At 43.4% G+C, this 72,089-nt stretch overlaps 1 protein-coding gene across 1 annotated transcript; it reads right to left on the bottom strand.

Moving 5' to 3' along the window:
* Positions 1–16,519: 16,519 nt before the first annotated feature.
* Positions 16,520–38,163, bottom strand: LOC147726180 (uncharacterized). Its single transcript, XM_086962895.1, has 4 exons — positions 38,106–38,163; positions 37,819–37,884; positions 20,232–20,858; positions 16,520–17,578 (listed from the first exon to the last, which is right to left on the bottom strand). Exons 3-4 carry the CDS (start codon positions 20,497–20,499, stop codon positions 17,361–17,363), a joined length of 486 nt encoding a protein of 161 aa, XP_086819021.1. The 5' UTR covers positions 20,500–20,858; positions 37,819–37,884; positions 38,106–38,163; the 3' UTR covers positions 16,520–17,360.
* Between the last annotated feature and the right edge of the window lie 33,926 nt (positions 38,164–72,089).

Raw genomic sequence — 72,089 nt, 5'->3', positions numbered from 1 at the left:
GCAACTCGTCTTAGTCGTACTGAGTACAAGAGCATTGAACCTACACCTGGTACTGGATCATATATACAATTCGAAAGCGTCACAGTTTGTCTAAAAGGTGTTGTTGTCATTTTGGGCGTTCGTTGTAGTGCTAATTCTCGTAGTGCTCGTGATGGTGGTGGTGTGTGCAGTAAGTCTGTGGTGGGCCCCCCTCCCATTGCCCCTTGACTCGAGTCACCTTGGCTTAAGTCGCCTTTCACTGTCAGTGTCACTACTGGTGCGGGTTGATCTTGTGCTACGGGCGGTTGACTAAAAGGATTGTTTGGGTTGTTGACAGGAGGAGGAGGAAAATCTGCATTAACATAATCCGGAGCGGCGTCTTCCAAATAGGAGGAAAGAAAAATGTCCGCTGCTGTCTGTTTATGACTATGGACTTTAGTCGAGATCAATGGTGGCGACAAGTTACTGGGTACTTCCGGGGTCACTTTAGGTAGTCCTTCGGCAAGGACGGGATACATGCCTTTAATAAGGGCATTTCTTTGTCTGTCTACTTGTTCTGCCTGAACCCGTTCACCTTCTTCCTTTAGCTCTTTGTCTTTGGCTTTTTCTGATGCTTCTATACTTCTCTCTGCTTTGTGGATTTCCTTCTCTGTTCTCCTATGCGCTTCTTTATGCCACAAATCTATGGCATCTTTCTGGGATTGTCTAGCTTTCTTTTTCCATAGGGCTTCCTCTACTCTCATGATGCAATCAGCATCCCATGTCCCTGAGGCAGGCCATTTATATTTCTCTTCCAGATCCTTCGTGTAATCTACCCATAAGTCTAAAAACAGTATGGCATCTAGCCCATGTTTTTGGTACATAAAATGGCCAGGAGTGTCCCTAGGCGGGGTGGGAACTGCCTCTTCGAGTATCCCTTCCCAAGCTCTCTCAGCTTGGGCTCTGGTCGGGATGGTCCGCAATCCTCACCGCCTCGTGTGGATGCCTGGTCGCAGTCTCCGTCTCCTCCGTGGGCCTGAGGGAGTTGGCAGGAAGACCCGCTGTCGTGTACACTTGAAGTCCGTCACGGCTATAGAAGGGGTCAGGGGGCTGCACCTACATCGCCGGCGCGTGGGGAAGGGGACTGGTCCCTATTCGGGCGCCAGATTAATGTGGTAAATAATGTATTACCCTGTCATAATTTCTATACATTAATAAGGATTGCTCATAAAAATGAGAGGCAGAGTCCGTGGTGTCCGGTTCAAAAGGGCTTTAATACAAAAGCTCGAGCTTATGGAGAATCGGGTTCCATCACCACTAAGGTTCAGGAAGGGTCGTCATCTAAGTCTAAGTCCAGGGGGACTTGCGGGTGGGGGCCTCAGTCTGCCTGCTCCTGGGGGAGGGTATCTGGAAGGGAGGGGCACGCCCCTCTGTGTGTGGGGACTTCCTCTTCCCCTTGTACGCTAGATATGCTGGATCGGTGGGGGAAGAGGCCAAGGTCACAGAGGAAGAGCTTCTTGGGAGATGGGGTTGCAGGTGAGGCAAGGGAAGGGCTCTTAGAGGGAGAGGTATTGGAGGACTGCAGAGTGGTTATGGATGCCTGTGTGTGTGTTTGCAAACCATCCCCTGTGAGCGTGGTATCTGTCCCCTGAGGTTGCTGGCATGCACGTTTAGACATTGGTTTGTGTGTTTGTGTGCTGCTCGTGTCTGTGGGTTTGGGTGAATGAACTGGTGTGTGTGTGTGTGTGTGCTTGGGACAGGTAGGGTACTAGGAATTGTGGATGGGGTAGAGGTAGGAGGGGTGAGGGACTGTTGGAGGAGGGATACTGCTGCATCAGGGAGGAGGCAATGGACTGATTGGTCCTCTGTAGGGCAGACATGCCCGATGACATGCCCTCCATGAACGACACCAGTTGTGTCAACAGACTGGTGTGTGCATGGAGGACACCCAGCATTGATGTCTGCTCTACATGGATCTTTTGAAGCAAGTCCACAGATTCCACACTCAGGGCAGCAGGGGACACATGGGCAGTGGGTGCGGTGCCTGCCATGAAGGAGACATGCTCCGGAACACGGGAGCCTCCACGGACCTTTGGGAAGGGAGCCAATGGGATGGTGGTGATAGTGGTGGTGGCGGGAACAGCCTCACTAGCTGGGGTTTGGTGGCTGCTGACACCCACCTCCACAAGGGAGTCATCCTCCAAGCTGATATGGTCCTCAGCTGAGATGGATGGTGCTGAGGACTCCTCGGTGTGGCTCCCCTCGCCCTCCGTGACACTGGGTCCCTCCAACTCCTCGGTTGCTGTCCAGTCTGGCTCTGCAGCTCCTCCTGTTCTGTGGTGCTGTCATCCTGTGGCCATGGATGTATCTGGATAGAATTATGAAAACAAGACCAACATTAGTCACCTGCACTGACTGCACACACCACAGGGAGTTCAGCACATCACAGGGCAAGCCCTGGCATCATCAGCTGAACATTGCTCAAAGTGCTCATACTGTTTTGAATAAACCAATTGTCAGTCTGACCATCAACTATGGCAATCCTATCCCTCCTGGGCTTGCACCTATATGTCTGTTGCATGTTGGCTGCTAATACCCCAATGTGCACACATGCACCACCTACACAGTTGTTGGACATGCAAGTGAACATGTAGAAGTTTGTTACTATACACACATCACATCTCTTGCCGCTGACTCAGTACAGGTGTCAGGATGAAGGGATGGCCAGAGTCTCATTTCACATGCCTGTGATGCATACCAGCACCACACACAATGATGTCCTCATGTCCTGATTGTCAATGCCACAATGGGGTGCATGGAGCACATTGACTCCACTGCAGGATCCCTCCTAGCAAGCTCAATGCCATGGCACAGGTATGCCTGGAAAGTCAGTCATCACTGTCTCCTGTACAGGGACACAGCATCCGGACAACAACAGTCTGCATTGTGTCACAATCATAGGTCATGGGTAAAGCAAACTCTGCAGCTGACAAGTGCACTTATCCATCCCCTGCAAACAACATGTTCTGGACTCTGAGGACCCCACATCATACAAATCAGACATATGAGTGACTGCAAGCACAACTCCCTGAACATGTGCACCTCACAGTCTGCTGTGAATGAAACACAGCTGCCTGAACTTCACAGTTGGATACACCATTGTGCACAGTCAAGTGATCATACACCTATATGTCACACAGGTCTCGCCTCCTGTAGTCACATCTCAGATGTCCTGCCGACCTTCAAACTGATGAACACCCCAGTTGTCCTAAAAAGGAATCCACACCACAATGACACAGAGGCAGACACCCGAGGGCACATTTCACTAAGCACAGTCTGTAAGTTGATACACGGGAATGTGAGTACAGAGTGTTTTAATGCCCTGGAGTAGGCATGACTGCCGAGGTCAACATGAAACAGTGTATAGCCCTGGACAGTAGGCAGGCAGCTGAGCATGTGTGACACACTTGATATACATACTCCTGAGGCCCCAGAATTGGACTCACCTGCTGCATGGGTGTGTTTTAAATACCCCAGGCACATGTGGTGAGTCAGACCAGCAATTGGAACACACACCAAAGGCACACACAGATCACATGTCAGATATCAGGCATCGTGTAAACAATTGAGCCACCCACGAATAACACAACAGAGTCCTGGTAACATATGCTGTCCAGAACCTTAAGCATAGCTGACTGCAGTGACACAGTGCCCAAGAGAAACAAGTCACAGACTGTAGGGGCCACACCTATGGATCAGATGAGGAGGGTGCATTACGCAATTGAGGGACATGAGTCCTGGACTACAAGACCGACGTAATGTGGAAGTGTAACCAGGTCAAGAGACTGCAAATAGCATGTCATACATAGTTCACAGATTAGGCATGGACTTCCTCCCTCCTTGCTGCTCTCTGGCCTTCAGCTGCCCATCCAGGTCTGGGAAGACCACTGCCAGAATCCTGACCATGTGGGGGGTCAGGGTCCGGTGTCTGCCCCTCCTGCGAGTAGGCGACAGCTTCAGCTGGACCCTTGCAATCCTCTGGGTCCAGCCCCGAAGGTCCTGCCACCTCTTCTGGCAGTTGCGGATCAGGAGCTTGTAGACCCCCACTGTTCTAACAGCCCGGGCGATGGTCAGCCAGATCTCCTGCTGTGGTGGGCATCAACCTGTGAGGATGACAAAGTGAAAAGGCCATTACCACACATGCCACATATTTGTGCTGCACAAAGTTGGATATACATTTAGACATCACAAAGGTAAATGAGGTACACAGGTAGTGCACCCATGGAAATGGACAATTGTCTGGCATGTCTGACATGGTAACATTGCCTGGGAAGTAAAAGCTTGCACAAATGCACTTTTGCAGCAGGACACCTGTACCTACACACTTTAGGGGTTGAAAGTATTCAGTGCATATGCTTGCCACTGGTGTACACACTGCTAGTACTGCTAGTCAGACAACATGTACAATTAGGAAGGCAGTGGACTGCACACTCACCTGCTCCCCTGGTTTCCCATACATCTTGCAGTACTATGGAAGCAGCCAGTCCAGCAGGGCCTGGTTCTCCTCCTCTGTGTATGCTGGGGCTCTATCCAGAGTACGTGCATTAGCAGTAACCCAAGGATGCAGAGACAGCAGCAGTGGTAGCAGAGATGTGGTCCTGTGGCATGTGGTGCAGGCAAGTGAGCTCTCTGAGAGCCAGCCAGTCTTATATCTGTGTCCGTTGTGTCCTAAGTGATAGGTCCAACTGCATCCTATGAATCTGGCAAATCCATTGATTTGTAAGACTCGTACATGTCTTCTGCATCGTTCAAAATGTCACCTTCATGACACCCTAGGATTTGCAACATTGTTGTCAAGTCAAATAATTTATATAGCGTGCTACATACCCAGAGGGTCTCAAGGCGTTTGAGGAAGGGTGGGGAATTACTTGTCGAATATGCAAGTTTTAAGTTGCTTTCTAAATGCTAGGTGGTTCTGAGTGAGTCGAAGGTGAGTGGGAAGTGAATTCCAGGTTTTGGCTGCCAGGTAGGAGAAGGATCGTCCTCCCATGGTGGTTTTGTTGATGCGAGGTACAACAGCCAGGGCTTGGTTGGAGGAGCGTAGCTGGCGGGAGGGGGTGTAGAAGGAAAGTCGTGTGTTGAGGCATTCGGGTCCAAGTTCGTAAAGTGCTTTGTGTGCGTGGGTTAGGAGGCGGAATGTTATCCTCTTATTGACGGGGAGCCAGTGGAGGTTTTTCAGGTGGCTAGAGATGTGGTCTTTACGCGGGATGTATAGTATGGGTCTGGCTGACGCGTTCTGGATGCGTTGGAGTTTTTTCTGAAGTTTTGCGGTGGTACCGGCATATAGGGTGTTACCGTAGTCCAGGCGGCTCGTGACCAGTGCGTGGGTGACCGTTTTTCTAGTTTCGGTGGGGATCCAGCGAAATGTTTTTTTGAGCATGCGAAGAATGTTGAAGCAAGATGATGAAACGGCGTTGACTTGTCTGTTCATCGAAAGTAGGTTGCCAACTGAATTTCCAGCGCACGACTCAAACAAGTTTTGAATCCACGTCCGTCTCCATAACAGTCCATAGCCAAGGAGTGCACACGGCTCTGTCGACTAACTGCACAACGTAGTTTGAAAATCCACATGCACCCGTCTCCACACGATTCAATAGGCAAGCCGTGCGCATGGCTCAATCCATGCCTGCACAACGCGTATGCATTAAAGTCACCCGCATCCAGGGCCGGACTGGTAAGACCGGCCACTGGGCAATGCCCCAGTAGGCTGGAGGGGGTGGTGGTCGGTTTTGTGACAGGGGGCCTGTTCTATAGCTGGGGCCGATTTAGCCGTGTGGAACCGACCCCTGCGTGAGTCAGAGAGATACAGTCATTACAGTAAGAACTACCAGGCATTACCTTCTCTTTCCTCCTTTCGTTTTTTTGCTTCTCTGTGAAATGGATCCAAAAAAGAAAAACACAGTCCGGCCAAGTATCACGCATGCGCACTTGCAAGTTGCAACAATAAACATTTCGCAACCGCATGTCTTTCTGAGCTCCCCAGCACAGTAACAGTTTCACACGGCGTGCACACCAGCGTGAATATTCATGGCTGTTGGTTCCAGTTTGAATAAACTAGTGACAGGCTCCACGGGTGGTAATGGGAGCGGCAACGTGACATAGTTCTGTGCCGTGGATATTTTATTATCTCCGTCAAACACTTGATGGTCCTGATCGGCGGCGGCCTCTGGAGTTGCTTCTCAGCAGCCTAGAAGCACACCAGTCCCTCAAGTGCAGCTGCTTCGAGCCACACAATTATGCTGATGTTTATTGCAGAGGTAGTCATTGCAGTGAGGGCTGGCCCGTACAATTGCCGCTCCTCGAGTCGACTCACAAAGTAAGTTGCGCTCTCTGTGAGGTATCAGTTTTCTTCAAAGTGTACTTTACATTTTATTAATAGTGCTAGCGCGCTGACAGTGGTTCCGGTCCTAATACTTTCAGTGTCAGTTTGTGACCTGAGTTGTTTGTACTAAATAGTAAAGGTTGTGCTGCTTATTCCCAGTGAAACCCTCTGCTATGCAGACCCGGCTATGTTTTTGTTACTGGAGTGGTGGGGCGTAAAAGTTTGAGTTCCTGCGGCGAGTGAGCGTCAAAGACCCTCTCAGGCGCGCCTCTGCCCCCTGCACTGACCACCCTGGGCCCGCTTCACCCTCTTACAAGGTGGGTGTGCATTGAAGCATTGCCCTCCGAGGTGGGGGCTTCAATATTGTCATTTAGCGCCATTAACCCCCAACTCCACGAGTGGCATCCTCCTCACAAGAGCCCCTTCTACGCTGCGCTATATTGTATACGTATACAGAAAAGAGCGCAAAGAAATGCCTTCCTCTAGAAACTAACGTTTTTCACCAGGACATAAAATAAAACAAAAAAATTGGCACTGTCATTGCAATACGTTCTTGCTTACATAATTTCTACAACAAAAGGAGCAAACGATTTTCCGAGAATAGGTCATGATCCGTTTGTTCAGTTTTTTTTATTGGGTACACAGTAAAATAAGAAAAAAACTGGAAACTGCATTTGATTTTTTTATAGACAGACAACGCTTTTAATAGCAAGGTAACATGTCAAACACTTCATATGAACTCGATTAGTCATATCTTTAATGTGTTCATAAACCTGGACCTGCGTTTTTAGGTGCACAGTTATTTAAAAATGTGGACAGAGGCAAAGTTAGTAATGATCGTTTTAATATAGCTCTTCCTACCGCACATCTGGAGTTTCTAAGCACTGAACATGTCGAACCATCTTGCCGGGTTTAAAATAACTAAAAAAAAATGGTGCAGTGTGGATTTTGCACGTTTTTACGTTAAAGTTATTTTAATGAAATGTATGATCTTCCATGTCCGTGGGCTGTTCCAAGAGCACTGCGCAGTCACCTGGAGGCTGCAGGGAGAGTTCCTCACATTGACCCCACATGCTGCTGCAGCCTGGGAGACAATTGGTTTGTAAATGTCTATTTCATGGTTGCAGCCGCGGGGCCTGGTGCGCAGGAGGCAGAGCAGTGTTTACAGCTCGCACCAGCTCAATGGCTTCATGGGTGGCTGCTGATAACTAATTACAAATGCTCTAGGTGGAAAATAAGTAAGGGCAGTAGTATTCATATTGTTTCCTGCGTGCCCACGATGCTGCTGGGTGGTTGCTTCTCTCTGGGCTGCCTTGGCTGTGTGATCACCTGGGTTTGACTTTCACAGCACAAGCGCCTATCTGTTTGCAGCCCGATTTATCATGTGACATGCTTCTAAGGTTGTGCAATGATTTACTATTTCCACGGAGCTAAACATCTCTTAAGTATTAATTATAAAACAGAAAACTTACCTCACACAGCCGGTCCGCGCCACCTCTGCTCCCCTTAGTAATTTTGCAATTCAGGGGCTATGCCGCAGCTTGAAAGTCTTTGCAAAGTTTATTACTGTTTTTAAGGGCGTAATGTCTGATATTTCGCTTTTTCCATGGAGTTATGTGTTTAGTTTTATTTCAGGGGGAAAATGTCTGTCACTGATAACTGCAGTCACGCAGTCTGTCCCTGGTTAGTGCCCTTCCATTTCTGGTGCTTTGCTGCAATTTGAAGACCTTGTTAGAGTTTCTTGTTGCTCAAACGGGTGTAATTTATGATATTTGTCTGTTTCCCTAATCTTCATTACTTGATTCTTGACAGTGTCACTCATAGCTATTGAAATGGCACTCATAATTTCACTGAAATTATGAAAATGTCACACATAGCAATCTGAAACCTTGGCTGCTATGAAAACACGTTTGCTGGAAACGTCTCTTTTTCTGATATTTTTCAATTTCAAGTGTGCAGCCTCGGGGTGGAGAGTAATAAAACATTTAGAATATGAAAAATAACTAACAAATTAAAGCAAGACAGGGTGGTTGCAAATTGGCCAGATTGATTTATTAACACCTAAACCCATTAGCGCCACTTTACAGTGTATGCCAGTGAAGCGCTACTTTTGTTTTCTCGTCACTCAACATTGCTTACCCTGGGTGGGAAAGTGCACTATTTCTGGAGGTACTGAAATACCTGCTTGAAGGGTGAATTGGAAAACAAAATATGTACAGCGGCTTTGTGTTCACAAACGTTGTCTTTTTAAACCATACTGCTTATGTTTTGTAAGGATATAAGCAATGGACATTGAAATGGGTCCCTTTTATTCCCTGTAGTCATGGCCTTAACTTTTAGGCAAAATTACTCACTAATTTCTGACTAATGAGTGTAAAAAGAAAAAGGTAACCATGTTTCCTGCTTACATTTCACACGATTTACTTAATCTTGTATTTCCTATGAGTATTTGCTTTTTCTAGAATGTTGCTTATTTTTTTTTTAGGCAGCATATTGCTCTTGACTAGTGTGTGATTTGAATTGAGTCACATCCAGGTGTTTATAGTGGGTCAGAGCTGTGCATGTTTCTCTCAGTGGGGCAGTATGGTGTTCAGTGGGGGAGTGGAGGGGGCACTATGGTCAGAGCTGATGAATTTGGAACTGGAGAACCAAGTTCAGCCTTCATGACCAGTCCACCAGACCACTCTCCTGAGGGAGAACATTCCCATGCTAGACCTTAGAAGACCTCACAAGCCCTTAGAAGCCCTGGTGTCTTGGCACCAGCAGGTGGACCCTAGCAGTGGCAAGTGTGGGTTAACCTAGAAGGCCAGTCTGCCACGTTTCATTCTGAAGTTCACCTTCAGTCTTGCAGGCAGGCCTATGAAGCAGCACACCACAGAGGTCACAGAACCCTTGAGAAGGGTGGCTCTAGGGAGGTGCGACCGCACCAAGCTCTGACCAGCTGCGGTCTGTGCAGGTAACAGCAGTGGGGCAGAGGGGCTGGGTAAGGGGGCATTTCGAGGGATGAGGAAGAGGGAACATTAAATAAATAATGAATGTTCCCTCTGCATTGTCCCTCAAAATCCCTCTTTACCCGGCCCCACCACCCACCACTCTTACCTGCACGGACCGCGGCTGGAACTGACTTTAGGTGGGTGCATCATGTTTGCAAGCATAATATGGTTTCAAAAGCACTTGCTGCCTCCTTCCTGGCCTCCAACAATTTTCAGCAACAATAATAATGTCATGATAACTCCAGTGATTCATGTTCTTAGTAGAGACAGAAGGTGTTTAGTCTACTGGATGTTTTGACTCATGGAAAGAGGGTTAAAAGAGGGTTATTTTGCCTGCTGCTAAGAACATGTACTATACAGATTACAAAGTGCACATAATTTAAATAGTGTAACTCCAACAAATGAAACTGGTCCTAGGATGCTTGTTTCCAGTTCAGGGAGGAGTAGGCCTGCAGTTTGGGCTGGACGGTTCCCATTGGGCACAAGGTCAAGACTGATTTGCATATGGCTGGGTTCAAACTGGAAAGGCATAGTGAGCAAAAAAACTATGGAGTTAGGCTCAGATATCTGTACTGGGGTGAATGCATGACATTGTTCTGCATTCTGTTCATCAATTGTTGTTTTTGCATAATGTAAATAGGTCAGTGGGTTCCTGCTTTTGCTAGAGAGGCCCTATTGTTACTTTCAGTTAATAAGTTAAAATCCTAACATAGAACAGTGAGCTATTAACTGTCATGTAAGAGCTGCATGCAAACTGCAAGGTATACATTAGATTGTTATGTTTTTTCCCTCAGTCTTTGATTACCTAATCTTTAAGAAAAAGGGTTCATTTGGGTAGAAATCAATTCTGATTATTAAAGAGAACCCCCAACCATGGTATTACGTTTTAAATTCTGAGTATGTGTTTCTCCAGACCAATCACTATTAAGCTATGCTGTTTACCAGTATAGTTGTCATGTGACCCCTACATCTTGTAGTCCTTTTTCTTATGTAACATTTCATATGCAGTGATTTACACACGTTTGATTGATTGTCTCTGTGTAATATGTGTGATGTAAAGCGCTATGACACCCTACGTAGGTATACATGGTGCTGTAAGTTTTCTGATACTTTATTATTTTGAAATGTTTACACATGCTAACAGCCTCTGCAAAGATTTTTACTTTGATAATACCAGTGGAACATACAACTGCAGCAGTAAGAAAGGTGACCAGTCAATCTTTTCATGGGGCCCTCCACTTCACAGCAGCACAAGTCACATTTCTTAGTAAATTTTGATACGTTTGAGGTACAAACAATTTATTAGTTAAAATCGTCTGATTATGCAGCAGATGATGTATTATGTGGCAAATATGACAGAGCCATAATTATGAGGAAAACATTTGCAAACTAGGATATTTTGCCATTCATGTTTGAACTGCTCTTGTGGAAAAGGGCGGAGAAGTGCTGATGACAAAAACTCCATGTCTGGGAGACAAAATGGCTTGCGATTCCACTTTTAAGGATATTTGGGACATTCTATGATTGGAAACGTATCCCACTTAGTGAATGTATTTTAATGTCAATAACTAATATTAAACATTAAATAAACATGTGTATCCATTGATTAAATTAAATAACGTAATAAGCTATAAGTGGTTAGTGAAATGGGAAATAAATACAAAAAATTTGGATATTTTGCTCTTTCTGCCACAACTTTGACTCCGCCCACTGACCCAATCCACGGGTTACTCCCGCCCTCTGATTCCACACCCACAGTTCCCCTACTTTATTCCCCCACTTCGACCACTGGGTGGTGGGCGCTGGGCAGCAGTGCATGGGGCGTTGCGACCAGGCCAAATAAATTAATTAAAAGCAAAAGGGTTAGGCCCCGGCCTGGTTCCGCAGCGTAGTGGTTTTGTTTGTTGTGAGCAGGGGCGGAGCGAGGTGGTGGCTGGCCTTGGGCTCTAGGCCAGGCAAGCTCCGATTGATGACTCGGGAGTGGCAATCCTGGACCCCGATCCTCCATGTAACTTAGCCGGCCATGAGCCATCACCACCCCTCAGAGGTCGAAACATGCTACATGCATCAACCTGGAATCCAGGAGGACCTCGAGGGCATGTGGTGAGCAGGGGGCAGGAGAAGGCGGAGAGCCTGCGCTATATTTCAGCTAAAGCATCACTCAGACCTTTTCCCGAACTCATTAGAGAATACATACACAGCAAAACTAATTGGCAAAATGTACATTTCCTCACTCAGGGGAAACCTAAATGATGGTCTGTTACTTTTTCTAAAAAATATTATTATGGGCCTTTTTTTCCTCAATCAACTGAGAAATTCAGACATTTCGCTTTTCAAGAACTATTCAGTGAGTACACCCTTATAGCAGGACAACTAACCCCAAAGGGGTGCACCAGACTGCTACAAAGATCAGACATTCTGTATAAATAGCAAATAAAAAATGCCTCGGCCCACACACAGCATTGCTGTAACAGGTTAGCAAATGTTTAAAATAAAGTGGGTGCTCACTGTCCCATATTGCTGCATTCACCTTAGAAGTGCAGTCACTGACCTCTCACAGTTATTACACCCTGGCAGTGATGTTCTGCGCCAAGAAAGGAAATCAGTCATCTTTAGAAGTGTTACTTCCGGTCGCACTAAAGAGTAGCAGCTCTTTGCAAAAGTGTTGGTACCACAAGGGTTGAAGTACACATTGTCTTGTACACTTTTTACTATAAAACTTTGCACAATTGTTTGAAGTTAAGTGCGTTTTTAAATGACTTTATGCTATTTTATATGAAGAATAAATTGCTTATGTTTAAATTCATGTTTCATGCTCGACATTTCATTTTTTTTGTGTTCTCTGTAGGAATGTCTGTGATTCATGACTAGGTATCCTGGTGCTCCATAAGGTAATCATTTACTATGCTTTAAAAGTTAATACAATCTAATATGTAATGAAAAACATGCTGAAAAATGCTTTGTTTTGGCCTTTCTGTCTCAAATTTTCTTTGTGGGAAAACCCCCTAAACTCCCCCTAGTAGTGGTTGCTCACTACGCTTGCTCGCTACACACCATGTGGCGGCTGGTCTCACTTTTACTTTGTTCTCTCTGATTGACTACTTTTATCTGATTTTGGTGCTCTCTGTAAGAAGGTCTATGGGTACATATGACTTGTTGGGTAACCTGGTGCTCTTTAAGGTCATCATGTATTTATTGTGCTTTGAAAGTTGATACAATTGAATATGTAATGAAAAATGTGCTGTAAAATTCACCATTTTGGTCTGCCTTTTTTTAAAATTTCTTGGGGGAAGAAACCTTCCTTGTAACAGCCGGGCTCGCTCGCTGCACTCTCTCTCTACGGGCCGGACGGGGGCTGGTCTGGACAAATTTGCCAGATCTGCTTTCAGTTTCCAGTCCGGCCCTGCCCACGTCGGTTAACATTGCAGTCAATGGCCAAGGCGTGCGCACGGCTCGGTCCACAACTGTGCGATGCGACTCTGTAGAAGTCCCCTGCGCCGGTTAACATTGCAGTCTATGGGCAAAGCGTGCGCATGGCTCGGTCCATGCCTGCACGACGCATATACAATAAAAACACCCCCTCTGTTAACATTGCAGTCAATGGCCAAGGTGTGCGCAAGGCTCGGTCCACGACTGTGCGATGCGTCTCTGTAGAAGTCACCTGCGTCGGTTAACATTGGTGTGACTTGTTAACGGATTCCACACACGATTACTTGCCAGGGTCTCAGGTACACACCTACAACACCACAGCATGTGCCACACTGTATCCCATGGCATGTAAGGCTGCATTACCTGTGTGTCTATGGGGGGCAACATTTGGTTTGTTGTGCAGCCACTCCCAGGCTGGGTATGGGTTCAAGGGGACAGAATCATTTGTGTGTTGTGCACATTACCACTATGATGTGCAACTGTTCAATTATGGGCATGAGTCATGGACACCGTTGCAGGTTGGATATGTGTTTGACATGTCACATACACCCTGAGTCCTGGGTTGGATAGTATGTACATCACAGCGAGACCCATAACCACAACTCTGATGTACACCCCCAGTCTGTGTGCATGTTGTGTCTCAGATGTCTTGGATTCCATGTGCCCAATGGGAGACAGTCTTCACATCCATGTGGTATGTGCACCAACATTGATGTGTTGTGTGTGTCTCAGAGATGTCCATGTACCCCCTGCAGAGACAACAGGGGGCCACTACCTGTGGGACTCATGTTTTTTTGTGGGGTGTACATGATACACCCCACATGCCAGTGTCCATGTGGCAATACAGAGACCCTGAGTATCTGCCTGTCAAAAAGATGTTATGCCTGGGAGACAGTCCTCACTAGTCACTGTGGTGTGCGTTTGGAACGTGACAACAGTACATAGGTACTGTGACACAGCCTAATGATTCGCCATTGCTCTGCATGGAACTTATGTACACATGTTGATTTGAGATGTGAGGTGATGGTCAAGAAGGTGACATATGTGTCCATACCCAACAGCACACACCGCAGTTCATTGTGTATTGTCATGATGTATCATGTGATATTTTGCTTGGTCATAGCCACATGGGTGGATAAATGTACAATCTTCCTTTGCCCATCTCTGTACTGCAGGGCACCAGCTGTCCATAGACCGTTCCCAGACCTTGAAACCATGGAGGAACGCGACTTCATCCGACGGTACCGTTTCACCAGGCCACTGATTGAGGAGTTGGCGGAGCAGTTGGCGCCACATCTGCTACCTGGCCGTACATACCCTACAGCACTGAACCCAAAGGTGGACGTGATGGCAGCCCTGCTCTTCTTTGCTACCAGTACCTTCCAGTACACTGTGGCTACTGCTGGTGGTATGTTGCAAACTATGTTCAGTCATGTGCTTTGCGATATCTTGGAGGGGATGTTGCATTTCCTTGACTTGTACATCAAGTTTCCTAGCCCAGGTCAACTCACTGACATAACGGATGCTTTTTCTATAATGGGGAGGATGCCAAATGTCATTGGATCAATTGATGGTACACATGTAGCCCTGGTACCACCATGGACACATGAGCAGACATACTGGAACAGGAAACATTTCCACTCCATCAATGCTCTGGTGGTATGTCTAACCGACATGTGTATCACACGTGTGTGTACGTTTCCCCAGTTCTGCGCACGATGCCTACATCATGAGGAGTAGTCGCATTGTGACGATGATGTCACAAATGCCAAACCAGCGTGCCTGGCTTGTCGGTGTGCACTGACTGTTATGTTATGTTATGCGTTTTTATTAGGCGCACAGATGCTCCAGCAAAGGAGCGTCCTGGCGCCCGACAAGGTAGCAGCACAACACAACGAAACAATAAATCAAACAAAATTTTTTAAAACTAAGGGAATAAGAAAGTTTTCACCGCACGGCGAAAGGAAAGCAGATTCCTGAGGGCTCGAATCGCATGGGGAAGGGAGTTCCAGAGCACCGCCGCACGCACTTGAAAGGAGCGTCCGCCGGCCCTACTCCGCTTGAAGCGCGGAACAGCCAGTTCTAAATCAGCAGATCTCAAAGCTCGGGCTGGGATGTAGTGGGCCAAAAGTGTAGAAAGATTCGTAGCTGGGGACCCCTTGAGAATTTTATAGGCGACACAGAGGACCTTAAACCGGATTCGCTGAGCCACCGGGAGCCAGTGCAACGAGCGCAGGGTACTAGAGGTGGGGCACGATCTAGGTAGTCCTACCACCGATCTTGCTGCGGCATTCTGGATCCGCTGCAGGCGTCCAATCTCTGCCAGGTTCAGGCCTACCAGCAGGGAGCTCGCGTAATCCAGCCTAGAGATGACAGTGGCTTGGATCATGAGTTGCCTAGTAGAGGCATCAAAGAACTTGAGCACAGGACGGAGCCCGCGTAGAATGCCGAAGCAACAGGCCGCCGTACGTTTGGTGTGACAAACAAACGTAAGGGAAGGGTCCAACCAGACTCCGAGGTTTTTAAGCTGTTTAACATTGTGTGTGTTTGGCAATGTTGTATTCCACCCTCTTTCAAAACTCAACTAATGTGCATTTATTTGTATGTAGGTGACTCCGGATACCCCAACATGCAGTGGTTGCTGACACCCTCAATAACCCTGTGACAACTGCCGAGATGCGCTACAATGAGGCACATGGCCGGACCAGGAGAGTGATCGAGCGGACATTTAATGTCCTGAAAAGTAGCTTCCGCTGCTTGCACAAGACAGGAGGAGCCCTCCCATATGACCCTGCAAAGGTGTGCAAAATGTTCAAAGTATGCTGCATGGTACACAACATGGCAGTGCGGAAGAAGTTGCCTCTCATCCAGGATGACGATGAGCTACATCTGCCATCTGTGGAGGATCCTGGCCGGGGCCACGATACCAGTGATGATGAAGATGAGGGTGACATCCGTACACAGCTCATCAACAACTTCTTCACCTGAATGTGAGTTTACAGGCTTGTTATGTCAATGTATTTTATTAGCCTGAAATGTGTTGTTGCTGTTTGAGTGTGTCTGTGTGCTACTTTACTGGATGCGTGCAGTGATGTGTCCTTTCAGATAGCATGTCGACACTATTGTGGAGTACAGACTACCTTGTTTCTCTGTAGATTTCTTTTGACATGTTTTGTGCATGTGTTTTGCATTTCTATCCTGTTCTGCTGTGCTTTTGACTGTGTCTTATGTCTGTCCTTCCCAGGGTACTTTGCCCATTGTTTGGTCAACTCTGACCCCCAATACCCAGAATCCAATCTCAGAGTGGAAGTTGTTGATTCCTATCAAGTGATGTACCACCCACCCCTGAATCTCAATTCTTAGACACTGGTGACCGTGTGCCCACTGTCACATGGAATTACCTTGCAACTGTTGTGGAATACACATGTTGCTGATGTGTAATAAACCTGTGCTTTACTTTAAGTGTGTTGTTTGTCTTCACACATCTGTCTGACATTTGATTACCTCACCTGTGGTAGGTGTGGTGTCTGCATTCCCCTGTATTTCTGGTCATCATCTTTGTAGGTGATGAGTTACATGGCCATGGTGAGAATGTTTTGTGGTGCCCTAGTGGTGTGTCTCTCTCATATGTGTCACATCACCATGACTCACATAATGATAAATACATTGCTGTAGTAGTTAGCATGCACTGTGTTCTTTAGCAGATCATCATCTCCATGACACATACCAATTTGGAATCACAACAGAGGCAAGTATAGTGTAACAGTGAGTTTATTTACATACATGTGTGAAGATAGTGCACAGGATTGGGAGTGTTGTACATTAGATTTGGAATCCAAAGTTCACAGATGAGTTGGAAGTCTTGGTAGCTGAAATATCCAGGAGTAATGTCCACAGTCATCTGCTACATTAGACCAACATGAACCCTCAATGTCATGTTGGCAAGTTGGGTTATATACAACAAGGTAAACGGTTTGCACACAAAGTACAAATTACAGAACAGGTTTAGTGTTCCTGGGAGATGTGCATGGCCATCTGTGTCTCACTTGTCCTTCTTCGGGCGACCCCACTTCTTCAGGGGGGGATCCTCAGGTGCAGGCGTCTGCGGTGCAGAGGGCTCTCAACCAGAGTCATCATCCCTCCCTGTGGCATTTGCAGGTCTTGCAGTAACAGATGTTGTGGGCACACTGGGAGGTGTGGACATGTTGGTGCTGATCTGGCGGAGGCATGTCAGTATGTCCCTATGCACAGCAGTAAGTCCATCCCAATTGAATTCCATGCGAGCATGATGGGCAGCCTGCTCCTGTTGAATGTCCTTGAGGATCCCCACTACTTGGCCGAATCCTCCGGTGCTATCCTGGTATGCATCTATGATGCGTAGCAGTTGGGGGTCATCATGCAGTTCAGACCCCTCTGCAAGCTGTGACCTCTGCCTACCACCCCACCCACCACCCCATGCCACATGGGCAGGACCTGCGGTAGCACGCACAGGTGACCCTAGGCCCCCTTGGGTGTTGTTACTGGTGGTGTTGTCCGTAGCTTCCTGGGTGGCCGGTGTCGCTGTGCTGTTGGAATTCTGTGTCCTTGGTCTGTCTGTGTTAGCGTGGGTGCTCTGTCTTTTGCCAGATGTTGGAGGCATGGGTGCAGAGGGTGCAGATGTTTGTACTGCTGGTTCCTGCATGATGACTCACACCGGAGGTGCCAGGTTGTTCTTTGTCATCCGAAGAGGTCAGAGACTGATCCACACCAGAGAGCTCAGGGTCCACCGTAGTCTGGGACAGGGACTCCTCTTTTGCTTCTGGGTCCCCAGCACCACCTGTGTTTGGAAGAGACACACAATGTAAGTTATGTTTCAACAGGCATCAATGGTTCACACACATGACATTTGCAACTGTACGTCAGGATGCATGCCTGTACACTGCATTGTCCTAAGTTGTCACGGACAGAGATTGATATTGTTGTGGTAGATTGTCCAGCCAACATGAAGCATTTCAATGTGCATGTTGAAGTGTGTGCATGACCAGCTCATGTATAGATTTGACTGTACATGGCCATTGCTACTCAAGGGCCATCACATGGCTGACACAGGTGTGTCATCCCTGCTCACATTTGACCTTTGACAAGGACATACGTGCAATTCTCCTTAGGATGTATTGCACGATTGGGGCATGTGTGGTAGCAGTTTTTGCTGGTCTTTGTGCGTCACATTGGTGTGTCAGTGCAACATGGTCACAGTCCGGTATGCCGGAGAGCTCTGAGGAGAATCTGTTTTCTATTTCTGTGTTCCTAGTTGCCATCTCATTTCATAGAAGTAATGATGTCACCGTAGCTAATGATACTGGTGCTGAGTTTTGTAAGTGCAAAAGGTATTTATCTTCTCAATGTTCTCCATGGTGATATGGATTGAGCACGGCAGCTCTTGAGCTTTTCTATGCTCATGACAGTGACAGCCAGTGTTGTGTGTGTTGTGGTTGTGCTGCTGTGAGTAGCATGCCTCCTCCAATGCAGTCCAGGTTAGAACTTGTGTCTACAGTGTCTATGACAGTGAGTGGTGTATTGTGTGAAGTATGCATATGTTGCAGAACAATGTAAGAGTGGAATGCAGCTCACAACAGCACCTAGTGTGTATGAGGCGATGCTACAGTGTCAGCTATATTGGTGTGTCCATTCCATTCACTGTCAGGTGTCCCCTGCCAATGATGTACATGTGAGGTTCTGTGTGTTTTGTGCTATGTAATATATATGGATCTCCACACTTGTCATCTGCAAGACACACCTTCACAACCAGACCAGGGGGCACCCCTGGACACTGCATCCCCAGACAGTGATTTCAAACGTACGGTTGCAATGGCTGTGAGTATGAACATGTTTGGGCTGGCCAGTGCATATGTGTTATTTGCAGCCACATCATTTATCAGGCCCATGTGTCAGCCATCTTGCCCGGGGTTTTACTTTGCGAGTGACTGGTACCACGTGTGAAATGTGTTTTATCAGAGAAGGTGTGTGTATGGCCAGCATCAGTGGTATTTGTTTTAAATCAGAACCTCCTTCTCACCCAGGCCAGTTATCCCATCATAAAGTGGGTGCAGGTTATCTTTCAGGATGTCAGTCAGTATTGTCCTGTTTGTTGCTGCCCAGTTCCCAGTAGGGCCTTGTGCTCCCCACAACAGAGCCCAGTGTCAGACATCTTGTCAGGCCATTTCCACTCCATGTGAGGTGAGCATGGTTCAGTGTGAGCTTGCTGGGCAATGTAGGTGGGTAAGGACTGTCTGTGACTGTAATTCTCATCATTCTCTTGGCTACACCCCCTTCCCAGCATGCCCATACTTCCTTCCTTTGGACTCTGCTTTCCTGTGAGGAAGTGTGCCTGAGCTGACAAGATGGCTGACATTGCTGTCCTGTTTGTTGGTGCACAATTCCCAGCAGGGCCTTGTGCTCCCCACAACAGAGCCCAGTGTAAGACATTTTGTCAGTCCATTTCCACTCCCTGCGAGGTGAGCATGGTTCAGTGTGAGCTTGCTGGGCCATGTAGATGGATGAGGATTGTCTGTGAATGCAACTCCCATCATGCTCTTGGCTACATCCCCCTTCCCAGCATGCCCATACTTCCTTCCTTTGGACTCGGACTCTGATTCCCTGTGAGAGAGTGTGTCTGTGCTGACAAGATGGCTGACAGTGCAGTCATGGCATTTGTTTGACTACAAGTCCAAATGGAGCCCCTATGCTTCACACAGCAGAACCCAGTGTGGATGAAATTTCAATCGAGTGGGAGGCAATGCATTATCCCCAGTGAGTTGTGCTGAGTTTGTGTTGAGGGGGGTGTGTGACAAAACATGCTGGTAAGTATGGTCAGAGCTATCAGTCCTCCTTCCCACCCGGCCAGACATCCCACCATGAAACGTGCTTCCGTTGCAGGGCATGCAAGTTGGCTTTCAGGATGTCTTGCAGTGGTGTCCTGCTTCTGATTTGAGCACAACCCCTACCAGGGCCTTGTGCTCCCCACAGCAGAACCCAGTGTCAGCCATCTTGTCAGTTATTTTCCACTCCATGTGATGTCAGCATGGTTCCGAGAGGTCTTGATTGGCCACTTGGGAGGGGGAGCATTATCTGTGAATACAAACCCCATCATGCTTTTGGATACTCTCACTTCACTAGCATACCCAGTATTCCTTCCTGTCAGTCAGCTTCACTGTGAGGTAGTGTGTTTGTGGTGGCAAAATGTCTGACATTGTTTATTTAGATCTCTGCCACTGCCTTGCTCTATTTGTTGGTAGGTTTGTACATGTCATGACACAGTTACAAATCACTATGAGATGGCAGGTATTGTGTTTGTCTGACTAGTATACACATCTTTGGATATTATCTTTTGGGTAATGCAGCTTTGCTAACGGTGCATGGTTTCACTGTCCCCTTGACAGTTATATCTGTGTATTGCCACACAATATTGAGTATATTGATTGTGTACTCACCAGGCTCTGGTATGTCTACTAGACCATGGACGCTCTCAGGTGGTAGGATGTCCTGCACCTTCTGCCCCCAGGACCTGAAGTATACTGGTTTGGCAGGAGGGCCACCACCAGTGCGCTGACTCAAGGCGTGATCCTTCTCAAAGAGCTTCTTGACCCTCCTGCGAACATCATACCACCTGTTCTGTATGTCATCCTTTGTGCGCAACGTTGGTGCTTGTGCTTTGACCTTGTCCACAATCCTCGCCCACATCTTTGTTTTATGTGACATGGGTGTCCTTTGGACCAATGTACCAAACAAATGTGGCTCTACTCTGAGGATACCGTCATTAGGAGCTTAATTTCACCTCAATCCAAAGGCACTGCGTTACTGCTACTGTGCAACTTTCATCTTTAAACCAAGTTTCTCAATTGTTCAATCATTTACTCGTGTACTTAAGCAATATTAGTCCCTTTTATTCAATTTGATCCACTCTCACTGAATAATGCAATTTTTCCAAGTTTCTCAGGTTATAGATGTGCCCATCCAGGCCTCTTTGCAATACCACGTACAGACGCACTTGTTCATCCAGAAGCAGCGTTTGAGAACCCAATGCATTTCGGGCTACTGGAGCCCTTCGTCAGGGGTCACTACAAGTAATAATAAAAACAAGCATTTATTCTTTAACCATCGTGTGTGCACAGTGATATGTATAAATATGTTTCTTTAAACTGCAATTAACTCGACCACAAACTCAATACCCCATAATATTAATCATCTCATGCCACATGACGTTAATCAAACTACCCAACATTTTTTAATGAAACGAGCCACTAACATCATTAATTTGCTTCCTTCTAACCTAATTCAAACGTCTGCTTTGCACTACTGGTGACTCCCCTATAAATAAGGCTTCAAACTAAACACTTTCCATCTTATTACCGAAGCGGGTGACTGTCAAACGGTATTATTCTCACCAAATTTACTCCAATAGCAATCACCTTACTGAAGTGCACTACTTAACCCCACACCTCCACCTCTTTTACACATTTCTAGTTTCCACCATGCGCTACGTCTCGTACCCACCGTCTTCATTCTAACTAACTCCCTCACTCTCCCGGTTGTTAAATGTCCTGCCCTTTGTTTCTATTGCGCAGTAACTTAGCTTTGGAATTCATATAACTTCCCCAGCACTGTGATTCCTCCCTTCCACATTCAGAGCTCCATATCACGTACCTGCCACATGCAATCTTTCCTCATCTATTTTTACAAGAAAGTGTTCCTTGTTTCTTTCTACCTACTAATTTAAACCCTCCCATGGTGTTCTAATCCCTCCCATGTGTAATTAGTTTCACCACCTGATTTTAACACTTGATTCAAACACCACGCCCGTTTCTCTTGGCAATACAAATCCCATAATGCAACATTTTAACTGGCATTACAAAAGGATGTGGATGTTCGGCAAAAATAGTTGTGGTCGTTTCATGGAATAAACTACTAAAACATTTTAAAATCACACTGTACACCAACGCTCATCATAATTATTGGATGAACATTGGATTACAATTTAAATAGGTCTGCATTCCCTATTTCTAATATGTATTCTACCCTGAGGATTTCATCTAGCAGGACTTCTAACTCACTATCTGTGAACTTTGGATTTTTCTTTGGGGGCATGGTGGTGGGGAGTGATGTGTGTGTGAGAGTGCAAGTGAGGGTGGGTGAGTGTCAGTTTTGCTTGGTGTATGTGAGGGTGCTATTGGAGAGGTGCTAATGGTGTGAAGATTGTGTAATTGGTTAGTTGTGAGTGTGTCTGTGGTTGCAGTCTGATGGTGTTCTCTGCTGGCTGATTTTGCAAAGGATCATGGCAGTGGTTTTTGGCCTTTATCTAGGTGGAGTTGTAGGTGTGTCTTTGTTCCAAGTTTTTTTTCATATTTATTGACTGTCATTGCTTGTTTGGTCCTTTTTTTCAGTTTTTTCCTTTGTGTTTTTTAGGCATGAAGAAGACGTTCTTCGGATTGAGTCGGACACTGATGTTGGCTTGTTGGGGCTTCTTCAAGTCTTCCACGTTGACTTTCTTCTGTGTTTCATACACGTCGGTCGCGGTGATGTCTATTGCTTCAGGTACCTGTTTTTAGTGCGTGTCGGTCATGCGGCTTGAGCTCCGTGCGCGATGGTCTGGTTTCACACGCATTGCATCGTACTGCCCGGGTCGGACATCGCAGGTACATGTCAGTTGGGTTCATTCCAGGTGCGTGTCGGTTAGTGCAAATCGCGTCCGGTTTCCGGGAGAATCACTGGTTTACGTACGGCTTGTATTCCGTACATGTCGGATGTACGTCACGGGCGTTGCATCGTACTACACGGGTCGTACAGTGCCTGTACGTGTCGCCCGGACTCGGTTCCCGGGCTGTGTCGGTCGGTTCGATTTTCAAACAGAATCGGAATCGACCCCTAAAAAAGGTGTGAGATTTACTATTACTATTCCAATCTAAGCTATTTTAGGGAAAGTGTCAGACACTAGAAGTAACAATTACTATACCCACTCCAATGAAATCTGTTTTGGGGAAGCCCATGGACACCAAAGGGGTAACATGCGATTCCCATTACAAGCAAAACCATTTTAGGAAAGGTGTTGGATCCTAAAGTGGCGAGGATTTACTATTCCGAGTCAAATTAATACCATTTTGGATAGGGTGTAGAACACGCAAGAGGTACAATTTACCTCTTTAATTTAATCCATTTGTTGTTAGGTGGTTGACACTAAAGGGGTGAAATTTACTATTCCTACTCTATTCTAAGCCATTTTGAGGAAAATGTTGAAGAATATAGTTGTACGATTTGCTATTCCACTTAAAACCATTTTAGGGAAAGTGTTGGGCACTAAATAGGTATAATTTACTATTCCCACTCCAATCTAAGGGAGTCATTACGATGGCGGTGAGGCCATTTTACGCCCTCCATATTATGATGGTGGGCAGTACTGTGGCGGTCGGAAACACCAACCGCCACGTTTCCAAAGGGCTTCTTGAGCCCACCAGTGCTGCGGAGGCCTTCAGCATTTAACGCATGCTGGCAGTGGTCGAATTACGGTGCTGGCTCACCACCAGCCTTTCCATGGTGGTTCACCTGCCACTGAAAGGCTGGCGGGAATGGCCTTTGCGGGCCCCCCCTTGTTCATGGGCAGTTTGTTTTTGCCCTTGGGTGCCCACCTACATTTCCCTGCACCATGTGGCAGCCACCGGGTGGTGCCTGCCACGTAGTGCAGGGGGAAAAAAATCTGCCTTTTTTCCTTTGCGGTGGGTGATGCAGCCAGCATCACCTGCCATAATGGTACAAATGCCTTTTGCGGCCGCCACCACGATAATAGCATATGTGGGGCCGCCGCCTTATAGGTGGGCCTTCCCCATCCCCGGGACGATGGTGGACAGACAGAAATCTGTCCACCATCGTAATAAGGCCCATAGTCATTATGGGGAAGGTGTTGGACACTAAAGGTTGAAGATTTACGATTTCTATTCAAGTCAAAAAAATTTGGGGAATGTGTTTGACACTAAAGAGATAGGATTTACTATTTTCACTCCAAAACCATTTTCAGGAAGGTTTTAGAGACTAGAGAGCAAAACATTTACTATTGCCTCCCTGAACCAAAGCATTTTGGGGATTGTTTTGACACCAAAGGGTAGGGTATTATTATGCACACTCAAATTGAAACCATTTCGAAGATTTTGTTGGACACTTAGGGTCTGATTACGACTTTGGCAATGCAACGCCGGGTTCGCCTGGCTGCCGCAAAGCTAATACTGTGTTTGGGTTGCCCGCCAGATTAGGAGTTTTCTCCTGTATGGTGGGCTTTTTTTTACGTTCCCACAGCCGTGCCTCTAAAAATGGGTACCAAAATGGGAACGTCAAAAACAATTCCTACACGGCATGGACTGTGAAGTCCATGCCGTGTAGGAACTGGGGTGCATGCACACTGGGGGCACATGTTCTGCCCCCTGCATGCTCCCCAGGTAGCAGAGGCTCTTTGTTTCCTCTCCACCTGGGTTTTCATGGAGGAGGAACCAATATGAAAACCATGGTGGAGAGGAAACTCCCAATATGGTTGGCGGGACCACCGCTGCAACATCTCCAGGGAATGGCGGTTCCCTTTTGGCTGCGGCAGGGAAATAGCTGAGGTGGTTTGACCTCCCTAATCGTAATAAGGCAGTCGGGATACTACCTCCACCACACCTCCATAAGTTTGGCAGTACGTGAACCGCTAGATTGTAAACAGCCCCTTAATTGGTAAGGGTTACATTTCCCATGCCAATCAAAACCATTATGGGAAAGATATTAGAGACTAATGGTTAATATTTTGTGTTCCCTCATCATGATATATGTTAAAAATGAATGAATAGCAAGAAAAGTAAAAAATACATGTTATTTAAAATAGTTATTAAAAAGTTAAAAATAACGCAAAAAATAATCACAATGTAAAATTCTATTCTATTATCCAAGATTTAGAAAGTTTATTTGCTACTTAAAATCGGGTTTCTCAGCACTGACGGACTACTTGGAGTGAAAGTTTTGAGTTTTTTTCTAAAACTGACAAAGTTGTCCTCCCTTCCAATACTAATAGGCAGGGAGTTCCAGAGCATTGGTGCAAGGTACCTAAAGGACCTACTCCACTTCTAGCTCTCTTAATTCTGGGGGCAGAAAACAATTCAAGAATGTTTCATTTCAGGTCCCCAATTGCCTGATACAAAATGCCAGTTGCTGTAGGACACATGAGCCTGCAATGCACACTGCCTTACATTGTACTCTGGAAATTATGGGCAGCCAATGAAAATGCTCAAGCCGGCTGACTGAGTTTTTTGAATGCCTAGCAAAATCCAGGCAGCAGCATTTTAAATAATCTGGGGTTCTTTTCATACAAATTCTGGCTGCCTAAATACAGCGAGTTGCCATAGTCCAGCCGTGATACTTAGACCAAGAATCATGATTCTCCTTGAATCTACAGGGAGCTATTTTAGGACCTTTCTCAGGGCTTTCAAAAGACTGAAAAAGCTGCCAGGCACCATTTTTGCCTGGGAGGCCATTTTTAAATGGTTGTCCGAGGACATATCTGGGCTCTTTACTTCTGGGTTATGGGATGGAAGTTCGCTTAAGAAACCTGGACAAATTCTCTCATCTGCGAGAGATGGATTGTTTCCCAAAACCAAACCTCGGTTTTCCCACCATTCAACTTCAAAGAACTTGGAGCCATCCACTCAGACTCTTTTACTAAGCAGCTGTTGAGTCTCATGGAGACAATTCTATATCGGGTGCCAGGGTAACGATCAGCTGGATATCGTCTGCATAACATACCATCTTGAAGCCGAAGGAACATATGATATCTGATAAAGGGCGATCATAAATGTTAAAAAGCATACGGCTCAAAGAAGAGCCCTGCAGGGCACCACAAAACACCGGATGACTGGAAGAGAGGAATGGACTCTCCCTGGCCTGGGAACCGCTTATCAAAAAATGAGGGCAGCCACTTCAAGGCCTTCCCTGTAATGCAGATTTCTTCCAGTCGGCGCAGAAGGATGGGGTGGGCAATCGTATCAAAGGCAGAGCACACTTCCATGAGGATCAGAGCCACTGATTCACCCTGGTAAATCACCATCTTCAGTTCCTCTGTAGCTCTCAGTAGAGATGTTTCTGTGCTACAGCCTGCGCGTAACCCAGTCTGAATAGGGTGAAGAATGTTGTTGGTTCCAGATGCTCCATTATAACTCTGTTGATCACTTCCTCTAAAATGTTACTGACACCCAGTAAAAAAGAGACGGGTCAATAGTTTACTATAGCTTCAGGGTAAAGATTGGGTTTCTTCAATAGTGGCCTAATGATAGCATGTTTCCATTCTTCCAGAACACTGCAGCTCTTCGAAGAGAGGCTAAAAAGGTCAGTAAGTGTGGTAAGCATCATGGTGCCCCCTTCAATAAGATGTCAATTGAAGCTGGGTCAAGAGGAGAGACCAATTTGATTGAGGTTGCCACCCCCTATGACATCATCTATGGTCAGTTGTGGAAAGGTGTCTATCTAGTGATGTATCAATGTTAGTGCCTCTTATGCTATTGTCTGTGTTGTTCCCATAGTCTGAGGAGCCTGATAGGGTATTATAGAAGGAAGGGATTCACATTGTTCCCTATATGCAGTAGGTTTTACAATATTATAAATCTCTTTTGAGGAGTTGGCAGATTGCTTGATCTTGTCTGTCAGATCATTTGAACTGGCTCTCCTGGTAGCCTGATGGTATTTTCTCAGCGAAGCGTTTAGGTCTGTTTGCTCAGGCCATATTTAACTTTCCATATCTTTAATATTTTTAGCATTCTTTTTTTAATTGCTGTAATTCTGGCGAGAACCAATATATTTTTTTCTTTGGTGGCAAGTTATTAGATGTTTACATGGTATTGAGTCATCGAGGTTCTCAGTAATCACCTTATTATTTTCTTGTATGACAGTGAGACCTCAGCCGTTATGGTTAGACTGGGAGGCGATTTGCATAACGCTTGCTCCCACATGGCCAGATTAAATTTAGACCTTTTCAATATATTTCCTTGTCCTGGCTCTCTTACATATATTTAGATCATTGCCTGGAGGTCTTTGAATAAGTAGCTCTAGGTGCATACTTTGCCACTATTGGTATTGGAAATGGAGCAATATAGTGATCCGTCTAAACTGTTGGTAAGGGTGACTCTACTGGGTACATTAGTAAAAACCGGGTCCAATATGTAGCCTTTATAGTGTGTTGGGAACTTGACAGACTGAAAAAGGTGGGTTACTAACATACTGTGCAGGAAATTAAAGACCTGTACGCATTCCAAGTGTTCGACATGTAAGTTTAAGTCCCCTAACACCGTAAAGTTAGCTGTCTGGAGGCTATAGGCAGCTAAAACATCTGGCACCAACTTCATGAACTCTGCAGCGGTCCCTGGGGGACGGAATACCAATAATCCAGTGAAAGTGAAGTTATGGGAAAGTCTAATAGAAACAGCCAAGCTTTCACTCCCTGGTATTGTCACTGGGCTGAACTTACATTCTAAGTCCTTTTTCAAAATAACTGCTACTCCACCGCTTTGTCTACCCGGTCACGCCTTGCCATCAAATAGCCTGAAGGCAAGGTTTCTACAATATCAGGCCCGCTTTCCTCATTGAGCCAAATTTCTGTAAGAAACAATGTGGCTGGTTGAGCTACTATAGGAAGGTAAACAGGTCTAGTTTATGCTTAGGAAGGGATCTACAATTAACTAAATACTCGTGTCATTTTTGCTGGCTCTTCTCCTTCATAGATTCTTTGTTCAATGGAATATCAGAGTCCTGTGATCCTTTAAGCTCCTAGGAGTCTAAGGAATAGCTACAAATGAGGTGGTTACCTTAAGATTTAGCTGGGTCCAGAGAGTGCTGGCAGGCCTCAACAGGATATTAGTTAAGACTTTCAAGCTCCATTGTAGAATACCTTATAGTTGTCTGTTTACCTAGCTCCAAATGGGCAGAGTTCTTAGCCCCTAGACAGGCACCGGCCGCCATAAATTGTTATATTCCATATAGGTACCATAATATAGGCCTAGGTAGTCTCATTATCCTTCACCTATATTCCTCCCTCCATTACACTGGTCACGGTTTACAGGGACTGACCTTTTACCTAGATATTACACTGCATTCAGAATGCAGGTATTCCCTAGTTTGAAATCTCATACATTATGCATGAGGGTTCTTGGAAGCACAGCGGGACTACCATCTCCTGTATAAAATCTATGTATAAAGTTCATGCCCAACGTCATCCTTAGTCCGACACAGTAATACCGCAAGCGAGGACCCCTGGGGAGACCTTTGAGCATATATACATCACATCTTGCTAAGATAGACAGAGACTTACCGGCCGACACACTGAACAGAGATGCTGAGGTTCCTGCATGCAGATACTACAGCTTGCAGTGGTCTAACATCCCTTGTGGGTGTCCAACTCTAGACCAGGACGGTGTCCCATAGTCTCTTACTTCAGGTAATGAGGTTGACTAAATCCTTCAGGGATTCTTGGCTTAACACCTACACCCATGCTAGGTACACGCAGGTACATCTAGTTAGGGAAGGCATCGTAGGAGTTTGCATCTTTTTTCATATGTTTTAAATACTTGAATGTATTCATGATTATTGTAAGATTGTAGAACTATACCATCCTTTTACCTTTATAGTACTGTTAATCATGTATATCTTATACTGTTTAATGGTTGTTGCAGCACATCTATTTTACACCAGAACAACAACTGTTCAATAAATGCTTATTGAAAATGCCCAGCTTGTTTATTCGGTATGTCTGAGTTAGACTAAGTAAGCACGAGTGACTAAACGAAAGGTATTGTTTCTACGGTCCTGAGGGTTCAGGGTTGTTATGTTCGATGGTTGCCAAGTACTATTCTCTCCTTGATAAGAGGAGATACTAGTGACACTGTGAGCTAGTTGGAACAAAAGGGCCAACATACCTGGTGGGGGTGGTCAGAGTTCGTCTGACACCAATACTATTGTGCAAACGTGCAGATCCTGTATACTTCGTATAGGAACTACACGACATGGCACCACCAACATTGGTTGCATACTTATTTAACAGTAGAATCTGAGAGGTTCAGTTGTGCTATTCTCAGAAATCCCTATTCACAAAGCACCAGAAACGTCTGGAGTGGGTGGGCAAAACTCCGCCACAGCTGAGCTGAGTAGGCGAAAAATCCTATTTATTGGCTGATGGTTAATCAAGCTTGAAGGACACAGTATTCCTAAGAATTGTGCAAAACATCTTATCTTAGTTTCTTTAAAAAATTCTTCTTCTCTAAAACAATGACAGAAGACGCGGACAACACGGAAAGAGTCGTGCAAACCTTGCAGAAGAAGAAGAAACTGCAGATGCAATTCACATTGCAGAAAATATTAGGAATGCAGTCACCCTGAAACTGCTTGTGCATGGTCTAACACCTAGGGGTGGCATAGTATCTTTAGTGATTGAGGCACACGAATCATACAGAACAGAGGTATTTTATTAATGGGTTACATTCCCAGCAGCAAATGCAAGGACAAAAACATTTCACTTCTGCACAGAAGGTGATGCACCAGCAGAATACTGTCCGTATGAGGACATTGAGGTTCGGCTCATGTACCAGGAACACTTATATTGGTTTAAAGGCACCCTACCACATATAAGAGTTAGACTCGGTCCGCTCAGAAGAGAAGGAGCAACCTACACACCACATCCTGACATTGAAGCACTACCAAGACCAGACTTACTCATACTTCACACAAAAATTAATAAAACTTTACAGAAACATGACACAATTTGTCATGAGGATGTAGTGTAGTTCCTATATTCCCAATAGGCTCTGGGCATTAGAATAATATATCCTTTAGATGTGACGTAGGACTTATGTCTACTAGGCTGCTATCGAATATATTAGACTTAATTGTTAGTGCCAGCTAGCTCAGAGTTCACTAGAAACTTTCTCAAATTCACAAGAAGGGATTCGTTTCTGACAACCACAAACATGACAACTTTGTTTCCCCAAGATAAAACCGAACTTCAGAGTCGTGGAAACAATAGATAGATATTTTACTTAGTCATTCGTGCATGCTTCGTTTCACCAGAGGTGCAGAGAAATAGATAGACGGGCGTTTTCAATAAGAGTATTTATTGAACAGTCTTCTTTCTCATGCAGAACGGGCGTTTTCAATAAGAGTATTTATTGAACAGTCTTCTTTCTCATGCAGAAGAAATGAACTACTACAATAGTAATACTAGTTGCAAAGTATAATGCGTACAGTAAGAAGAGTATTATGAAATAATACTGTAAAAGCATTGTATGATTTCTAAGCCATAAAATACATACATGAATAAAGACAAAAAGTACTCAACTGGTGCTTCTAAAATACGCCTACCCCGATGTACCTAACATAAGTCTAGTACGACGGAAGAAGTAAGTGTGGTGTAGCATAAGTTTAGTATTCTCTTGCCAAGAATCTATCCAAGATTTCTCTTAGGGTCTAATCAGCTACGTACCTTGGTTTAGAATGAAGGAGGTCTGGTATCTCTCTGTCTCCGGACTCGATTTCCCAACACCCTGCAAGGGGAGCTTGAAAACACTGGAGCTGGATTTCTCGGCAGGAGAAAAGACAGCGTCTTTCTCAGTGCGTCTCCTGGAGGGTCGACTTCCTTCGGCACTTGCTGTAGCAGGATGCGTCGGGCAAGTTGATAGTCGAACTGCTCCAAACCACCGTGTGTTTGCTATGGCAAGTGTGGGCATATTTATACCTTGAAGGTGCCGAGTTTGACGTAAAGTTGGACATAATAACGTCATCAAAGAGTCTCAGTTTTTTTTTAAAACTCCATGAGTTCTTGGACAAGTCAGTATTCAAGCAAGGGGAAGTCCCTAGCTGCTGAAGCCAAGTTTTCCAAGAAATCGTTGTGGATTTTCAGAACTAGTGGAAGTAGCCCTGCCGTATTTGGACTGCATGAGCTATGTCTAAATATGGGTATAATTTCTATGCCTATATAAGGATATGGTGATTTATACCTATATAAGGGCATGAATCAGGAAAATTACACTAGGGTCCTAAAATGCTATACAATAAGGACACTCACAGTCCAGCCAGTGATAGTAACAACAAATACAGCTCAGGTTCAAGGCACAGCAACTAAAATTACACCACAAACATTACATGCAGTAAAGGGTAAGATGCCCACAAACGTGAACAAATGCCATTCTGGGTAGCTCAGGAAGTAATACAGCTAGAAGCAGTACTCCCAAATACAAGCCCTTATGAAAAACACAGAATGCTGACAATCTGCTTGTCCATGGGGATAAAACCACAGATAGAGGATTGTACCTCTTGGGGTACATTTTTCATTGCCATATGTACCAGAACTCATGGTATCCCATCATTAGCTGTAATACCAGATGTATTAAGACAAATGCAGAATGAGTACTGAGCAGAACCTGCTCTGAACTTAGGGATAAAGTTACTAGGTAACTATGCCCAGGTATCAGCAATAATATTAGAAAATATTAAAAAGGGAGGCAGCATTAGGGGCTATCCACCAATGCCTATGGGAGTGCAGTCATTTACAACAGGAGAGCGAACTACCCAAGTTATTGAAATTGAGTATGTGGCCTTCCTACCAACTAGAATGCCAACATGCATGATGCCTGTTGCAAATCGAAAAGAGACCATCTGCACAACACATGGCTGGATAGTCTGATCGCAAACGTGTTCTTAGCCACTAAGGGGCCTGTTATCATGGCGGGTGGATCGCCACTGCCCGACCGGCGGTGATGATCCACCCGCCAAAACACCCAGCCGGACGACCATTTACCCCCACCACATTAACATGTCGGGTGGCACCGCGATGGACGGAAAGACCGACCTCTACTTTTCCACCGGCAGGCAATCGTCACGATTGCCTGCCAGGCGGAAAAGTCCCATAATATGTGTGGCGGTGCCCAGTCATGGGGAGACTCCGCCATGGAAAGGCATGCAGAGTTTACTTTGGGGGCCATTTGTGGGTCCCTGGGGCGTGGGGGTGGAGGGCTGCACTTGGGGGGTACCATACATTGGCATTCACAAGGTGGCAGGCACCGCGCGGTGCATTTTCAACATTGTGGCGGGTGCTGCTTACAGCACCGCCCGCCACAATGTTGAATATGCGGAATGTGACCGCCAGGGTGGTGGTCGCATCGTAATGGGCACAGCGGGACTGTTGCACCTCTGGCGGTCGGCCCCGTTTACCGTTATCGTGGCGGGCACCGTAATGGGCCCCTAATTTCCTGCCAACTATGGCCCCAAAATAGATGCATTTCAAAACAAAAACCAGTCACATTAGGCTAAATTTAAAACAATGGTTCACACGTGCCACTTACTTCGACATTATCTCTGTCCGCTCAACGGCTGCCATAAATAATGTGGCCTTACTACCAACTAGAACATTAAGAGGCAGGATGCCTGTTGGAAATCTAAAAGAGACAGTCAGCACTAAACATGGCCGGATAGTCTCATGGCAAACGTGTTCTCAACCACTAATTTCCCCTAACTTATGGCCCCAAAAAGTGCAAGGTGCAGAAGATAAGGACAATATTAAATACATGTAACATTTTAATTGCATATTAAATTTGATCAATTGTTTAATAATGTATTTAACATTTTGTTTTAAAAATGAACAGTAATGAAATACAGGGCAACTTGTAAATAGAACTTAAATTTAAAAATGTTAGGCAAAAGAGTACAAATGTAATACTTAAGTCCTAAATTAAGGAAATGAAATCTAATCCCCAAAATTAAAAAAAATATCCCCATCTTTTTCCACCACAAACTCAACTGACCACTAATAAAAATATTTTGAATAGTTTACAGCAAAGAATTCCAAAAATAAAGGTACATGAAATATCATTTTAAATGAAATATTTTATAAATACAAGTTTTTAATTAACCAAAAAGTTTGAAAAATCTATTGAGATATATTTAACATAAAAAGACATAATTAAATAACTTTAAATTAATTTATAATTTAAAATAGTAAATAATCATAAAATGATACATACGTAAATGTTATAAATGTTTGCATTTTATTAAAAAACACAATAGATAAAAAAACATAATGAATAAGGACTGTATTAAAAATGGTTTAAAAAAGTCATTTAATACATAAATGTACAACTTGGAATAAAGAAATATTAAAAATGTAAACATTATCAACAATTACAAAAACATTGTTATCCGTTACATACAAATAAATATAATGTAAAAAATTAAACATAACATTGGTTGCATGTGATTTCATAGAAAAACGATTGTATGGAATTCGATTACTAAGAAACCATTTCATGTAAACTTTTTAGTGGAAATTTTTAAAAGGAATCGCATTTACCTTTCCATAGAAATCAATAAATACATAGAATTTCTTTTTGATCGAAATTGTCTTTCGAATGCCTATTTTGTAAATGTGAATGCAATGGCTGAAGGTCTTATTTTCAGAAAAAGTTTGGTTAGACATATTTCTTTCAGTGCTTTACTCCGGGGGACACTTTGTCTTATGTTTATATCTTTTACATTGTCATACAATTACTTTGAATGCTTTTAATTCATTGACCCATCATCACCATCCATCGCTGACCCCTCACCACTCCTAAATACCATTTATCCCTGCCCTCTAAACCCCTCAGTACACCTGATATACACTCATCTCTGAAGCCTAAAAGCTCTTTCCAAAAATCCACCATCTCTAAACCATAAAATCACTAACTACCCCTAACTCCACCCATTCCTGTACTTACTGCCTTTAAACACCAGCAATCCATTGACCCATAACAATTCCTCATTGCCCAATACTACTCATCCCTGACTCTAAAAACCCCTTTCTACATCTAAACACCAAACATTCCCAAGTCCTTAAAACCCCTACCCACCCTAAACTCCACCCCATCCTAAACCCTAAAAACTCTTCACCACCCCAGGCACTACCCATAATTGAACATTAAAAACCCTCACCAGCTCTACACTCCACCCATCCGTGAACCCTAAAACTCCTCAACACCCTTATACTCCACCCATCCCTGGACCTAAAAATACCTCAACAAACCTTAACAACACTCATTTGTGAACCCAAAAAAAATTTCTCTACACCTACACTCCACCCATCTCTGAGCACTAAAACCCCTTTCTATGTCCAAACTCCATTTATTCCTGACCCCTAAAAAAAACCTCATCACCCTAAACATTACCCATCCCTGAATGTAAATGTACATGTACAGGAATTTATATAGCGCAAATCACCGAGCGGTTTCTAAGCGCTTGCTTAGGGAACCCGTCCTGGTATTCCCCTGTGAGATAACCCCGGCAGGGTATCCACAAGGTGAAAGCCAGGCATCCCGCCGCGAGGGGCCGTTGTGGAGATTAAGCAAGCTATTGCCCAGAGTCGCAGAGTGTGAACCCGTGAATTGAGTAGGCACCGGAGCGAGAATTGTCGAGTCCATGGACATTTTAGGACTCAAGACCCCGCCGAGCCGGGAATTGAACCCTGGTCCCGGGCTGACTTCTGCTTCCAGGTCTGCCTCCTCTAACCAGTGAGCCACACTTCTCCAACCCAAGAACCACACAGTATTCCTAAACTCCACCCAAGTTTAATGTAATTTTGGATTTTTCCCTCAAATTATCTTTCCTTTAAATTTTTTCTTTTAATTTTTGATTTTTTTTCTATTTCCTTAAAGTTGTATATCCTTAAAACTGTTTTTATATGATTTGCTTTCCTCCCATGTGGTTTCTCAGTTTTGGCTTTCCATTAATTCACACACATCAAAAAAATTACTGTATGGAAACTTTTAATTCAAAATTACAAAAAATAGTTCACACAATCATCCTTTAAAAATCTCCCCATGCCTTTGCCCTATAAACCTAAAACCCCGCTCCTGAAAAATAATAGGAATATGTTTTAATATAGATTTCTCAAAACCTACATTTTAAAATTAAATTAATAATAATTATAATTACTTTTTGAAGTAAATATACAAAACATTTACAATTAAATACATTTCAGAACTAACAATTTAAAAAAAATAATTATGTTTTAGTAAATGATATATTTTATTACAATATTAAAAAGAAGACTAAAAACAATATGATTACCTAGCCAACACCTTGAGGTGGAGGTCCAGAATTCAATATGTATTTATGAGCGAAAGAGAGGTAGAGAAAGAGAGAGAAGTTGATAGAGAAAAATGTGTGGAAGTAGAGAAAAAGAGAATGAAATGAGTATGTTATTTAGAGAGATGAAGGAAATGGAGCAGAGGAAAAACAAAAGAAAATGGGAGGGAGAGGTGAGGTAGTGAACTAATGGTGAGGTAAATTGAAAGGATAAATAGTGAAATAGAGTGGTGGGGTAGAGATAGGTGAGGTATAGAGACACGTGAGGGAGAGATGAGTGGTGAGCTAGAGAATAACTCATAGAGAAAGGCAAGGCTGTAGAGACATTGAGAGAAGTGAGTTAAAGGTAGAGATGAGGTTGTTTGAGGATTTAAATAGATTGGGGAAATATATCAGGAGATCAGATTGAAAAAGAGCAATGAATGAGTTGTAAAGTGTGGGATGAGGTCGAGAGATTTCGAGTAGAGAGAAGTAACTGCCTGAGATTTCAAGTGTTAAGAGGCATGCATACTAATATGTAGATTTATCATATTTAGTACAACTGAGGGCAGCATCCAAAGCTGCTGTTCTGCACAAGGGGGAGAAAGTAGTGCAGAACCAAAGCTAGTAAAAGTGTCCTGCTGCCGCCCACTACTCCTGCAACAGCACACAAACAGGCTGCCTAGTGTCATACACATCATTTGTACCACGGTGCAGAGGTGCCTGAGCTGTCTTGCAAAGGATTTTTACTAGAAGCATACCCATCCAACACCAGGGTTTACGCCTGGACAAATTCTTAAACATTTTATACATAGGATGTGATTGCATGCAGAGTGTGGAATGCTTGGAGAAATTAATACATTACTCCATGTTAACGCCCACTTCAACAAGATGTTGGATGTTTTATACAAAACCCGATCTAGTGATCTTAGTAAATTGGGCTTGGTATCAAAAACTATGGGTGCTTGCCCTAATCCCAAAAATTACACCCAGGTGACACCCCTTTTCTGTCAAGCAAGTTTAGTGGCATTTGTATTTAGGCATCAAAACATTGTAATTTTTTCTAACCATTTTCAAGGCATTTACACAGTAACATTATTCGATGCAACACATTGGCATAGTACATTGCCAGTATGAGGATACTCATCACGTAACCAGGGTTGTTATGACATCGTACAAAGTCTGAGGAGGCCTTTGTTCCTGTCATGATTTTATATAACTATCCAAACTTTAGGCATCAAAACTTCATCCCCATTTCCACATTTGATAAAAGCATAGTACCTACATGCAGAAAAGACCAAGAGTAAGAATGTACAGAACTACTTAATTCAGGAAAAGGGCTGATACAGAGGAGTCATATACATATACTGGGTCCTATCAGCAGTGTCCTCACCTCAATTTCATCCATTAAACTTGTTGATAACCTCCTATATTCTCCCCAATCCTTCCAGATTTTAGAGTGTTGGTATGGGCAGCTGAGAGCTTTATAATCTGGGATCCCTAAAACCACACAATGGTCACATCCCTTTGCCCAGAAGTCCAGTGTTGGTCTTCTATCACAACAACATGTCTTGATGATGTCCCGCTTCACCATCAAGAGGCCTAGATGCAAGAGAGGGGATTTATTTCTATTTGAATCTATGTTAGAGGTTAGGTGACCAGAGAGAGCCTAGAGTCAGGATCCAACCTTCAACTAATAATCTTCCCCAGAATAGCCAATGCTCCGTGGCAGCATGCCAGTAGTGCAGGAAATAGCCATGATGTGTAGATAAAATCCACAGGGGCATCACCAAACCGTAGGCATGTGGCAGACTGGGCCATGCTGAAGTAGTTTGGATTGTGTAATGTAGACCTGATGGGGAACCTTCAATTGTATATTTCTAAAATGAGTGGCAATAGATGCTTTACATTAGGACATTCTGGCCTTTTGCCACTCCTCAACAGTGATTTTTCTGACACCAGGATCCCAAGCACCTTTGCATGAGTCAAATGAAAAGTGGTATAGATAATTAAGAAGTAGTATAGGGAAAATATTGTCTACCAGGCCATGTCTCAAATTAAGAGTTTAGCCACCAGCAGGCTGCAATTAGGTAGGCTGTTCAGTTTTTCAGATGTGGGTGAATTGCTTTGAAGGTATATTTAAAAAGTGATATCAGTTAACTTTGTAATTGTCTTGGCAAAAATTGCTTAGAGATTCCTATGGTGTCCCATCCCTTGAAAACCTACTGCTCTCTTGATGCAAAGTGGTACAAACCAATGGTAGGGGCTATTTGAATTGAGAAAAAGGCACATTTACAGGGCAAAATACCTTTTGTGCTGTATTTACCCTTGTAAGTGCTTTTGTTTGTTTACTCCACTTTCCTCTGGTGCAAACCCCATAGTAAGTCTCCCCTTAAGTTTCTGTTAAGCATGCCTGGCTATGAAATTGGAAAACAAATTTGCTTTTTAAAAGCCATATTGTTATGTTAGGAATTTTGACTGTCCAACTCACTTCACATGGGGACTCGTGGGGGCGATTACCCACTTTGCCCATGCCTTAAAATGTCACTGCTGTAGGAGCCTCAATCTCTGGTATATGTAGCTCAGGGCTTTTTAAATGGCAAACTTCAGTTGGTACATAATGAACAACAGGAAGACCTGCTGGTACCATGCACTGTCCATTGGGTATAATAACCAAAACCCCTTAGTTTCAACAAATTAATCAAAAACAATGAATTGTTTATACAATAACATTTACATGCATTGTCTTGAATTCTATACACCATTCATGTTACACATTTATCACATGTACTTTGTAAGATTAAACACAAATCATACCAAAGTGATAACCTTCATGTAAATAAGAATACAATGGTAGTAAGTGAATGTCATAACAAATAGCTAATATAATAGCTAATAATAGCGGAGCAAAAAAATGAAAACGGGGCTTACCATAGATGTTAAGGTGACGCTGCGAACATATAAATAAAGTTTTCACAATGGCGTAGTCCAGCACATCTAAAAATGCAAATGCACGTGCCATAAGAATCGATTGATATAAGAATAGAGCGAAAAAGTTGATACCGTAAAGACAGTCTTCAAGCATGGCTGTCAAGATTACACGCACTATGGTTTACAAAACTTGATGAAAGAACTGCTTATTGAACACCGAGCATGTACGGATACCCTAATAAATCTATGCCGCGTTGAAAACTCAATGCACGGAGAAGATAACTTACCAGGCAGTCCTTGCCAAGTGTGTCATATCAATAAGGTTCAGCACGATGAGAGTGTAGCCGAGAACGCCAAGTAAGACGCCAGAGGTGTTTGAACGTTGCGAAAACCGGAAATACTTGGATCACGTGACGATAATGAATCTAGTGAGAGGACTACAAACAGGCAAGTTGCCGATAGAAACAAACAGAGGGTTATAATTAGTTCCAAAGTACGGTAAAAGGTGAATAAAAGAAGAGGAAATCTGAGTGAAAATGAAGTGGTCGAGCTAATAATAACGGTGCGCTGATCACGCCGGCAGTTTAACGGTTGAGCAATGCACGAACACATAAGCCTGCAAGTAAATATGGAAAATAAAATGTATACTGACCCTGCTCAAGAGAATAAATAAAATATACCTACCATTATGTCCAAGAATAACTAAGGGTAATAGGTGTAAGTCATGTTGTACAATAATGTGGGCGCAACCCTAAGCCAACTAATGAAAGCTAACAGTTATAAGTGTGGTTAACCCAATGTAAAGCCATGTGGTGAATACGGTATTGCACCGTTACAACGCAACTTTTACAACGCACTACCATTACATCGCAACTTTTACAACGCAGGATCCATTACAATGCATGCTTTTACAACGCATGTCATTACAATGCAGATACTATTACAACGCATGCCATTACAACGTAAGTATAGGTAAGTATATCATTTTTTTATATATTTTATTTTACATTGTTTAATTAATTTAATTAATATTAAAAATAAATATATATATTAATTTATGTATTTTTATTAAATAAATTAAATATATTAAATTAAGTAATTTTTATGAATATGTTTTGGTGTGTTTGGGTATTTGTAGGGTTTTAGGGCTGGGTTTGGTTTTTGGGGTAAAGGGGTATTTTTAGGTTTTAGGACTGGGTTTGGGTTTTGGAGTACAGGGGTATTTTTAGGTTTTAGGGCTGGGTTTGGTTTTTGGGGTACAGGGGTATTTTTAGGTTTTAGGGCTGGGTTTGGGTTTTGGGGTACAGGGGTATTTTTAGGTTTTAGGGCTGGGTTTGGGTTTTGGGGTACAGGGGTATTTTTAGGTTTTAGGGCTGGGTTTGGGTTTTGGGGTACAGGGGTATTTTTAGGTTTTAGGGCTGGGTTTGGGTTTTGGGGTACAGGGGTATTTTTAGGTTTTAGGGCTGGGTTTGGGTTTTGGGGTACAGGGGTATTTTTAGGTTTTAGGGCTGGGTTTGGGTTTTGGGGTACAGGGGTATTTTTAGGTTTTAGGGCTGGGTTTGGGTTTTGAGGTACAGGGGTATTTTTAGGTTTTAGGGCTGGGTTTGAGTTTTGGGGTACAGGGGTATTTTTAGGTTTTAGGGCTTGGTTTGGGTTTTGGGGTACAGGGGTATTTTTAGGTTTTAGGGCTGGGTTTGGTTTTTGGGGTTGAGTTTTGGGGTACAGGGGTATTTTTAGGTTTTAGGGCTTGGTTTGGGTTTTGGGGTACAGGGGTATTTTTAGGTTTTAGGGCTGGGTTTGGTTTTTGGGGTACAGGGGTATTTTTAGGTTTTAGGGCTAGGTTTGGTTTTTGGGGTACAGGGGTATTTTTAGGGTTCACTTTTTTAAAAAAACAGGACTTTAAATAAATTAAATTAATTTAATTAATTAAATTAAATGAAATGAAATTAATTATATTTTTTACAATTAATAAATTAATTAAATTGCATTACTTAAATTAAATTAAATTAATTTCATTTTATAAATTAATTAAATTAATAAAATTAAATTATTTTATTTACAATTTATAAATTAATTAAATTACATTAATTAAATTAAATTAAAATAAATTAATTATTATTTTAATATTGTTTAAATTAAATTTATTATAGTAAATTAAATTATATTATATACATTTTAAAAATTAATTAAATTACATTAGTTAAATTAAAGTAAATAAATTAAATTAATTAAATTTTTAATATTAATTGAATTACAATAATTAAATTACATTAAATTAATTACTTTTTTAAAATTAATAAATTTAAATTTATTAAATTAAATTAATTAAATTAACTTAATTACATTTTTTTAAATATTATATACTTACCTATACTTACGTTGTAATTGCATGCGTTGTAATAGTATCTGCATTGTAATGACATGCGTTGTAAAAGCATGCATTGTAATGGTTCCTGCGTTGTAAAAATTGCGATGTAACGGTCTGCGTTGTAAAATAACGCGTTGTAACGTCATAGATCCGGTGAATACAGGTGGATAGCGAAAAAATATCACCAGAAAAAACGGTTAATTAAATAAAAGGTGTGTCTCTAGTTACAAGACATAGTACATATTCTATTACATTATCACAGATGATGCTGATAACAAAATAATGATTCATAAAACGAAATTAATTTCCGAATATATACAAAGTTTTAGATGAAGCATCTCATATCCAGCCGGTCATTTAATCCTGCTGGTGTCATGGTATGTAGATATTTAATCCAAAATATCTCCCTTTGGAGGAGTTTTTTTGTGTTGTCTAGCCCAATTGTGAATACGGAAGGTTTTTCAGACGACTTCTTGGATGGAAGCTCGAATAAGTCAATGTACTGTTTCGATCTGTTGGTTTCTTGAAGACGGTTGTCTCAAACTTGTGCTTGTCAGTGGATTTAGAAATAAACACGTCTAGAGAATGAATACAGTGACTCTGAATATTGTTAGTAAATTGAAGCCTGGGATTGATTGTATTGAGTGTATCAATCAATGGTGTACGTTTAATTTCAGAGCCTGACAAATTATAAAAATGTCATCAATAATCTGCAGTACAGTTTGATGTGATTCCATGAATCTGGGTTAGTCATGATGTTCCAGAATTCAAATAACTCCATGAATGTATTGGCGTATGCTGGTGCTCCCGAAAAGCCCATAGAGGTGCCGGTGAGTTGGGCGTAAAAATTGCCCTGCCATTCAAAGTAGCTGTGGTTCAAGCAAAAGTACAGGAGTCTCAAAATAAACAATTTGTTCATGTCAATGCTCTCTGTGCATAGTAGTGCCCACTCAACAGCCTCCTTGATGTGGGATAGATGTGTATAGGGCAGTGACATCGATTGTGCACACGATATATTGTGAGATGTCTGTTCCGTCAAATTCTTCCAACTTCTGAAGAAAGTGGGTGGTATCATTTATATATGAGGGTCATTGTTGTACAAATTGTTGCATGTGGTAAACCAGAAATGTTCCTAGGGGGTCAAATAGTGACCTGCATCCTGAAACAATCGGGCGGAAAGGAGGATCCAGAGCATTCTTGTGTATCTTGGGTATCATGTACAATTTGGGTCTTCTTGGGTTTTTTGTTCTAAGGTATGCTTTATTTAGATCAGTGATCCAGTCTTGATTCTCTGCTTCGTGCAGTATGTCTGCAAGTATATTGAGTAGTTGAGTTGTTGGAAGATGCATGTAAGTGTTGGTATCTGTGACATGAGCATTTACTTTGGCAATGTAATACGATTTATCCATTACTACTATAGCCCCGTCTTTATCTGCCGGTTGCATGGTACTATCCGGGTTATTCGCCATAGTTTTGATGAGTGATCTTTTTTGTTTGCTGAGGTTGTTGAACTTCATGGACGTGAAGTTTATGCGAGACAGGTCCTTTTGTACCAGAGTTTCAAATGAGCCCAAAGATTTATGGGATGTTGGAGAAATGAAACTACTTTGTGGTTTAAAGAGATTTGTGGTTTTAGTTGTTTGGGTTGTATCAGAGGGGACCACTTTGGTAAAGAAATGGCGCAACTTACGTAATCTCATGGTTCAATAGAACACAGCTTCGACATGAAAAAGGGATGTTCTATTAGTAGGGACAAAAGATAGTCCGTGGGATAAAATCCTGTTTTGTTGTGGAGTCAATGTTTGTGATGAGATATTAATTACTAGGTTACTGTCTTGCCGCTCCTTAGATGTTTCCCGATTTTTTCTCTGTACTCTCCTGTTTTTTTCTGTTGTGGGCAGAGCACTGCTGTCTAATGTGGCCGGGAGGGCGGTCTTGATCCGGGATTTGGGATAAAAAAGCTGTTGGAGAACCTGTTTGAGATGTTTTGTAGTGTAGTTCCTAGTTTCCCACTAGGCCCTGCGCATTGGAATAACATAAACAGTAGTATCGACGTGGAACTGCGGATATTCCAGGCCTCCACTGACTATGCTAAACTTAATTGGGTTGTGTTACCAACTAGCTCAGAGGTCACTGGAAACTTTCTTCTCTGCATAGGAAGTGATCAGCTTATTTGGCACAGACAAGAAGGGATTCAGCTTTCCAACAACCGTGCAACATGACAACTTTGCTCCTCAGATCAAGAGTCAATCTCTAGGGTCGTGTGAAACAATAGACATGTATTTCACTCAGTCAGTCTAGTGCAGTTTACTTTCACGAGATGTAGAGAATAGAGAGACGGGCGTTTATCAATAAAGGGTTAACATTTATTGAACAGTCTTTCTTCTCGTACAAGAGAAATGTATTGCCACAATTACAATAATTGTTATTATAAAAAGTACGTACAGTAAGATAAGTATTGCGAAATAGAACTGTAAAAGCATTGATATGGTTTCTTAGCCATACAATGGTTTAAAAGTAATAAAACATATATACAGTCATATATACATTAGGCTAACATACTCAACTGGTGCTTCTAACTAAGCCTACCCCAGTGTGCCTGACCTAAGCCTAACACGTGAAAGGGGAGTAAGTAAGTAGCTTTAAGTTAAGTTGGTTTTGCCAAGGTTTGTTTCAAGAATTCTCGTCTAAGGGTTTAGTCAACACCATACCTCTGAATAGAATGATGGAGGATTGGTATCTCCTTCAGGGGTCTCTCTCGATATCCCAGTCACCCGCGAGGGTAAACCGGAAACGCCGTGGCTGGATTTCTCTGCACGAGAAAGGCAGCGGCTTCTCTTCAGCGCGTCGAGGAAGGAGGGGGGACAGCGTCCGCGGGCAGCTGGATCTGCTGGATGTCTTCGCAGAGGGACGGCTGTTCAGCTCCTTAAGCGTACTGCACCATAGTTCGCGCTTTAGCGGCGATAATGGTATCAGCAGCTTCACCACCACAGGATAGCAGGCTGCAGCGACAGAGTGCTAGATTTACCAACACGGGGTCGTGCAGGCAGCTGGCTTCAGTAGCTCGTACAACAGGCATTGCTTAAGGCAACGTTGGTAATATTTATACCTGACAGGTGCTGGGTTTGACGCAAGTTTGCTGGACATAAGACGTCAATTAAAGATGTCACTAGGAAGTGATAGTTATCAGTTGCTCATTAGAGTTCCATTACTAATCAAAACATAGCAAGCGGGGATTTCCAGGTTTGCTGAGTTTTTATCTTGTTGAAGAACTCGGAGTGTTATCTAGGAATATCAGATAGTGACTACTGCTCTGTCATTGCACTAATTGGTCGCAAAGGAAGTGGCAAAGGGAACTATGCTGGAATGTGGCTCTGTTCGTGTGAGGCCAGAGATGACTTTTCAGAAAATCGCACTTGAACGGTTATGCCAATATAGGGAATAAATGGATTTATAGCCGAATAGGGGCATAAGGTCACAGTATCGATCAGGAACCTAGATAAACACGCAACACCCACTCCACGGGTTAATGTCCATCAAAATTACTAAAACTAAAGCAATTAGATGCATGTGTAACATTGCCCACCCCAAAATACATAAATGCATTTGAAATAGGCGTACTTGTAATACATGAATTTAGGTACTGTACGTTTTTTTTTTTAAAGCATAGTAATCATTCAAAAAATTATTGCATATGAAATCAATGAACGATTATGCAAAAGGAATTACACATGAAGTATCTCTGACAGAAGAAAGGCGAGATAAATCATCACATAAAAATGCATTGTAATAACATGTGTGCTAGAGGCTGGTGTAATGTTGTTATGTCTCTAGATGTGATTAGAAATAGAAGTGTGAAGCTTCTGTTCTCTAAGAATAGTTTTTACGTTAAGCAAAGAATTGTTCGTGCCAAAAATGGTCAATATTAGAAAAATTGTCCAAATCAAAAAAAAAAATAGATTTCCAAAGCTCTTGGCAGTTTTTGTTGATCAAAACTGAAGGCCGAATTCAGAGTTCATGGGAACGCTGTGTGTCGGAAAGCTTCTCAAAAAGTTATTGTTTCTCTATGGGTGAGAACATCGTATCAGACAGGCTCTCAAAGAATTGGTCTACAAAATCAGGTGATAGTTCAACCAAATTAGATAGCGCTGTAACTTGGCAGGTGTGAGAATGATTGCTGTCATCGAAGGCAGGACCAGCAATGCTCACAGAACGTTGTACCTGGATGATGTTGCTTTTGTCACTCGCTCCACTGTTACCACTTGGTTGTAGCACAGGAGTCTCCACGAATGCCGTCATCAGGATTGGTAGCCGCTGGGGACAACACAATGCGTGAGCCGTTATTGGACTGAGCAAAGAATCGACGTCCATTGGTACTGCTGATGGAAGTGAAAGACAGATGTCCAACACGCATTCATCGCCGCAAAGCATACACCGTAGCACAGGTAAAATGCAATTTTGCCATATCGGTCTGAATGAAAGGCACCAGGTCATGTTTAGATCTCTCAGCCTGGCCAATCCAAGGACGTTAGTTATCCTGTCCCGGTAGCGCATTGCTAGGATTGTCTCTTCCATTCCCATGGGAGCTATGTCTGAGCCGAGGTTTGCCATAACGAAGCAGGAGGGTCAAAAATAGAATCCCTGCGACGAGTCCCAAAAATAATGGTATGCCGCCAAAAATGGAGTGCACAAAATTAGGAAAGATTCCCAAAATTGCCTGGAAGGGTGTTAGCAGTCCCGTAAAGACTGTCTTAAATATGCCTGGGATGCTTGTAGCACTAGACATGTTAAGGAGTTGGCTGAACATTTCTACGAAATGCACGGGGCAATTTGTTGATAAAAGGTCATGAACTTCAGTAGCTGTCCTTGCAACTAGAAGATCATACGTCTCTTAAATGACGTTATAGGCACTGTTGTCTGTAAAAGTACAGATTTCATTTTGCTTAATGTATCAATTCGTATAGAATAGAGATTCAGACGAGGCCAGATGGGAGTCACTATGTCTGGAGGCCCACTCGGAAACAATGCTTGCATACAGCATTTGACCATGGATGTCACTTCCACTAGATAACTTTTCCCTGGCGCGAGGCCACAACATCTGTGATCCGTTCTAAGAATGTAACTCCAGTTCGCGAGTTGCATAAAGAAGGGCTCTATCTGAGTTGCAGGTGTGACTAGCTGGTGGCATGAAAGGTTGTTTGAATTTCCATCACATGCTCCGTGTAAATTAATACCCTGACACAAAAGTATACCGCTTAGTGAATGTTTTCAATTCTCACCACTAAGAAATACATTTTTGTCACTGTCACTATAGCAAGAATGAGTGTATGGTAATTTCCATTCAGATTTTACATATCCTTTACCCAATTGTTCATACTGGCCAGCAGGTATGTACTCAAGGCACTTTTTAAATTGGAAAGTTGTTATCGGAATTGTTATAATTCCGTGTATTATCCATTCAATGACAGGACTCTCTGACATTGTCATTGGTAATCTCTCGAGTTTTTCGATGCTCAGGATTGTATAGTCTGCTCCTTTCTGTGCCAAACTGATCTGTTTATCAGTAAGGTTAAAACTGGAAAATAATGACGTTGTGTTGATTAAACGCCAAGGCACATAGCCTGAACGAAGATTTTGCAGCGTCCAGCCTAATTCTATAATAGAGCGTAATTGAGATTGGCCATGTTGTAACATTAGCAAATCTCTGTCTATCACATCAAAGGCAGAGGATACAATATTGTCCAAAGAATATATTCTGGAAGACAGAGTCATTAACCCATTGTCTACTACAGAAAGTGATTTCTCCAAATTAATACGATCAATTTCTCGTATTTTTTCAGCAGTTTCAATTTGCTTTACTTTCCAAGCCTCGTTGTAAGCAGCATAGATACTGGTCGCTATGAAACGCTTTTGACGCTGTTTGCGTGGTCCAAGAATGAAATCGCGCAAATCAGCACCATCTTTTAATAAAGACAAGTGTTGCTTAATTTCAGCCAGTGTGGACGAGGTTAGCCATTCAAGGCAGAGTTTCCCTACACTGTATGTTGTTATAATCCCTGGATGTTGTCTCTGGGAATATCTCGAGTCTAATCTGGTCATTTTCAAACCCTGTGTTTTATTCAGGAATCTATCTTGACAGCTATTTGTGTCTGTAGGCCAGATTAACCACTTTTTCCAATCAGGATGTGTTCTGTTGAAATGTAAAATTTGTGACACGTCTAACTCAATATCTGTGGTTGTATTCTCAGGTATTGGCTTTGGTATAGACGGTGTTTTAAGGTCTTTGTTCTTAGCTAGGCCAAGACAAGATGTTTGGTGTATTGTGTCATTTAAAAATAACATTTGTTCTGGTATCATGCAGGTTCTAAATAGTGCTTCAATGCCTTGCACCTGCCAATCTTTTGTACCCCAAATTGTTTTCGTTTCAATATTATTTTTCCAATAATCAAAACCAAATGTCATCATTTTGTCATAAAATGCTTCTGAATATATCAATTTAGAATTTGTCAGCATTGTTTTCATTCCTGTTTTATCTAACAGTTTGTAATAAAACGTTTCTGCATCACTGGTGTTAAACCCTGAGAAGTATTTGAATTTCTCAAAAAATGCTTTAGAACTGCTTTTAGGTGGTGTAGAACAATGTTCCCATTGATTATACATAAAAACATTTCTAGGCTGTGCAGATTTATGCAAGTAATGATCCCCATAGTGGGTGTAACAGAATAACTGCTCATAACTAGATGAACCTTGTAAATAATCATGATCTGTGAATCTAGCTGACATTACTAAATCAGACATCATGTCATTAATACTGTTAAAGTCCCAATCATCAGAGAATGTACTAGGCGTCACAAAGTCACTTAAGGAAACCTTTAGTTGATGAGGATACTTCAGGATTTCTACCGGACCATAGATCTCATAGTCTGTTTTCTCCCATACTACCCCACCAGGTATTGGAATTGCTGTGACATTTACTGTTGACAGTTCTCTTTTCTTCACGTGGGATGATCTGTGTGGTTTCAGGACTAGGTTGATGTTCTGACTTGCTGTGTCCATCCAATTGTAATAAACTTCCCTAAAATTAAAACTAAAATTAGGCATAGTAGGAGTATGAATACCCCTGAGATAATCCAATGCTCAATCAACGGTGAATCCAGATATAGTTCTTTGATTTGTTGAAGGAGTCCTGTTGTATTTTCTTTAGAATACTTTTTTGTTTCTGGCATCACTTCGGGGTCATTTAAATCTTCAGAGAAGTTGTCGAAGTTGATGAAATAACCAGAGGCAGTTCTGTCAATTGATGGGATTGTTCTTTCAATCTGTCTTTCGGTAGCACTTTCTGATGCCACATCATTGTAGACTGGTGTTGTTTCTTGACGAACTGTTTCAATCTGTGTTTCAAGAGGCACGAGTTCCATGGCATTATTGCATAGTCCTTCATTGTGCACTGCAGGCTGATCGAATGTGATTAGTCTTTCAGTTTGAACCTCTTGGATTGTTGCAAGTTTGGGTATTCTGTTGTTTCTTGGGAGTCCACTGGGCCTACTGTTGATTATAGGCCACATGCTTGTGGTTTTACCAGACCGATAGACACGACTCTGTTCTCCTTTTTACCATCAAGGGGCGGTAGCACAACTGATCTTGTTCCGGTGACTGCCAAGACAGGTACTGTTTTTCTGTAAGAAGGCCCAAATTCCTTCTTCACCGCGATCTTTTCTCTGACTAGATCCCCAATCTTTGGAATCCAGACAGGCCTTGCTGGGGCTGTTGCGGGTGGTGCCTCGTCAGTGGTACTTGGCTGTTGCTTTAACTTTATGTTGCTTAATGATTTTCTTGTTTCATTCAGTTCCTGTAAAACAGCCAAACGATCCTTTACATCAAAGTGCGTTGTTTCTTCTTGTACCACTGACATCTGACTATCGAGGTCCTGAACTCGCATTCTAATTCCGAACAATAGTTCGTATGGGCTGAAACCTTTTAGAGAATTTCTTGGCATGTTGTTAAGACTAGTCTGGACACTTATTAAATGTTTTACCCACCCAGCGCCTGAACCTAATACCTTCGCTGTTATAGATTGCTTTATGTCACGGTTTTTTCTTTCTACCACACTATTCCCTTACGGGGTATGACGGACAAGAATACCGCAACCCAATTCCCATGCTGGCCATGGCCTCCTTATAGGCTCGAGAGCTGAAAGCAGGACCCTGGTCAGAATGGAACGTGGTAATTGCGTATGTGCCGATAAAGACTCGCAAATCTTTTATAACCGTTCTAGCGTCAGCCGAGCGCTGGGGGCCTCATTTTTTTAAGTGCTTTTCGTCTTAACTGTTAATAGGACGCAGGATGGGGTGTAGGCAGCGTTACGCTCTTTCTGACTGGTAGCCGGTAGCAAGGTTCGCTACTGCGATCCCTATTACAGTTTTCACAGTTGTTTGCATATATTTGGTGTTCTACACTCATTCCCGGCCACCAGAATACTGATTGTAATTCAGTCAGTGATTCCTTGATCTCTCTGTGCCTTAGACCCAAACCCATGTGTGCGTCTGCTATTAAAAATATTCTCCTGTTCGTGTTTGGAATTACTCTGTCCCCCACTCCAGGGATTCGAGCAAAAGGAACGGAGTTTGCATCAATTATGTATGCATAATTGAGTGGATAGTTTACGGGTAGTGCTGCACAGTCGCCTTTTACGGTCGTTTTTACTGCCAGCATGGTTTCTCCGTCTATGTACTTATCTGTACGCTTTTTTGTGGCTACGGAAGCCGGTTTAGTTGCTTCCGCTTTGGCTGTATTAGCCAATGAATTCCCTGCAACGTGAACGCCATCACCTCGAAGACTCTGTGCGTGAATCACGTGAGTCTTTTGTAGTTCTTTGTATAAAAGAGCTACCTCGTTCCAGAGCAATTTATGCTTTATTGTGGCACCTGTGTCATCTTTGTAGTCGTTTTCGATCCAACTCTGCAGTTTATTGTTGTAAGAGTTGACGCAAAAATGAGAATCGCACACTATAAGTGTCGGGAATTCACGTTCTGCATTTTCGAGCGCCATCTTTAAAGATCTGATTTCAGTTCTCTGAACCGAACAGTTTCTTACAGATTCAGTTTTTGTTACTTTCGGTCTGAATTTACCGCACAGCCAACGACCTTTAATGATCGCACAGGCTGCATCGTAGGATTTTTTTCTCTACGTTGAAATGCTGTACAAAGCTATCTGTATAGATTATACAGGCGTATTGTGGGAGAGGCAGAATTTCGATTGGCAGAGGATATTCTTCTTCATACTCTAAATCATTCAGTTCTTCAAATTGCGGGGCGAAATAGTATTTCACGTCTTCCGCTCCTAGAGAATCTATGCACTGTATCCATTTCGGATCCAGTGACACTGTAGGCAGGTTTACTGGGCTGAATAGCGCTTCGAAGGCGGATTCCGCTGTAAGGATATTAATCCGTTTGCCGTGTGCTAGTTCTCGTTCATTTGCTAATGCGATTTGCACTGCGTTCACAGTTCTTTCTGTGTGACTGAATGTTTTTTCTGCTTGTGTGTACAAGTGAGATTTAATTGAAATTGGTACCTTTTCTCCCTCATTAGAGGTTAGGTATGTGAATCCGCATCTTCCTGGGATGACTCGGATTACAAGATCACGTGTGTTGTCACGTGTATCTAATTTTGTTTTTGCTAACATGTCTGTTTGCAGTGATCTCAAAATTTCTGTGTGTTTTTGAGTCCAATTGATTTGTTTAAAATCAGGTTTAATTAGTTCGTAGAGAGGTTTAACCCTCTCTGCGTAATTTAGAATGTAAGTTCTTCCGAAATTCAGAAAACCTAGTATGGATTGTAAATTCTTCAGCGTTTTTGGAGCTTGGAGTACAGCGCACTTCTCTAAGAAGTTGTCCGCTAGGCTTTTCCCTTCACTTGATAATTCGTACCCTAAAAATAGTACTGTCAGATGGGCAATTCGGGACTTTTTAAAGTTGAATTTGTAACCCTCTGCTGCGAACCCAAGTATAATAGTGTTCACTCTTTTCAAATGAGTATCCAAGTCGTCGTCTGTGAGATAAATATCATCTACGTAAGACAATGCTTCATCATCATAGATTTGTAGTAACTCTGTTACCCTAGCTGAGAATAGTCCTGGGCTGTTCTTGAACCCCTGTGGGAGTCGACAGAATTTTTTCTGTGACCCAAATGCGGAGAAAGCGGTCAAATATCTGCTTTCTGGTGCAATGTTTTGACAAAAGAAGCCATTAGAAATGTCTAATGTCGTTTTATATTTTTTCCTAACTATGTTATTCATTAGGGCTGCACTATGCGAGTTTTGTACTGCTAAAGTTTTGCAACATGTATTAAGATGTCTGTAGTCCAAAACTAGACGATATGAATTGTCTGGCTTGGAGACAGGAAACAAAGGATTGTTCATTTGAGAGGTGCATGTTTCAATCACCCCCTGGTACTCAAGTTGATCTAAGATCTCCCTGACCTGTTTCTTAGCTTCTTGCTTTATGGGATACTGCCGTTGGGCAGTTGGTTCACTTTTTAATTGGATTTTGTGAGGAGGTGAATCCTCATCCCATCCTACATGATTTTTATATAATGCAGGTGCCTGGGCCACTGCCCATTTCCTTGCATATGTGTATTTTTTGTGAATCGGAATGTGATTCGAGAAGGCAGGCATAATCACTTCTTCGCCACGAGGGCACTCCCTGACAAACTCTGGGGGCGAATCTTTTTCAGCTAACAGAATATCATAGCCTTTTGAGAGTTTATCCCAAAATAGACCCTTAATTTTCCTAGTCTTATCACCCTCTATACGCAATGTTATTTCGTATATTTTATGGGGCTCGCTAAGTCTGGCGTCGGCAGTTTCAACTTGAATGTATTCATTCGTGTCCACTGTCTCCAGATGACTCATCAAGATCTTGCGCGCTATACTGATTTCTGCTGCACTGTCCAACATTGTCAATGCCCACTCCCCGTTTTTCAACTGTGTCCTCAGTATTCTCGGCATGGTTGATTACTCTAATACTGGCTACCTTCTTTTTCTGAAATTGAGATTTCTTATTTTGAGCAGGTTCCTTGTCTTTGGACTTGGTGTGCTCTCCTGGGTCTGACCGTCCTCTTCTTTCCGAATTCTGTGGAAGAGATCGAGAGGGACGTGTATCAATACTTTGATATCTATCAGGTTTTTTCAGATTATCCCTATTTCTAAGGTTATATCTTTTCTCAGAGGGCTCCCTCTGGGGAGACTGGCGTTCTCGAGTCGGAGTTCTTTCCCTCCGTCGAGGAGACCTTCCCCTGGACTGGAAAACTTTTTCCTTGGGAGTGGATTGTTTATTTCCATCCCAGTTCTTTTTAGGAGTGTTTAAATTATTTTTAATAAATAATTTTTCAGGATTTTCGAGCAGTTGGGGCTTTACCGGTTTCCCACCCAAGCTGTCTCTACCTAATTCTTCATAGCATTTTTCTATGATTTTTGCAAGCTCAACAGGATCTTTTATATCTGTTTCCTTCAACTTCTGGCGAATCGCCACAGATGCTGCTTCTCCCTTTATGTTGGCTAATAATATAGCCGTGACCTGCTTGAAATCTTTCAGTAATTTCATACCTAGATTTAAAGCGGGCTCTGGACCGAATTCATTTTGAATCTGTTTTAGCACTTCTGGTATTACCGCCATAGACGGAACACCGTGTGTTTTTGTGTAAATGGAAGCAAAGACTGTACCCCAAGTGTCACAGTCCTCCACGTGTGGTGCGATTCCCATAGGAAGGCAGATGGTCAAGATTCTGTGTTTCTCAATAGGGATAGTATCAGGAAATACTGCCTCTATTTGAGTGATTTTCTGGGCTAACCAGAAAGGAATTTGTTCCCGTTTTACGGGTGTTTTACCAAGACATGACTGTATGTTCTGTGGTGTAATTTTATTTGTATTCCCCTGATGAGGGGTCAGCTGTGGTGTATTAACAGCTGGCTGGACTGTTGCAGTCCACATTATATATTGGACTAATTGCCTATGTATTTTTATTAATGTGTTTAGCTGTACTAACAGCTGTTCCTTAGACATTTTTACAATGTCAGGATGTGGTGTGTAGCTGGCTAGAACCGGCCACGTGGCTCCTGGTCTACCTAGTGGACCGAGCCTGGTTATGTGATCAGTATGTTTTAGGGCGCCATTAAACCAGAGCAGGTGCTCTTGAAATTTAAGTGGAATTTCAATCTCCTCGAAAGGAGCGTACTCTTCCGGAGGTTTCTCTATTTTGTAATAGTGAAACTCTTTTGTTATAGCGTTTACCGCTGGAAAGTTTATCCATGAATAGAATACCTCTGTCTGCCGATACTCGTGAGCCTCTATCACGAAAATTACTGTACCACCTTGTGGTGTCAGTCCGTTTTCTATAAGTTTTAACGTTATAGATCTTCTTAAGTGGACCGGGATGATAATAGCATCCGGGTCTGTTATGTTATGTTATGTTATTTTTATACTTCTATAGCGCACGGCCACTCCACGGAGTATCCCGGCGCTTTAGCGAAGGAAACCCAAAACCGAAGAAGGGAGAACATAACACTGAGAGGACGTGCAGACACAGGAAGCAGCATCAAATTAAGGGAAAAGCCATGTCTTAAGGGCCTTTCGGAAGGACAGAAGGCTAGAGGTCTGTCTCAAAGAGATTGGGAGGTCATTCCAAGCATGAGGAGCTAAGTAGCGAAAAGACCGTCCTCCTGCTCTAGCACGCTTGATAATGGGAACACTCATTTTTGATAGGGACAAAGATCTGAGAGATCTGGGGGGGTTATACCAGGACAATCGTTTGGAAATATATTTGGGGCCTATGCCATGTAAGGCCTTGAAAGTCGTGGTCAAAGTTTTAAACAGAATCCTTTTAGCAATTGGAAGCCAGTGTAGTGTTGAGAGAAGATCAGTGGCTCTGGCTTTTCTTGGAAGACCAAAGATGGCTCGGGCTGCAGAATTCTGGGCGATTTGCAGACGCCTGACCAGATATTTGGGAAGTCCCAGAAACAAAACATTAGCATAATCCAGCCTAGAGCCAATCAGTGCCTGGACAATGATTTTTCTGTGCTGGATAGAAACTAGAGGGAGGAATTTACGAAGCATCCGAAGGATGCCGAAACATTTCCCAGTAAGAGATGAAATATGCGGTCTGAAAGATAGCTCGTTGTCAATCATAACTCCCAAATTTTTGGCTTTCAAAGACGAACTAGTGGGAGGAAACATATCTTGAGGCCACCAGGGTTTCCAATCAGGCTCAGAGGTACAGCCAAAGAAGAGCAACTCCGACTTGTCGGAGTTGCACTTCAGCCCATGACGTCCAAACCACTCAAAAACAGCGCTCAAACAGCCCTTGACCTGGGCACCGTCAAACAGGCCATCTTTGTTGCTTACAAAGAGGAGCTGGGTGTCATCAGCATAGGTGACAATCCGGGCGCCGAAAGACTCCGCCGTCACCGCCAGGGGGGCCATAAAGATGTTAAAAAGGAGGGGGCTCAGGATGGAACCTTGAGGAGTCCCCACTTCAAGCGGTGACATTTCGGCGGAGTAGGGAGGCGCCCAGATTGTCTGCCGGCGGTTGGCTAAGAAGGATTTAAGCCAATTCCACACCGTTCCCCGCAGACCAAAGTCCCAGAGTCTGGAAAGAAGAAGTGCGTGGGGAACGGTGTCGAAAGCCGCCGACAGGTCTAGCATGATTAGTACCACTTTTTTTCCAACATCCAACTCCTCCCTGATGGCATCTGTGACTTCAAGGAGCGCGGTCTCCATGCTGAAATTTGCATGGAAGCCAGATTGAGTGCTATGCAACAGACCCTTTTCCTCGATGAAATTAGAAATAGATCTGTGAACAAACCTCTCAGTCACTTTCGCCAGAGCAGGGAGTAGGGAGATGGGTCTATAATTCGCATGGACTGAAGGGTCGAGAGCGACAGATTCAAGATGGGATTTACCAGGTCATTTAGAACAGGTGCCATATTTGCTAGACACTTGGCAGGGCAAGGATCCTGTGGAGATCCGGATTTAAGACTTGCCAAGATATCAAGAGAACTCTCATGATCTAATGGGGGAAAATCACACAGGAAGGGACCATGGTCTGGCAAGGGACACCCCAGACTCATCGTATGCTGCTGGAAAGTGGCCTGGAGAGATTCTTGAATAGTGGTAATTTTCTGTACAAAATAGACAGCCAATTCCTTCAGCCAAGCTTCAGAGTGAGCATGGGTCGGAGTATAAGCAGAAGGAGAAGTGAAATCTTTCACCACCCTGAAAATTTCCTTGCAAGAATGCTCCGCTTCATTTATTCTAGATTCCAGATAGGATTTTTTACCTTCCCAAATGGATTTATGGTAGGCTCGAGTCAGCGTCTTGAAATTTAGCCTCTCAGTATGATCATAAGATCCCCTCCATGCTCTTTCTGCTTTCTTAAGATCTTGTCGTGCTTTTTTTAAATGAGGGGTAAACCAAGGGGCAGATGTTCTCTTATCGGCAGAATTTTGTTTCTTGGCCGGAACCAAGCTCTCTAGACGATCTGTGAGCCAGTTATGAAAGAGAGCAGTGTAATCCTCTACATTGTCAGAGGTGGGACAAGGGAAGTTAGTTAAAGCATTTGATAGCATCTCTCTAGTAAGAAGATGGAAAGATTTAGAGAGATGCTTTAACGACCCAACAGGTTTGGACCGTGATGAAGCCATGACAGGGATGGAAAAAGTGATGAGAAAATGATCTGACCACAAAACTGGCATGGGAGGGTCTGTGTATTCGGGACCTTGCTGAGTCGCATCTGCTGCGGCCCCAGAGGTTCCGTTTTCTGGCATTGTAAAAATGCGAGGTTTGCAGAGTAGGTCTCCAAGGAGACAAAGATTAGGTGCACAATATTTTGGAACACTGTATCCTTCAACGTTGAATAAACCAGAGCTTTACATAGGAATCTCTTCCTACTAAGGTCGGGCGGATTTTAACCTTTCACCCACTCCAGACGTCTATTGGAGTATTTACGGGAGAAAGGGGTGTGAAATATGCACGACTGAGTTACTCTAAAAGTCTTGCGTTAGTTTATCGCCTTACCAAACGTTAGGGCGCCATGTAGTGTAGTTCCTAGTTTCCCACTAGGCCCTGCGCATTGGAATAACATAAACAGTAGTATCGACGTGGAACTGCGGATATTCCAGGCCTCCACTGACTATGCTAAACTTAATTGGGTTGTGTTACCAACTAGCTCAGAGGTCACTGGAAACTTTCTTCTCTGCATAGGAAGTGATCAGCTTCCTTGGCACAGACAAGAAGGGATTCAGCTTTCCAACAACCGTGCAACATGACAACTTTGCTCCTCAGATCAAGAGTCAATCTCTAGGGTCGTGTGAAACAATAGACATGTATTTCACTCAGTCAGTCTAGTGCAGTTTACTTTCACGAGATGTAGAGAATAGAGAGACGGGCGTTTATCAATAAAGGGTTAACATTTATTGAACAGTCTTTCTTCTCGTACAAGAGAAATGTATTGCCACAATTGCAATAATTGTTATTATAAAAAGAACGTACAGTAAGATAAGTATTGCGAAATAGAACTGTAAAAGAATTGATATGGTTTCTTAGCCATACAATGGTTTAAAAGTAATAAAACATATATACAGTCATATATACATTAGGCTAACATACTCAACTGGTGCTTCTAACTAAGCCTACCCCAGTGTGCCTGACCTAAGCCTAACACGTGAAAGGGAAGTAAGTAAGTAGCTTTAAGTTAAGTTGATTTTGCCAAGGTTTGTTTCAAGAATTCTTGTCTAAGGGTTTAGTCAACACCATACCTCTGAATAGAATGATGGAGGATTGGTATCTCCTTCAGGGGTCTCTCTCGATATCCCAGTCACCCGCGAGGGTAAACCGGAAACGCCGTGGCTGGATTTCTCTGCACGAGAAAGGCAGCGGCTTCTCTTCAGCGCGTCGAGGAAGAAGGGGGGACAGCGTCCGCGGGCAGCTGGATCTGCTGGATGTCTTCGCAGAGGGACGGCTGTTCAGCTCCTTAAGCGTACTGCACCATAGTTCGCGCTTTAGCGGCGATAATGGTATCAGCAGCTTCACCACCACAGGATAGCAGGCTGCAGCGACAGAGTGCTAGATTTACCAACACGGGGTCGTGCAGGCAGCTGGCTTCAGTAGCTCGTACAACAGGCATTGCTTAAGGCAACGTTGGTAATATTTATACCTGACAGGTGCCGGGTTTGACGCAAGTTTGCTGGACATAAGACGTCAATTAAAGATGTCACTAGGAAGTGATAGTTATCAGTTGCTCATTAGAGTTCCATTACTAATCAAAACATAGCAAGCGGGGATTTCCAGGTTTGCTGAGTTTTTATCTTGTTGAAGAACTCGGAGTGTTATCTAGGAATATCAGATAGTGACTACTGCTCTGTCATTGCACTAATTGGTCGCAAAGGAAGTGGCAAAGGGAACTATGCTGGAATGTGGCTCTGTTCGTGTGAGGCCAGAGATGACTTTTCAGAAAATCGCACTTGAACGGTTATGCCAATATAGGGAATAAATGGATTTATAGCCGAATAGGGGCATAAGGTCACAGTATCGATCAGGAACCTAGATAAACACGCAACAGTTTGGGTTGGTGAGAACCTGTTTGAGATGTTTAGGTTGGTGAGAACCTGTTTGAGATGTTTGGGTTGGTGTGAACCTGTTTGAGATGTTTGGGTTGGTGAGAACCTGTTTGAGATGTTTGGGTTGGTGAGAACCTGTTTGAGATGTTTGGGTTCTCAGTTGGTAGGCACGCACCATGTCGTGTAAATATGTTGCCCAGCCCTGATCATCACACCTAATTCTTGGTCATGCTGGGAAAAGCACTCCTACACCTTACTAGTACTCATGAAAGTCTTCTAGGTTTCAGGTCTCTTCCCAGCAGACTCCAACAGGATCCAGTGCAGTCTACTACCAGGTGATCGACTGGTTCTTCAATGCAAGATGAAGAACATCTTCAGCTGTCTGTGTCCTTGAAGCAGTTACCAAGAGGCCAGCTAGCTGAATTTTGTTTAGGACAGTTTGAGTCATCCCTGAGTTCAAGAGGAGAGCTAGAGTAGCCTCAGGCTTCTTTACAGGCAGTTAAAGCAGAATTTTGCCCTTTTCACATGTTTTACCTGGTTCAGGAATCTTCTGTTCAGCTAGTGGTGGCATGCCAATTTTTCCAGTTCACCACCCAGTATTTGGAAATTTCCAGAGACTGAACTGATCCAGAATTCTCACAAAAACCTAAGCCTCAGTTTCAGAATTTCCTGTCTTGACTAACTGGAAACCTTCCATTGGACCTCTAAGATGGTAGACGTTAGACACTTCTTGCAGGTATCCCAAGTCCCCATCATGATCTAGTTCTATAGGAATAAGGCATCTCTTGAACAGATTTTCCTCTTGCTCTAGACGGGGGCAAAGGCCAGAAAATACTCTCTGGGTAAAGGCTTCTGTGACTTGGATTTCCTTGAAGCATCTCAATATATAAAGGCAGGCTATGGCTCTGACCATCTATTATGCCATCAGTTGCTGTTACCTCCCAAAGAGCCCATCCAAGCACTATTTTCGGTGAATGCCTCCTACCAGTATTCATGCCTTTAGAAGTTGGGGCATTGTTTCCTGCCAGCACATGTTGTTACCTAATAAAGATGTTAAGTACTGCCAATGGGTTGGAGCGAAAAGCCAGCAGAACTATCCTGCATATAATAAATATCTACCTTCACCACTGAACTAGATTTTTGATAAACTGTTAAAAAACTTTTAAGCAAGTTCCCAGTGTTTTCCTGGATGAAATTGTAAAGAATAGACCTTTATTCAGTACTCTCCATTGACTTTTATACCAGTCCTTTCCCTAAATAAATGCCACTTTACCTATACAGTAACAAATAGCTTGTGATGTCTTTTCAAAATCTGAACTTACTTTTATTCAATATTTAGTATGTTCCCCTTTTATACATCAAGCACCGGGCCCCGATGGCATACACAGCACAATTAGGGGTGACTAGTTAAATATAAACATAGGTTTTCCTACAGGTAAGAACATGTTCATCTGACAAGTGTCCTGCAGCAAACAATGGTGTCCCAGGCGCCCGCATGTGACATGTCAATTCCTACTTCTAGTTACGATGGTATTACTGGAAAGATATATAATTCAAATGGGTATAACTAATTGTAATTCACACATAATGTGATACGGAATGGCAGTGTCGCTTGCACAGAACTATAATGCTAGCAAGCACCCATCCAAAATAAATGGGAAAACCACTCACAAAGTTCTCCTTTCTCATATAAGTGATATCTACTGCCAACACAGAATCCAAATAGTAACCTTTAGGCAAGAGAAATAGACAAATTACAATAAATAGAATTTCACAATTTTACCATGCATACAATGCAACAATACTAGGTTGAACCTTCAGACAACATAGGTCTTATTCTCTATAGTGGTAGACAATGGGCAGGTCATCGGTGGCATGAAGATCATTTTGTTTCCATCTCTTTATATCTGTCCACTGTCTTTTTTCTGTGAAGTACAGTTAACTTTACTTGCCTTTAAGTTGGAGGTAACTATACTCTGCCAAACCTGTTCTCAGTTTCTACCTGAACAGCAGACTCAGCATCTACACCCCCACCCGCCAGCTCCGCTCCGCCAGCCTCGCCCTCGCCGCTATCCCCCGCATCCAACGAATGACCTCCAGTGGCAGATCCGTCTCCTACCTCGCCACCAAGACCTGAAACCCCCTCCCTGTCCACCTACCACAGACCCAAGACCTACTCCCCTTCAGAAGACTCGCTCTTTGAGCAGTAGCGGCACCCCCTCCCCTCAGCGCCTGGATACCCTCACGGGTAAGTAGCGTGCTTTACAAGTACTTTGACTGATTGAGTTTCTCCTTAAGGTTTAATTCTGTCACAGTCAGCAACTGATGATGCAACTCTAACCATGATTGATGGAGATGAATTAGTAACATCTAATTGTATTTGTTATTTACAAAGGGTATATGATTGCCCGGTCAAATTCAAATTTGCTTTATTCGATTTTTGTGTTTGCTCTGGCTCTCTTATTAAAAACAAAGATTTCTTGATAGAAACATCCGTACCCAAGTCTTTAGAGGGTGATGAGCTCAAGGATCATTTCTGGGGTGTAGTATGGCGTTCCTTTTCCAACTCTGATTCAGAGAGGAGAGATGGGCAAGAAATAATTGAAATTTGCAAGCAAAAGACAGACCGTCTTAAACTACATTAGAAGCAGACAAATTCTGGAGGTCGAAGTGACCAACTTCGCAATAACCCAGGGTGTCTTATGCCTAGGGCCCTTTTTATGTAGTCGACAATGTATAAACTAAACTCCTTCTAAAAATGGGTAATATGTAATACTTGCAATTAGGACCTAGGACACAGTGGACTATCCACATATAACAGATCAAGAGCACAAGGTCAGAGCATTGTAGGCAGCACTAATTGTTGGGTTCAGAATCCAACAGGATCTTCCGGCCTCCACGAGTGACCCACACAGAGTCACAGTGATGGAAAAGGGAAATGGAAATGGGGTAAGAGATAAAACAGAGACTCCACCACTTTGACTCATCACTTCTATTGTTCAATTGAATCTCTAGAATATAGTGGATATTTACAAGACAAAAAGAGTAGCTTGTCGTAAGGGTTTCTATGCTTAACCGTAATAGTGAGTGGAGATACTTTAGAAATATCCCTGTGTAACTAACTCTCTGTACTTTGATGTGGAACTTGTAGTTTCTAAAAAGTATAGAAACAAAAAAATAAGTACCTCAAATATAGAATAGCTCTTCTACCTATGACTTTAATAACTACTTTAAACTTCGACCCTCTGCAGTGTCTTGTAGAAAATGATTTATACTTCTGGTAAACTGAAAAACAACCAACAATTTTAATATTCTGTTTTTCCTATTCTTGGTAATTTGTATGTGCCTACTACTAATCTAATGTCCTATGCGTAACATTCCTATATAAATGTGCAGCATAGTCTAGGAATCAATACTATTCCATCACTGCAATAGCCTTAGTAAAAAGTAATTGCTCTGAGTTTTAGAAGGGTTAGTATAAATCTTCAAGAACTATATCAATGTGTGTTGTCATCAACAAGAACACTTTTTGAATACTTCTCTGTATTCCCAATGTCTATCAATTTAAATTCTGAGGAAGCAATAGAACCGTGTAGTGAGTTCCTGGCAGCAGCAACATTTTATCACGGTTGCCTAGCAAAGTCGCCATGGGTCATGAGGAACGCTATAGCTACATATCCAAGATGGCAGCCATCTCAACAGAACATGGAATAATTCATGGCCAGCGGTGAATTGTAGTTCATTGTTGGCACAAAGCTGCCACAAAGCGCGTAATCCATGTAAATGCAGTCAGCCCAGACAGCACCAAAACTTTGTGATGATGTCATCCTTCCTTTCTGTGAAAGAAACTTAACACAAGCTTCCACGCTCTGGACTCATATTTAGTACTGGGTAGTGTCTTCATCTCCACTTCCTGACAATCTCATTCTATCAGTTTCTGGTGCCCCAAAGTCTTGTGTTCAGGAACAGTACTGTTGTTGTAAAACATTGCAGGGATCTGACAGTGCATGGTGCAGAGCCGGTAAAGTTCTAAAATGCATGCATCAGTTGGGAACACTCAGGAGGCATGGTGTGATAGAGGACAGAGACACTGCAAAGGAGAACATGTACTGCCTCAGTATTTCTTACGAATTCTCACACCTTGAACTCTATTCTAAATTATTGGATGTAAGCCTCACTTCTTGGATCACATGTTCATGTACTGTGTGTTTGTCCAAACTCTTGGAGAGTAGCAAAATGAACAATTATGGGCGGAATGCTGAACAATGTCAAACATTTACCCCCCAGTAGAGAGATCTGGGCCTAAATCCTTTTTTTGCTCACCTGGCCACCACAGTTTAGACCCAGCCATATACAAATCAGTCTTGACCTTGCTCCTCATGGGAACCATCCAGCCCGAACAGCCAGGTTCCGGAAACAAGTATCCTAGGACCAGTTTTGTAGCATCACCCCTCATCAGCCAGGTTAGCTTGAATCCATTGTCATGGCAAGCACAGGACCCACGTCTGGGCATACCTGTCCCACTAGAGGTGACAAATAAAAAGAGCCCACAAAGTACATACACAAATAAGTATATACTAAAGTATATACAAGAGGTCTCGAATGCTTGACCTAAAAAGAACAATTGATGGACAGATTCAAACATCTTGGAGCAGAGTCTGAATCACAGGGTGCAAGTCTCAGACTAGAGCACAGGTTCACTCTTTTCATGGGTGTAATATCACTAACTCGATTAGAATCTCACTTGTTGGAGCACAGTCCCTCTCACTGTTTGTTAATTTCACATTTCGAAACAGTTCACTGATAGAATATCGATGCCAAAAATATCAATGTTCTAAATATTTAAAAAAATATATAGAATACAAAAATATCGACTCCCATACCTAAACTTGTAAGTTCAAAAATATCGAATGAAAAATATTGATGTACAAAAATATTGAAGTATAACATATTGATTTTAATATATAAAGAATAAAATAATATACATGAAATATATTAAATATTAATATAAAGTTTAGCAAAATAAATTACATTTAATATACATTTTTGCAAAATTCAACAAATAAACGTAATTTAAAAAATAAACACACAAACATAATACTATATACATATATATGTACTTTAAAATAATTAATAAACTATTATCTTTAGTTTATTTCTAAAAATTATATAAAATAAAAATATATATAAATAATTTTAAATATAAAACAAATTTTAGAATATAATAAAACATTAAACTACACAAAAATATTTAAACTTAAATTTCCCAATACCACAAGTGCAACAGTAGAGAAAGTGTTGGATAGCAAAATAATTAAACTTAGTATTCCAACTCCAGTGAGTGCAACAGTAGGGAAAGTGTTGGATAGCGTAGATGTAAAAATTACTATTCCCACCCCAAAGAGTGCAACAGTAGGGAAAGTGTTGGATAGTGGAGAGGAGAAAAAGTTCTATTCCCACTCCAGTGAGAGCAACAGTAGGGAAAGTGTTGGATAGCGGAGGGGAACAAAATACGACTCCCACTCCAGTAAGTGCAACAGTAGGTAAAGTGGTGGATGGCAGAGGGGTAAAAATTACTATGCCCAACTCCAGTGAGTGTAACCGTAGGGAAAGTGTTGGATAGCAGAGGGGTACAAATTACTATTCCCACTACAGTGAGAGCAACAGTAGGGGAAGTGTTGGGTAGCGGAGAGGTAAAAATTACTATTCACACTACACTGAGGCGTCGATTCCGATCCGGTAAAATGCGCTCCGAATCGTCGTACGGAGCAATTTTCCCCGTACGAATCGTACACGTACACGTACCCGTACGTACGACGAAGTACGATCCGTACTAGGAGCCAAAGACCGTACGAGTCGTACAGGACTCCGTACGACTAAAATATCCGTACGAGTCTCACTCGGAACCCGCTGTACGTGACATCGCTACGGTTCGCGGCTGGTTTTTAAGACCCAGCAAGTACGATTCGTGTCGGGTACGCAACGTACAACCCTTTTTTTTACGGGAGCTGGAAACAGCCGTAAACGCATAGTTCGCGCCGAAACAAGTACAGAACGCCCCCACCCGGGGACGCCGCATACCCCCCATGATCGCCGGGGTACGCGCCATACCCCTGCGATCATGTGGGGTACGCGGCGTACACCCAGCGTACACTGGGTACGCACCGTACCCCATGTACGGTGGGTGTACGGTGCGGTGTGTATGTGATTGAGCTCTTTCCCGTATGAATCGCCCTTACCTGACGCGGACCGTACGAATAGCGTCCTGATCACCCGGTCCGGATTGTACTCGCCGGGTCGTACGGTGTGTTTACGAGTCGTACGGAAACGGCTACGAATACGAATCGTACGGGGGATTTTTTTTACCGGATCGGAATCGAGCCCTGAGTGCGACAGTAGGGAAAGTGCTGGATAGCAGAGGGGTAACAATTACTATTCCCACACCAGTGAATGCAACAGTAAGGAAAGTGTTGAATAGCGGAGATTTTTTTTTTTTTTACTATTCACACTCAAACACAAACAAAAAATGGAATAAGAATTTAAAAAAAACATAAATAATAAACAATATTTAAAAAAATATATATAAAAAATATTAAACATATAAAAAGAACACATATTGAATATTCATTACATATACCAAAAAATCCAGAAAGATTATATAAAATACAATAATAAAAGTATTAAAAAAAATATTCTTTTAAACTAGAAAATATATACAAACAAAAAAATGAATTAAAATATGAATGTATTCATTTTATTTCCTACCCTATAACACCACACCAATAACAAAACAATTCAACATGTCCAATTACATGTATTTACATATTTATCTTAATTAATAATCAATTTAAAAAAGTGTAATAATAAAAAAGTAATACATATTAATTAACTACACAAACTTTAACACTATGATATCTACAACACACACCTAAATAAAACTATAAAATATTAAAACACAATTAACACTTATTTTAACATTTAAAACTATTACTATTAACAACTAATAATTAAATAATTACATTTAATTTAATACCCACTCTTTACCCCTTAAAAAGTAAAAACAACACACAAAAAAACAATTACCCAAAATAAATATCAACTAATTAACATTAATTAACAACTATGTTAATTAATAAAACACAGATTACTCAACACCCTTTACTCCTATAAACACAACACACCCATAATTAATTACATAATTACCATAATTAATTACAAATTATTAATTCATCAATTACAAGAAAGTTACTTCCAACCCTTCCTACCCTTTACACCAATAAAAACACAACATACATCTAAAATAATTATAGAAGTTCCAAAATTAATGACTAATTAATTAATTAAAAATAATAACAACCAATTATTAATTCATAAATTAAAAATAAAGTACTTCCTACCCTTTACACCTATAAACACCACAAAACACACCTACAATGCATTACACAATTACCGTAATTAATTACCAGTTAAGTAATTAAAATGAATTAACAACCAATTATTAATTAATTAATATTTATTTACTTCACACATTCAACCCTATTGAATCTCAATGAAACAAATATTAATAAATACAACTTAATAAATATTAATAAATAACAATTAATCAGTACATTTAATATAATTGAATTACTTTCCACCTTATTCCCCTATAAACCCCCAACGCACTTTAGGACTAAAAACACAAAATTCAAATAAAAATAAATAAATACATTTAATATACTTAAATTACTTCCCACTCTATTCGCCTATAAACCCACACTAAAAGCACAACATTTAAAATAAAAATAATAACTACTAAAAATATAACACTGTCACGGGGCTCTGCCGAGGACGGGCGGGGTGAGGACTTTAATGGATGTTCGTTTCTGCCCCGTCCACAGGACACATATTGCCCCTTAAATGCAGCTTGGGCTTCCCCGGAGGCGGGGACCTCAGCCCTGACGTCATCCCCAGTGAGCCTGTCAAACCCGGAAGAGGCGGTTAAAGGAGCGTCAGCAGGATGTGGAAGCGCGAAAGCTGGAGGATGAGTCGGTGTTTGGAAGCAGGAGTTGGAGGAACGTGTCGGAGAGACAGGAAGGAGAATGGACGAGACAGGAGATGGAGGAGCCAGAAGGACTGAAGAGCCAGGAGGCCAACCATACCGCGACTCGCCCCGCCACACTTCTGGGGAAGTGTGGCTGGAGAAGGTACGGAATCGTATACTGCGCTTTGCCTTTTCACGGGGAGGGACAGAGTAGAATAAGCCTGGGGCGGTCACGGGGCTGTGTTAGGTTTTTCTTTTCTTTTGCACACCTCCTCTTACTCATTATTTTTTTGGCTGGATAAGAGTATGGTGGCAGCCCTGGTGAACCCTCTCATCCCGCCCCCTTCTTAAAACCTGTGATCTGTGGGCCCAAACCTTAAAATATGTGGTTTCTCTTTTCTTCTCTTACGCCGGAGACAAGACGAAGACCACTTTCCTGAAGAATCCAAAGCCTCATCAAGGATCACAGAGACAGGAGTCGTCTTTTCTCCAAAAACCCCGAAGCAAGTGTGCCATTTCCCTAACAAACATCGGATGGATGTTTCTTTGTTTTGAGTTGTTCAATAAAGACCGTAAAGACTTTCAAGTGTTCAGTTGGTCATTATGTCACCACCTTGGCCCCCACCCTATACCTCGGCAACAAGTGGCGAGCCAGATAGGAGTTTGGAGAGCCACCATCTGATACAGGATGGGGACCCTCCTACATCAAATGATGGAAGGCCAAGCCAAGCTTGAATGGGCCATAGAAAAAACCTCCAGTCAAGCAGAGGCGGACCGTGCAACGTTTACCACGGCTATCCAGAACCAGGCCGATAATCTACTTAAACTGGTGAAAGGACAGACCCAGCTCATGGCTGTTCTGGGACAGGGAAGATCTGCTGCCCCCCTCCTGGGACTGTTGTCCCCCTACAGAAATACGCCCCGGGGGATGATCCCTTGGCGTTATTCTTGAACTTTGAGAGGGCTGATAGGGCCAGCGCTTGGCCTGGTGAGAGGTGGCCGTTTTACCTCGCCCCCTTCTAACAGGAGAGGCTCAGGCGGCCTACCAGATGGTGAACAAGGACGGTACAACCACCTATGCTCTGGTAAAGCAATATATTCTAGATCGTTTGGGAGTGGATGAAGAAACCCACAGGCTGCAGTTCCACCAAGAACGCGGGACCCCAGGAGATCTCCCCAAAACCTTGTTTTACAAACTTGAAGGAGCAGCAGACCTGTGGCTCAAGCGACTGGAGTCCAGCATGGAGGAGGTCATGAACAAAATCTACCTTGAGCAGTTCCTAGAGGCCCTTCCCTATGGTACACAGCGCTGGCTAAAACAACACGTCGGGTTAACGCTAGAACATGCCATAGAGATGGCCACCTCTTATGCTTGGGCCCAAGGCCGGACATCCCTAAAGGAGCCCGAGATAACCACCAAAAATATGACCTCGGGGAAACCAGACAAAAGATTCGTAAAAGGGGCAGCTGAACCTCTGCGTCCCCGTTTCTCACGAGCCGAAATCCCCACCACCTCAGGACCCTAGTGTTATGATTGGGGAGAGTGGGGACACATAGCACGGTACTGTGGTAAGAAAAGGGAAAAGGACGAAGACCCAATAGACGTGAGCTATGCGCCCCACTCTATCCTATACGCCCAAGAAACCGGGCCAGTGTTTTACGTGAGTGTGACTATAAATGGGAAGACTGTTAGGGCCTTGCTAGACTCAGGCTGTACGCAGGAATTAGTCACCCCTTTTTGTCTTTTGCCAGTGTGAACTGTTCACATTAAGTGTGTACACAGGGATATCAAGGAGTACCCCCTGGCTAAGATATCCCTCCGTAGTGACTCAGGGTTGGAGACAGAGGTGTGGTTGGGGTATTAGCGACTCTCCCCGAACTAGTCATCATAGGGATTGACAATCCATGCTTTAGCTCCTTTATGTATGACTCCCTTAGATGAACCAGACAGCTGTATGACACCCTTCTTGCCTCAGAGCCCTGGGCTAGGGATACCCATTTCAGGACAGCCCAACTAAACGATGCTAGCCTCACCAATGCCTGGCAAAAGGCCCGTGATGGACAGGACCCCTTATCTATGGTCTACCCCACCTTCATTGAACAGAACGGACTGCTGTACAGACTAGCCAAACCAGATGGGGTCCCTCAGCTGTTCGTTCCTGCCGGGTTCAGAGAGCAGATCCTTTTTTTTGCTCATGCACATCTACTGGCAGGTCACTCCGGGGCCGAAAAGACAGGGCAGGCCATTCTACAACACTTCTTCTGGCCAGGATTATACGCCCAAATCCAAAAGTACTGCCAGGATTGTCAGATCTGCCAGCAACGGAACCCTTATGTCCCTCCCGCAGTACCCCTGAATCCCTTGCCCATCTTAGGAAGACTGTTTGAACGCTTGGGGATGGATCTTATCAGGCCCTTGCCTAAGTCAGGTCGGGGACACCAATACGCCCTAGTGTTGGTTGATTATCCCACCCGTTACCAGGAGGCCTTTCCCCTCCGGGCAGCCACCTCTTCCGTCATAGCCCAAAGACTAGTAGAGGTGTTTTCACGCATGGGGTTCCCCAGGGAGATCATTACTGATCAAGGCACGCCCCTTGTGTCTCGCTTGATGAGGCAAGTGTGTAAGCAGCTGCGGATCAAACACATAAAAACATCTGTTTACCATCCCCAGACAGATGGTCTGGTTGAGCGATACAATGGTAGTCTAAAGCTCACCATACAAAAGCTTCTGTCCAGGGATGGTAAAAACTGGGACCAGCTATTGCCGCGGGCCCTTTTTGTTCTCTGTAGCCAAACCCAAGCCAGCTAAGGAACCTCACCTTTTGAGTTGTTGTTTGGTCGGAGCCCTAGGACCTTGCTAGAAATCACAAAGGACGGCTGGGAAAAAGAGGGGGCGCAGGAAGCCGAGGCTTTATTAGACTATACCCGTCAACTCCAAACAAGACTCCATAAACTTAGAGCCATGGGTCATGACCATCTGGCCATAGCACAGGTAAAACAGGAGGCATTCTACGATAGAGGAAAGAAGTGGAGGGAGTTAAACATCGGTGACTGGCCCTTTGTCCTGTTACCCACCTCCACCCACAAATTAAAAAAAGAGTGGCACGCCCTGTTTAAAATCGTCCGAAAGATAGGGCGAACCACTTACCTGCTGCAGTTATCCAGAACCAATACCCAAATGTACCATATTAATCTTTTAACACCTTGGCTGCTAGGTGTTTTCCCCTCCTGTGCTGGAAACTGCAATTTGGCTTTATTCATGACGAGCTCAGCTCGTCATCAGCACAGCTCAACTGTGCATCATGACGAGCTGAGCTCGTCATGAGCATCGAAAGGGTTAAAGAAGTGGCTGGGTACACCCCCTCAAGCAGTTCACAGAGTATCTACTGCCTCATCATTTCCTCATACCGTCAATGATACCCCAATCAACCCAGACCTCTCTGTACAACAAAAAGAAGAAATCCTCTCTTTCCTCCTTCGCTATTCAGACGTGTTCTCGGACCAGCCGGGAAGAACCCAGCTAGCAGTACACTCCATCCCTACACCCCCTGGTGTTGTGGTTAAACAGCAACCATATTGCATACACGAAGCCCGACGTCTCACCTTTCAGGACGAGGTAACCCAAATGCTGCGATCAGGTGTGATTATCCCATCACACAGCAACTGGTGTTCGCCGGTGGTCCTTGTGCCAAAACCGGATGGCAGCATCCGGTTTTGCATAGACTTCAGGGCCGTAAATAGAGTTTCCAAGCAAGATGCCTACCCCCTCCCTCGAGTGAATGAACTGCTAGAATGCCTTGATGAGGCCAAATACATCACTACAATCGACCTCACCAAGGGATGCCCTAGCCCCTGCCAACCAAGAGAAGACCGCGTTTTCCACACCTTCCGGCCACTTTCACTTCACCGTACGCCCTTTTGGGTTGCACGGGCCCCGGCAACTTTTCAAAGGGCCATGGATACCTTGCTATCTCCCCACCGGGACTACTCCTCGGCTTACCTGGATGACATTGTCGTCTTCAGACGTAGGAGCACCACACTGAACATCTGGGCAATATCCTCTCTAGTCTTAGGACAGCAGGGTTCCATATTAATGCTAAAAAAAATCCAGAGTCGCCTTCAGAAAAGTTAAGTACCTATGCTACGTCTTGGGGGACGGGCTTGTGGCACCCCAAACAGAAAAAATTGAGGCCATTCAGGCTGCTCTGTACCCCAAAACTAAAAGAGATCTGCTGGCATTTCTGGGCCTAGTGGGGTATTATTGCAGATTCATAGTCCAATTTGCTGACCTAGCGGGACCACTCACTGACCTTTTGCGTAAGACACACACCTCTCCCCAGTTGCCAGCCCCCTCTGACAAAGAGGCCACTGCGTTACAAACACTAAAAAACGCTCTTACATCCTCCCCTGTACTAGTGTCCCTGGACTTCCACAGACCCTTCATCCTCCAGACGGACGCCTCGGGGGTCGGGATTGGGGCGGTTCTCTCACAGCAGGACGAGGGGGGACTCGAACGACCCGTTCTGTATATCAGCCGAAAGTTGTTTCCCAGAGAACAGGCCCACTCGACCATAGAGAAGGAGTGCTTTGCGGTCAGGTGGGGGGTGGACAAACTCTGTTACTATCTGGAAGGCAGACCATTTATACTGTATACAGACCATGCCCCCTGACCTGGCTCCAGCGAAACCACGGGCACAATGAACGCATCCTCCGGTGGTTCTTGGTCCTCCAGCCATACCAAATAGAAGTTCGTCATCAGAAAGGCGTGGATCAGGGGAATGCTGACTTTCTTTCTCATTTTTCGCTTTCCCCCGATCGGGGAAATCCCGGGGGAGGGATGGGTCACGGGGGCTCTGCCGAGGACGGGCGGGGTGAGGACTTTAATGGATGTTCGGTCCGCCCGTCCACAGGACATATATGGCCCCTTTAATGCGGCTTGGGCTTCCCCGGAGGTGGAGACCTCAGCCCTGACGTCATCCTCAGTGAGCCAGTCAAACCCGGAAGAGGTGGATAAAGGAGCGTCATCGGGATGTGGAAGCGCGAAAGCCGGAGGACGAGTCGTTGTTTGGAAGAGTTGGAGGAATGTGTTGGAGAGATGGGAAGGAGAATGGACGAGACAGGAGACGGAGGAGCCAGAAGGACTGAAGAGCCAGGAGGCCAACCATACCGTGACTCGCCCTGCCACAATTCTGGGGAAGTGTGGCTGCAGAAGGTACGGAATCGTATACTGCGCTTTGCCTTTTCACGGGGAGGGACGGGATAGAATAAGCCTGGGGAGGTCACGGGGCTGTGTTACGTTTTTCTTTTCTTTTGCACACCTCCTCATTCTCGTTATTTTTTTAGCTGGATAAGAGTATGCTGGCAGCGCTGGTGAACCCTCACATCCCGCCCCCTTCTTAAAACCTGTGATCCGTGGGCCCAAACCTTAAAATATGTGGTCTCTTTTTTCTTCTCTTATGCCGGAAACAAGACTAAGACCACTTCCCTGAAGAACCCAAAGCCTCATCAAGGATCACAGAGACAGGAGTCGTCTCTTCCCCAAAAACCCCTAAGCAAGCCGGCCATTTCCCTAACAAACATCGAATGGATGTTTCTTTGTTTTGAGTTATTCAATAAAGACCGTAAAGACTTTCAAGTGTTCAGTTGGTCATTGCGTCACCACCCCGACCCCCACCCTATACCTCGGCGACAAACACATATATTCAAAATGCAAACAATTGTTATACAAAAAACACACATCACATACATATAAATGTATACTAAAATACATAACAATGATAAAAACGATAGTTTTAACAACTATGGGGTCCATTACGATGGCGGGCAGACAAAGTCCGCCTGCCACTGTAGGGGAGCCAGGGAATTAGGATGTGCCCACCACTCTGGCAGGCGCATCCTGGCCCCTTTACATTGCTGGTAGATCTGCTGGCTGCAGACCCACTCGCAGTGTAAATGGACTGTGCACGGCCTTCCCATGCACTACATGTCAGGCACCACGTGGTGCCTGCAATGTAGTGCATGGCAGTGAGTGGGGGTTCACACCCCCCACCCTCCCACCCAATGGGGGCCTGCTACAGGCCCCCCGCACCAATGACTGAAAGCTTTTCCATGGCGGCAATGCTCATTACCGCACTCATCATAATATGGATGGCGGTGTCTCACAGACACGGCCACCATATTGTGATCTTTTTCTGCCCGGTGGACAAGTCGACCGGCGGACGGTCTCTCCGTCCCGCCATACTAATATGGTGGGGGAAATGGATGGCGGGAGGAGGGAAATGTAAGGCGGATCGCCATGATATTCTTGCTGTCAATAATTCAATAATTCCGGTCCACGATATTTATGCCTCGATATTTGTGCAACTTGATATTTATGACTCGATATTCTGTCTCCGCACCTTTTGAAACATAAGTTCGCTCTTTCGTGCAGTTTCTTTCATTGTATTCTAGTTTTATTCCTTGGTGCATAGTCTCATTCACTGAGTTGATAAAAATGTAATTCCCAGAGCTCGAGTCTTTCATTTTGGAGGAAAGCATAACTCACTGATTGTGAGTTTAGTGCTTTGGAATCTCTCATTTGGTGTGAGTTCCACCCTTTAGTGTCTGAGTTTACTCATTTGTTGTGAATCTCACACCTGTTGGGATTTGCGACACACTTCTAGGTGGAGAGTTTCAGTCTTGACTAGTAACACGTCACATATTTAAATGTCTAATTCCTTAAATCTCACTCTTGGGGTCTCATGGCCCAGAAGTTACAACTCAGTATTTGTATAAGACTCAGGTAGTCACAAGCTTACCTGTGAAGTGAAGGAAGTCAAGTTGCTGAAGAGTCAGTGAAAGGATTCTAAGCTTGATGTTAGCTATTGCGCAAACAATTTGGGTCACTGCTGTGAATAACCATGCCTCACCGATTAGGGATGAGAATCTCAAGGAAAGAGAATCGGGTGGGAAAGATGAAAAGAAACAGTGTATAGACATAAGTGTGGAAGAATAAAAATAGACATTCTAATTGTTTATTTTTTTATCAAATATGTAAATATTATAGCTGTTTCTGTTTTTAACTTGCATTAATATTTGTTTGTTTTAGAAAATTGTACAGCACTTTTTATTATTTGTTGTGCTAATTCATACATTCATTATATTGGGCAAAAGTCTAACTGTACGACTTTTGGTATTCACAGAGATCATTTAAGAGTTCTATCTTTAAGTCTGCAGTCAGGCCGGAATCTCTGCACTCAGGCCGTACTCTCCGTCTCAGGCTGTACTCTCCG

The sequence above is a fragment of the Lissotriton vulgaris genome, chromosome 3_1, assembly GCF_964263255.1.
Source record: "Lissotriton vulgaris chromosome 3_1, aLisVul1.2, whole genome shotgun sequence".
NCBI lineage: Eukaryota > Metazoa > Chordata > Amphibia > Caudata > Salamandridae > Lissotriton > Lissotriton vulgaris.
This window is presented reverse-complemented; position numbering and strand designations above follow the sequence as displayed.

Coding starts and splice junctions, on each gene's coding strand:
- LOC147726180 (XM_086962895.1), bottom strand. CDS start 20,499: ATGTCACATAAAACAAAGATGTGGGCGAGGATTGTGGACAAGGTCAAA. Junction 17,579..20,231: donor AGTAGACATACCAGAGCCTG/GTGAGTACACAA, acceptor TTCCAAACACAG/GTGGTGCTGGGGACCCAGAA.